General features: G+C 36.1%; 7 protein-coding genes across 7 annotated transcripts; 3 read left to right on the forward strand and 4 right to left on the reverse strand.

The window, feature by feature from the left end:
* Nucleotides 1-1,247: 1,247 nt before the first annotated feature.
* LOC145619495 (chromatin remodeling protein SHL-like) lies at nt 1,248-7,393 on the forward strand. Its single transcript, XM_081674197.1, has 5 exons — nt 1,248-1,434; nt 1,508-1,853; nt 2,623-2,691; nt 3,778-3,913; nt 6,949-7,393. Exons 1-5 carry the CDS (start codon nt 1,362-1,364, stop codon nt 6,973-6,975), a joined length of 651 nt encoding a protein of 216 aa, XP_081530323.1. The 5' UTR covers nt 1,248-1,361; the 3' UTR covers nt 6,976-7,393.
* A 5,298-nt stretch (nt 7,394-12,691) lies between these two features.
* Nucleotides 12,692-14,140, forward strand: LOC145620044 (F-box/LRR-repeat protein 13-like). The gene has a single exon (XM_081674699.1). It carries the CDS (start codon nt 12,692-12,694, stop codon nt 14,138-14,140), a length of 1,449 nt encoding a protein of 482 aa, XP_081530825.1.
* A 1,986-nt stretch (nt 14,141-16,126) lies between these two features.
* On the reverse strand, nt 16,127-17,335 carry LOC145620045 (uncharacterized). The gene has a single exon (XM_081674700.1). The coding sequence runs from the start codon at nt 17,333-17,335 to the stop codon at nt 16,127-16,129; it is 1,209 nt and encodes a 402-aa protein (XP_081530826.1).
* Nucleotides 17,336-34,712: 17,377 nt separating this feature from the next.
* On the reverse strand, nt 34,713-39,996 carry LOC145620432 (uncharacterized). Its single transcript, XM_081675109.1, has 12 exons — nt 39,553-39,996; nt 38,978-39,087; nt 38,499-38,568; nt 37,687-37,834; nt 37,468-37,605; nt 36,915-37,054; nt 36,606-36,653; nt 36,332-36,442; nt 36,061-36,242; nt 35,853-35,974; nt 35,243-35,319; nt 34,713-35,163 (listed from the first exon to the last, which is right to left on the reverse strand). The coding sequence occupies exons 1-12, from the start codon at nt 39,796-39,798 to the stop codon at nt 35,053-35,055; spliced, it is 1,503 nt and encodes a 500-aa protein (XP_081531235.1). The 5' UTR covers nt 39,799-39,996; the 3' UTR covers nt 34,713-35,052.
* Nucleotides 39,997-44,055: 4,059 nt separating this feature from the next.
* Nucleotides 44,056-47,014, reverse strand: LOC145620046 (protein FAR1-RELATED SEQUENCE 6-like). The gene is made up of 3 exons (XM_081674701.1): nt 45,598-47,014; nt 45,435-45,497; nt 44,056-45,227 (listed from the first exon to the last, which is right to left on the reverse strand). The coding sequence occupies exons 1-3, from the start codon at nt 47,012-47,014 to the stop codon at nt 44,056-44,058; spliced, it is 2,652 nt and encodes an 883-aa protein (XP_081530827.1).
* A 2,736-nt stretch (nt 47,015-49,750) lies between these two features.
* Nucleotides 49,751-56,364, reverse strand: LOC145621452 (protein disulfide-isomerase SCO2-like). The gene is made up of 4 exons (XM_081676180.1): nt 56,104-56,364; nt 52,003-52,301; nt 51,047-51,170; nt 49,751-50,007 (listed from the first exon to the last, which is right to left on the reverse strand). Exons 1-4 carry the CDS (start codon nt 56,222-56,224, stop codon nt 49,955-49,957), a joined length of 597 nt encoding a protein of 198 aa, XP_081532306.1. The 5' UTR covers nt 56,225-56,364; the 3' UTR covers nt 49,751-49,954.
* A 1,980-nt stretch (nt 56,365-58,344) lies between these two features.
* On the forward strand, nt 58,345-60,039 carry LOC145620047 (uncharacterized). The gene is made up of 2 exons (XM_081674702.1): nt 58,345-59,080; nt 59,267-60,039. Exons 1-2 carry the CDS (start codon nt 58,345-58,347, stop codon nt 60,037-60,039), a joined length of 1,509 nt encoding a protein of 502 aa, XP_081530828.1.
* Nucleotides 60,040-60,948: the final 909 nt, after the last annotated feature.

The raw sequence follows: 60,948 nt of genomic DNA on the forward strand, positions 1-60,948 counted from the left end.
ATATTGAATATTTGAATTTATTTATTAGAACATTTTGAAATTATGTTGTACTCGTATAACGGGCTTGGGCATATAAAACAAGAAAGATTTACCAAAGAAACTTAAGAATAGTTTTTGCTCTAGGTATACGAGTGGATATAACAATATTTCTATAATTATTATATTTACGTTAGGTTTGTTCACGAATCACATATTCAAATACTTGGATATCAAAAATTAATATCCAAATCTGATTTGAAAATTTCGGATTGGATGCATCAGATATTTTTTTTGTCAAATCTTCTCTAACAATATTATCAATAACTTTTGTATACATCCGGTGTACAGTAATTTACTGTACATCGGGGGTCACTTTTTATCAAATTTGGGGTCACTTTTACAATTTTTTGGGTAACTTTTATCAATAAAGTATAAATACTTTGTAACATTTATTTATATTAGGGTAACATTTATCCATATTAGGGTAACTTTTGCTTATTTTAGGGGTAACTTTATAACGGATGTACAATATTTATTGTACATCCGATTTATTTAAAATTTTGTGCAATATTATATCACCAAAAATATTATTTCTATATATTTTTTTTTGAGGGAATTATTTCTATATTCATATAACATATATCTTCAATTTTTTTTTTTTTTTTTTAATTTTTATGCATATTATATTTAAATTTAAATTAAGTATAAGTATAAGTTATTTTGTTTAGTTAAAAAAATTTATATCTATCTCTTTTGTGTAAATTATTGTGTACTTGATATAACTAATTAAAAGTTGTATTTTTAATAAAATTTTGTTAAATCCGTGCTTTGCACGGAATCTAAGCTAGTATGTTAATAATACAAGGTCAGTTTTATGAACAATTTAAAATTTTTATATATATTTCACTAGGCTTTGTATTTCAAATATCATATATCCAAAATTTTGAAAATCAATATCCAAATCCACATCCGATATCTGAATATCCAAAAAAATCAAATTGATTGTGGATCAAATGGGATTTCGAATATTTTTGTACAGGCCTAATTTATACGTATATAACAAGATCAACAACTAAAGGTAAATTTCAATATCGCCCAATCCTCTACTCTTTTAACAGTTTACCCTTACCGTCGGTCGCTTGTTCACCGGCAGATCTCTCGCTCACCGCCAAAACACAAAATCCACATCCACCCAAAATCAAAACATAACTTTTTTTTTTTTTTTTTTTTTTTTAACAATAAAACCCGAAAAAAAAAAAAAAATTTCCCCTTTTCTCATCATTCTCTAACATTTCTGCTCATCTTCTGCAACACATGACCTGAGTAAACTCTCTTTCTCTCTCTGCCTGTAAAATTCGCACTTTCTCTCTCCTCCAATCTCCATGGGAAGACCTCGAGGTTCCAAACGCACCCTTGACTCTTTTACCCTTAAACCCCTCAACAAACCCATCAAACGTAAGTCTCTTTCTCTCTCCAAAACCAAGGTCAATTTCGTAATTTAACATTCGTCTTTCTCTCTCATGTGCAGCCGGAGACTGTGTGCTGATGAGGCCGGCAGAACCTTCCAGCCCCTCCTACGTGGCGCGCGTTGAGAGGATTGAGTCCGACACTCGGGGGACAAACGCACGTGTTCACGTGCGCTGGTATTACCGGCCGGAAGAATCGATCGGTGGTCGCCGACAGTTTCATGGGTCCAAGGAGTTGTTCTTGTCGGATCATTTTGATGTTCAAAGCGCTGATACTATTGAAGGGAAATGTATGGTTCATAGTTTTAAGAGTTATACTAAGCTTGATGCTGTTGGAAACGACGATTACTTCTGTCGTTTTGAGTATAACTCTGCTACTGGCGCTTTCACCCCTGATCGTGTTGCTGTGTATATACTCTTTCTCTCTTTCTTTTATCCTTTATTTGATTTCTTGATTGTTTTGGGAAATTGGGATTTTTGGGGGTTTTGATTTGATTGTCAATTGGGGGAATGCAATAGTGTTAATTTTTGTTAATTAGCTGATTTGGGGTGTGTATATATCTGAGATTTTGTTAATACTATGTTTTAGGTTGTGTAATTTGGTGAATTGGGAATGTACTTTTGTGGTCATTTTGATCTTTTTGTGAAATGTTTTTGATTGCAAATGTGTTTCTATTTTTGTATTGCTGCTGTGGGTTTATGTGGTTGAACTGTACTGAAATGTGGGGTTTTGTTTGATTTGATTAAAATTGGTGAATTGAGGAGAAATGAAGGGGAGAGAAGAGTGGGTGATTACAAAATGGAGTGTGACTTTTAGTTTATTAATTGATTTTGTTATAAAAATCTTGGATTATATTTACAACTTACCACCCTTGGTTAATACTGTTTAGTCTGCTGATATGGCCAAAGTGTGTTTTCTTCCCTCTTTTTGGTGGGATGTTTGGGATGGTCTTGTGAAATTTTGCAATTTGTTGTATCTAATGTGGTTGAGCTGTGCTGGAGTGGTTTAGTATGACAGTCGAAATGGATGGATAAATTGTCTTTGCTTTTGGGATTAGGATGGGTTAATCGGTTACTTTTCTGCTTATCTTGGTAAAATTTGGAAATTTTTTGCTTTCTTTGGGATTTATAGATTCTGTCTAACTGAGTTCTTAACGGTTGGGGATAATTTTTGCAGGTACTGCAAGTGTGAGATGCCATACAATCCAGATGATTTGATGGTCCAGTGCGAGGCATGCAGTGATTGGTGAGTCTTAATTTTGAAAATCACATTTACCTCGTTAAGTTTTAATTTCTACGTGCATGGATCATATTGGATATCACAACATTGGCTCTGTCATGTGATCAAGTTAATATTGTGATGGTAAATATTACTGATGACAAGTGAGAGACTTCACCAGGTGAGGCGGAGATGACAGGTGATATGTGTTGGGTTTCAGCAAGAGATGAAGTGCGCTGATATATCTGTAGGCTTACTTCTGAAATGCAGCACAGAGTTTTGTGCTTGATAAGCTATACTGGCTAAATTCGGTATTTCTAAAATCATTACCAAAAAAGCCTCTATATGCTTATTGAATTTATGCAGAATTTCTTTTTCTGCTGAGAGCCAGAAGTGATTCTTTCTTGGTTTGTTTGATAAATCACCTTACAATAGTTATTTAAATTCCTATGGAGGTTTTTTGAGGACTCAAGGAGTTTTTGATTTTCCTCCATCACCTCCTTTCCCTAGATCTCATGATCATATAATCTTGCTAGTGGTTAATTTGCTGTTATCTTTGGTTGGATTTACATGCTGTTTTACTGAAACTGATGTGATAATTAGTTCATAATCTGTATAGACCAAACAATTAATCCTTTTAAATACTTGTCTGGCAAATTTTGATGGAGAAATGCAGTAATTTTGCTAGTCAGATGGTGGTATTTTTTGCATTTGCTGTTGGTTATCTGCTGTCTAGGTGTTTAGAACCCTTTTTTTGTTGATTAAAAGTGTCATGCCTTTTTCACCTTCTATTCCATAACCTACAAAGCTGTTGTCAGAGACAAAATAGGAAATAGGCTTGGAAAGATCTCATCCCAGAATTAGTGTTACATATTTATTGTGTATGAATATTAAGTCTTGGTGATGCAGAAATTAATGTTTTTGTAAGATTTGAATCTTATAATGCACTTTTGTAATGATGATTTAAGTCCACATGATTATTTTAACACTGACATGTCTTGATTTAGCATGAACAGGCAAAATTGTTGTTATTCATAGTAAACAGTAAATGCTCTTTTTTCTAATTCGCCTCCTTTTCTCATTAACCGTTGGAGCTTTGCTTTGTTTAATCAGGTTTCACCCTGCTTGTATAGAAATGACGGCAGAAGAAGCTAAAAGACTTGATAATTTCTATTGCCAAAATTGTTCTTCTGATGATCCAAAGAAGTTGCAGAATTCACATGCCGCATCTAGACATTCTGATACAAAGGTACATGACCAGTTTGTGTAATAGCATTTTATCAATTTGCATTAGGTGTGCTCAATGATTGATTGATGGGAAATTCTGTATTGTTGTTTTTTTTGTTTTACTTATAAAATAAGATATCCGAATCTGAAGTAATTACAAAGAAGATTAATCACTAAGGTTAAGCTTGGCTGAACCAGAGCTTGACACTGCACTCTGTAGTAAGTAGTAAACTGGTTTGCTGTAAAAAGTTGAGATGTTTTGGTTTGGACATGTGAGCACCTCTTTACATGTAAACTAATTAATTTAGTGGCCTTTAGATATTTACATGTAAACTAAAGACAACCTTTACTGGAACAGTGGCACTAGCTACATGATGTGGTAGACCTAGCATCAAGTTGAAAGTGTGAACGATTGTAAGATATGAGTAATTTGAGAGGAAATACAAGGAAGACAGCTTAAAATGATAATTTTGCTATTGAAAACTGGATATGTTGTGACTGTCGATTGCAAGTCTTTAGTTGCACGAATAAGAGTTTGTTTTTGAATAAAGTAAATCAGAGCAATACAGTATAATATACTCTATGCAAAAAGGTGATTAATGATTATGAATTTATTTTACTAGTCAGAAAATCTTGATGCTCATAGAAATCAAGCCAACGAGTATTTTGATCCATAGATATTTCTTACATATTTACTCCCTCTAGTTGGAAGGACATGTCATGAGTTATGCACATTCAATTTCTTGCCCTTTAAATATATAGGAGGCTGCATGAAATTGACATGTCATGAGTCATGGACATTCAATATCTTTGCTTCTAAAAGATAGATCTGCATGATGGCTTTTATGAAAGCCTTAATGAATCCCATCCTTAACCTTATTCGTCTATTTACTTTCAAATCTAGCCTAAAGAAATAGGCGAGAACTCAAATAACTTGTAAATAATGATGTGAATTTGAGCCCTTTGGATTGTGCTTCAGTAATGAGCACGGAAAGGAAACTGAGTATATATTCTGAAAATTAATTAAAGAATGAGTTCGTAGTCCCTAGTCTCTTATCTCCTTATCACTGATTCTCATAGCACACATTGATGTGCTTTCTTTCTTTCATTTATATATTTTTTATTTTTATATTCTAATTTTACACCTGTTTAGTTATTTAATTCCTAATCTTCTAGATTTTGCAACGTCTGTTTAGTTATTTAATTCCTAGTCTTCTAGATTTTGCAACGTGTAAGCATGCATTCTCTGCTATCCTGAAGTTGATTAGTTGAGTATAGGTCACAAGGAATGGGTAGCCAGGATGGAATCCTGGAGTTCCAGAAGTGGTATTTTGGACATTTACTGTCAGTATTCACCATAAGAAGAAAAGAAATTTCATTGAAAAATTGTCTTGTCTCTGCATGCTATCTGGGGACTAATGCTGGCATGTGGGTGATAGTGAAATGAGTACACACAAATGCTTCTTTTTGATAATGGCAGGAGGGAGGTGGAAGCCTGGATTTTACAGCCCAAATCCACTGCTCCCTCGTCTCTTAGATGGCTCCATATTTTATAAAATTAATAAAAATGAACACTATAACATCATCCAGCCTGTAAGAGTGGTTACTGGTTAGGGGGAGAAATATAAAAACCTCGCGCATGTAAGAGGTGCTGGTTCAAATCGTGTAGCGGGCATGTTGCTATTTTTATTTTCTCTCACTCCATTTATGCCTGCCTCTTATTATCTTTGAAGATCTTAAAATTGCTGCATAACCTACCATCACCATCGTGTGTTAATTTATTGATTATGTTTAACTTTGAGGGCTAACTTATTTCACAAAAGAGTATACTTATTATTTGATTAGTAATATGAGTACCTTTTTTTTTTTTTTTTTTTGTGTGTGTGTGTGTGTGTGTGTGTGTGTGTGTGTGTGTACCTAAATGTTAGGTAATACCATGAAACTAAATACTATTTATTTGATTTTATATTATTAAGAAGTGAATATATAACTATTACTAAACACGTAGTTTCCAAAAAACTTATTACCTTATAGAGTTTATACATCATACTCTTAAATATAAATTATAAGTACCAGTCCTTCTGAATTTAGAAATCTGGCTTCACCTCTTGATAAGTGTATAGAATTTAGAGGATCTTGAGCTGTTGTTTAATTTTGATATACATGTATCAAGAAAAGGTTTCTTTAATTAAGTTGGTTTTATCCTTTCATTCTTCAGCTTCTGCAGTCTTATTTGTATATTTGCCTTTCTCAACAACCAGATCACTTTCTGATCTGGATATGTTTAATATTTTTTCCCTTTTAATGTTGAATGTTTAAACTATCTCTTTTCTTGATTGCTTTGGGAGTGTATGGTGTTAATGATTCAGCCATCTCTTTTTTGGCTGCCAAAACTTAATGCCCAAAAGATCACTGTGTGTATGCTCTTTTGGGTGGGTATTTGGGGGAGAGGTTCAGTATTCGTTTAGGATTTTCAATGGATGGCTCAAATCGCTTAATCAATCAACATTCTAATCTCTTTTGGTTCCTTTTTGAGCTATGGTTAAAAGAAAGAGTTTCAATTTCACGAATCTTGGAGGATATTATGTGATTTAGGGCAGTTTAACAACGGATTAGTATTCGTGGAATCTTACTATGTATCTTTGTGTCAAAGTGCAATCTAATAAATTTAAGCTTGCTCATTGGCTACTACTGTTCTTGCATGCATTTATTGAGCTATTTGTTTAATAAGAGCTACTATGCCACACACTCAGTAAGCCTTGAATTGTTGTAATTGGCAATGCATTTATTTCTTGTGCTTAGAAATGATGGTGGTAGATTTTTCCTTTTTTGTAGACCTGAAGAAATGGTGGGAAATATGGGATTTTATTGTTGACCAAATTCTCTATGTTAAATCTTCAGTCTGTGGTTGTTTTAAATAAGAAGATGATAGTGTTTACATGATCTCAAGAATGATGTTTTGGCCTGCCTTATGTTAATTGTGTTTGATGTCATTTCTGTACTACTTTTTTTTAATCTCACTTTATTACTGGTCTCATACTAATGCGGCTGTTTCAGGTGGACACTAAACGCCGTAGAAGGTGATGTATATTGGTGGGACTGGAGAGTAATACCATGAAGTAGGTGTATATTGAGAGACTTGGTTGTTTTCTTTCTGATGGACGTTTGGTAGCCTTCAAGCAAACAGAGGATTGCAGCTTCAAAGTAAAAACTAGTGTTACTATGACTTTTATGAGTAGTTCCTCATGTTTTTCTTGAAGGACAAGGATGTCAATCCTGTAACACAAGAAGTTACTTAGTATGGTTATCGTGTTTAGCAGTCTTGTTTTAGGTTGCTCTGTTATATAAAGAGGATTGTGTAGGAAGGGGATTTGATGTAGTATTTAGAGCTGATAGAATGCACATATATATATATGTATGTTGGTTGTTGCTATTTGTTTGAACTTCGACACAACAAAGAGGAGGATTCCCTATGAATAATGAAATGAGGTGATACAATGAACTTGTCCGTAGAACGATACTGCCATGTATTACAGATAAATGTTTCTAGCATGAATTTGAGAGAGAACAATCAGAACATTGCCAGTTATAATTAACACAAATGTGTGTATTCTCAACCTTGTAAACACCTCGTGCAAGTTAACTTTTGACACTATTTTCCTGTAGGTGTAAACTTTTAGTGTAAAAGATTATGGAATCTGCCAGATTCAAGAAAAATTGTATCGGCCTGTAACCGCCATTCTCTGCAGCACTGAGTACTGGTTATGTTATTGTAAGCGTTATAAACACTGTAATTAATCTATCTTATTGAAGCTTAAAGTACTCACAAAATGTTTAAACTATGATAAAACAAAGAACAATCGTATATTCATAATCTAATAATTGCACTTTTCTTACATAATGCAACAAGTTAGACAACAAGAGTAACATTTTTTTGTCTCATTAAAATCCCTAGATTCTTGGATGTATAATAACAAACGAAATCAATGGAACTTCCAAACCTAAAAAAAGAAACAACTCATATCTAACAATTGTCTTAGGTTAAGTTCCATTACATCGTTTAACAAACTTTGCTCTATCCAAAGCCTTGTTCTTAGCAAGATCCCAATCAAACCGACATTTTGATGTTTTCGGCAACAGATCCCGGCAAAGAGGACAAGTATCATGACCACAGTCCTTTAGCCATCGATCAATACAAGTCTTGTGGAACATATGTTGACATGACAATAACCTTACTACTCGATTAGACTCCGATCCCTCTTCGTGTCGCGTTACTTCTTTAACATCATCTTGAATCGACGTGGTTCTCTTCCTTTTCTTGCCCTTAACCCCTTCGAGACAGATAGCACAGTTAAAACCCTCAACCTCCTCCATAGACAGACCCTCCACCTTAACCGGCTCCATTGCACGTAGTGGCAAAGGGTGCGGTTCTGGTTGTTCCTTCCTGTAGTCAACCCAAGTGACCACCCACTCCTTGTTGTGTGACAAACTGTGCCGCTCAACATGGTTTACGATTGCATACATCTTACAAAACCTGAACATGTTTTTGTCCGCAACAACCCTACGTCGAACACTCGAAACATTCTCGTACATGTCTTGTAACACTTCATCAGGGTTAGGGTGTAACACTTCGGATTTAAGGTAGTCCGATAATTTACTCTTGCACGCTTCACAATCTACTGGATTAAAACACCCTAATACTTGTAAAGCTTTCTCGTTTCTAGTGTACGGAGTTGTTGTTTCATTATCTTTTTCGCCGCATTTAATCCTCCGCTCCCACTCTTCGTATCGAACGATGATCTTCATGTCTCGTGGTGTTGCTGCTTGACGATGATCGCAAGTAATCACGACGTTGTTTTCTTGTGACTTCGCCATTGATAATTGCAAAATTCAAGCTTGGGATTTTTTCACCTTAAAAATTAATTAACCTTGCCTTTAATTTTGTTAGCAACAATTTGAAATGATATAATCTTGATTCTTGAATGCATTATACAGAAATAAATTCGTGATTACCTGATTGCTTGAGGAATAAGCACACGCCTACTTTAAGTCGGTAATTTGCAGGGTATTTTTACTTTTAATTTAGGAAAACTTTCTGTTTCCAAAAAAAAATAAAATAAAAAAAATAAAATAAAAAAAAATAATTTAGGAAAACTTTCCTTTTTTTTTTCTAAGAGGAAAAACTTTCCTTAACACGGTTGTGTTATTCTTAAATTATTTATATGTTATTTAGCGTGGACATGTGATTTAAAACTTTTTGATTGAAAACTTTTTGTTGCTTAATGTTATATTACGAAGTATATGTTATGCTCTCTATATTCTATCTCAACTAATATTTTGGTTCTATTTCTTTTCTTTTATTGCCTTCATAATTTTTTCGATTTTGTTCTCTATTTTTATTTAGCTACAACCTATAAAATAAGATTAATAACACAAGTTTTTGGCAAAATAATACAATATTTAATTAATATAATAAAATAATTTATATTTTAAAAAATAACATCAAGTTTGATTGAAATTACCTCATACTTAGAAAGATCATATGATTTAAACCAAAATAACAAAAGGCTAATGAAATAAATAACACGTACAATGTTTAAAGCAAATTAACATTATATAGTTTAGAAAAAAAAATAAAGTTCAATTTAAAATGACACAGCTAGGGGTGTTCGCGGTGCAGTTTAGATACTAAACCACACAAAATCGCAAAATTGCGGTTTGTAATTTTTTCAAACCGCACTTCTTAAAAAACCGCACTATACAGCACCGCAAAATGTAGTTTGGTGTGGTGCGGTTTGCGATTTAACCATAATTTTAAAAAGGTTATAACATATTTTTTGAAAAACAAAACTTTTATTTTATTTTGTAATTATTTATTTATAATTTAATATTAAACTCTTTTTTTTATCCTTTAATTACTAAAAGTCAAAGATTAGCTGATATATTTTATTTTTTTTGTATTTTTTTTATAAAAATATAGTATTAAAATTGCAAACTTTATTAAAGTGTGGTTTGCGGTGTGATTTGGTTTAATTATTTTTGAAAACCGCACCAAACTGCAAATCGTGATTTGGTCGCTTTCAAAAACCACACCGCAATTTCGAAACCACAAACTGCACTATGTACAGCCCTAGACACATTGTTGGGACTCATATAAAAATTACACAATTTTTAGGCAGCGTAAAATTATATTATTGGCTTTCAAAAAAAAAAAAAATTATATTATTGAAATTTTTCAAAAAAAAAAAAAATATATTATTGAAATAACATGTGGTAAAAATTTAAAATTACTCATTCATATCCAAACAAATTAACAAAAAGATATAATTAAAAAAAATGAGTAAATATAAAAATAAAATTAACACCAAAAACATTTCTAAAGTAGAAAATTAGCAAGCTAAGATTTTCTTAACATAATAAAAGGTTTTAGTAAAATAGCTCTAATACTTTTGTAAAATACCACATGTTTTAATATAATAACGGATAGAGCCATATGAGCACGGTAGTATGATACACAAGGAATTAGGGAAACCTTTTAAGCGTTTGACATTTCAATCCACAACAAACATTGTGAGAGTATATATCTATTAGAGAGAAATTAAGAAAGTCACTATTAAAGTAAGAAAATTGTAATAGAGTGTTCAATTCATTGTGAGAGTTATTCATTTTTTTTTTTGGTGAAGTATTCTTATAATCCTAGATCCGGATATTATAAATAAATGAGATCTTTGTAGAATTGTATTAATTTTGCAAAAATGTTATAGCAAAATGTAAACTATGAGAGGGTCGGAAAAATGTAAATAGGAGTAATTGAATTGGAAAAAAAATGTTTAGCGAATTTGATGAAAACTTGAGAAATTAATATTTAAAAAACTAACAAAAACAATAAAAATTTGGCCATAAATTAAATAATTTTATTTGAAATTAACCTATTTTTATTGAATTGAAATTATTATTATTGAAAATGTAATATTTTTTCAAAATATTATTTGAATAAAATGAAAACTTTGGTATTTGATGAATTCAGAATGGTAATGATTCCACTGTTTTATTGCTAACTGTATCGTCGAAATTGAGTTGGAAGTTGTTGAAGAGTGTCTTTCATGATATTAGATTTGATAATGAGAAATGATTATGAATAAGATGCTTATTAAGGGATCTCGAAATAGGAGATTCAATTCTATGATATTAAAGGTATATATGAGATTTATTTGTTGTCACTATTCATTGAATGAAATGGTTGTCGGTGGTAAATAAAAAAGGTTTCAAATATCTTATTGCGTTAGATTATATTATTTTGGTCTTTTCAAATTCCAAATGCCAGAAAAAATTGCAACTTCATATTATTTATTATTTTAAAAGGAAATAAATCTATGCCAGTATCCGAGAAAAGAGAGATTGACTGGTATGAAATCTGCTTCCTGATTCACAAAATTAAATTGTGAACCATGAATTTTTTTATGCGTTATTGACGTGAAAACCAAAACTATATCACATTTTTCACTTACCATTGACATAAAAAAACATACATTTCCTACTTTAATTATTCGCTATTGTTAAACCAGTCACTATTCTTCCACAATGGTAATAATTGTATTTCGCTACTCTAGCACAACCAGTACAGTAAAACTGTTCGCCTATAAAGAAAAGCAATACATTGCTTATCAATGCTAATATAAGTTATGACATACATTTGTTACATTTTTAGCTTTGCGAAAATGATACTTTTTATTTAATAGAACTTTTCATACCCTAATTGTTACCATTAACGTACTAACCATAATCTTCATTATCGACGTTAAAATCCATTCTACTTAGGGTCTGTTCACATTTACTTAATTTCAGTTCAATTCAGTTCCAATCAGTTCAGTTCAGTTCAGTTCCAATCAGTTCAGTTCAGTTCAGCTCAGCTCTTAATTTCTCTCTCACATAAAATATTCATTTCAGTTCAGTTCAGTTCCAATCAGTTCAGTTCAGTTCATTTCAGCTCAATTCAGTAAATGTGAACAGGCCCTTAGTCATTTTTATCTTATAATGCAACTTGTAGTGGTTACTCTTCTACTACTGATACGAATGCACGATACTATATGTCTATGTAAAGAAAAGCAATACTTTAACCCTTCGTTTAAATTTGATAGCCCTTTTTGGCAATTAATTTGACCAAAAACTAGCATTAATATATATGTATAAAGTATAGTCTATGTGCTATATTGTTGAATGCATTTCAATATATAGTTTTATAATATCAATTTTTTAATTAATATATATTTAAAATTATTGATGGTCAAAGATTCATCTTTAAAGTTATACAAAATCAAAATGAGACTGTCAAATTGAAACAAATGATGTCTTGATCAGTGATAACATACGCTATGAAATATGCTCCTTTCTTAGCTTTACCAAAATGATACTTCAAACTTCATATGCTATATAAAACGTCGTATCCTATTCATCACCATCGACGTAAAAACAATACTATTCTCCACCATTGACATAAAATTGTTAGAACCAGGAGTATGAGGTTGTTCCTCCACCACCGGTACCGCTACCGTCTTCCTAGTTCCTACACTTAAAAAAAAAAAAAAAAAACCTAAGGTACAGCTGTACCTCATGAAACTCATGACATCTCAGGCTTAGAAGTTTCAACTGCTATCCTTCTCTCCCAAACTTGATCCTATCCGATCCGATCCTATCCTATCCTATCCTATCCAACGCGTTTTAAGTCCAATAATCTCAGCTATATAATCCCACTGTTATAGCCCTAAATCGTAGGGTTTGCTGTCTTTAATCTCTCTATCTGATGGAGCCTTCTCAGAAGAGAATTAGTGACGGCAGCCGCCACAACCACAAAAAAAAACAACCACCAACACCACCACCACTAGATAGACTCAGCGATCTCCCTGATTGTCTTCTAGTACTCATCCTCAATAAACTCCCCATCGATCACGCTGTCGCCACCTCGCTCCTATCCAGTCGTTGGCTCAACCTCTGGACTCACATTACCCAAATCTCTCTTCCACCTGGTAATACTCCCAACTTCCGCCAGTTTCATTACTTCTACATGATCCTTGAACGCATCCTCTTCCAACTCGCTTCCCCGAAAATTGATACATTTCACTTGGAATTCAATTTCCACCCGTATAACAACCAAGATGATGACGACGTAGCAGCTGACGAGGTGTACCACAGTTTCCTGCTCCCTTGGCTCGAACATGTCTGTAGCCGAAACCCGGAGAAGATTAAGGTAGACTTCCGTACTGAACCTTGGAAATCCACCAATGTATTTAATATGGCTACTTGTGTTTTTAACTGTGAATCACTGGTATGTCTGAAATTATATGTTGATTTTGAGTTTGATGATTTACCTGCTGATATGTCATCGCTCATTAATCTGCCTAATTTGAAGAAGCTATGTATGAGGCTACGCGATGAAAACCGTGTTTTGATGGGTGTGTTGTTTAAGAGTTGTCCCCTATTGGAAGAGTTAAAGTTGATTCTGGAGTTGATTGAGCCTGATCACTTAATTATTATATCCGCCCCTAATTTAAGGCGTTTATCTATAAAGTTAGATGAAAATGACAAGCATGTTCTTACTGAGAATTGCAAGTTTGTAATTGATGCCCCTAATTTGCAAACCTTAGCAATAGAAGGATTTTTGGCATTTTATGAATTTGTTAGTATTCCTACTAGATTAAGACATGTGATGATTTCGATTGTAGAAATTTGTTTTCATGATAGCCGATTCGATACTTTTACTAGACAAGTAATGGGGTTGCTTCGAGGGATTTCTTGTGCTAGGGCCATAGTCTTCTACGAATGTGGTTGTCATCTTCTGTATTGCGTTCATATGTTAGAAGAAATTACTCTGGATGGAATTCGCCCCCCAATCTTCCATAGGTTGCGCGATCTTAGGTTTGATATCAAATTGGAGGGGGAAAGATTATTTCCGAGCTGTTTCTTAGCCAACCTTAGGAAGCTAGAGATACAAGATCTGGAGTGCTGCGACCTTGAGATCAAGTTGGTCGAGTACATCTTAAGTAATGCTCCGGTGATGGAGCAGGTACATTTATCGGTTTATTCAGGTTACAATCCTAAGATACTTGCGAAAGAGCTTGAATACTGTAAGAAAATGTTCAAGCTTCCAAAGATTTCACCAATTTGTCTGATGGAATTCTACGGTCGGGTGATTGATGCTTCAAGTGGAGGCTTAGAAGAGAATGGTGAACTTACCTATAGGCTGGTAAAATGAATGGTCGATCACTCGATCCATTTGTTGTATGATTGTATGACTGATGAATTAAAGTATACATTTTGTTTACTGTTATAGGCTGAAAGAACAGAAAAATTATGTAATGTATACTCTATCTGTAGGTCGGTCTTATAATGTTATGTTGTTGGCTTTTTAGCCCTTTAATAAAAATTTGTATGGTTTATGTTGTTGCTAATTGAATGAGTTATATAATGTTGGAGATTTGTTGAATTATGCATTGGAATAATTTACAACATTGCAATTTTGATAGGTATTTACATAGTTTTATGTATACAGCTATATACTATATGAAAATAGTATAGTGCACCCGGGTGCACCATGCGCATGGTGCACCCGGAAAGAACATTAGGCTTATTTTAAAGAACATGAGAAAAAAAAAAGAACATACGAGTGTTTGAAAAAGAACATGCTAGTATTTGAAAAAGAACATGCATAATAGTGTTTAACACAAGAACATGTTTGTGTTTGACAAAGAACATGGCCTCCGAAAAGAACATTAGACATATTTTAAAGAACATGGAATAAAAAGAACAAGCCAGTGTTTGAAAAAGAACATGTTGTTATTTGAAAAAGAACTTGCATAATAATGTTCAACAAAAGAACATGTTTGTGTTCGATAAAGAACATGACCTCCGAAAAGGACATTAGGCATATTTTAAAGAACGTGGAATAAAAAGAACATGTTAGTGTTTGAAAAAGAACAAGCTAGTGTTTGAAAAATTAACCTTGCTTGGTTATCTTCCAGTTACCTTCAATTCATTACTATTCTTCTTTCTCCTCTAATTGCTCTTTTTTGAACAAATTGTACTTTATAGCTTTAATTAATATTTTTTTTTTAAAAAAAAACCCCCAAATTCACAAAATTAAACACTTTGACTTTAAATTATTGACAAAAAACAATTTGCATGTACAAAATTTATACTTACATTTTACTTGAATCCACCATTTGTTTAATTTTGAAGGTTGAATTGTTGAAATAAGTTCAATTTTTTCCCTGGGTTTTACTTTGAAGATGAACAATTTTGCTATTTTGAAATTTTTTTGAAAAATAGAAAAAGATAGAGAGAAAAATTATGGAGAGAGAAAATGAGTACTTTGGAAATGATTTTTACCCAAATTCATTGAAAATTTTAAATGAAAACGATGGTGTAAGGGAGATTAAAAATTGGCAGCAAAAAAGAGAGTGATAGGAAGGGAAAGAGGAGTGAGAAATTGTAGGAGAAGAGAGTGATGAAATAGTTGCAAGAAAAAAAAAAAACATGTTCATTTTTTACCCATGTTCTTTTAAATATACTAAATGTTCTTTTGGGTGCACCATGCGCATGGTGCACCCGGGTGCACCAACCACAAATTATATGCTATATATGCTGGTTATTGATCATGTTAGAGGCCTAATTCAAGTGTCACTTTTGATAGATCTATATGGTATAGAACTTTTACATTTTGGTTAATTGATGACTGGTATAATTAATACTATATTGTTGCGAATTCATCATAATTAATATTGGGAGATTTGGTGAAATGTACGGTTGTTGAATGTCACATTGCATGTTTTGAAATGTATATTTTTACATGGTTATATAGAGTGTTTATGTTGTATCCTGGTTATAAAGTTTGAGTCAAATTTGTCACTTTATCTAAACAAATGTGATGTTTAGAGTGTATACAACTTTTATTCTTTGGTTGATCCAACATAGGTGTATTTTGGGTAATTGTATATGATTGTTAATTTATTGGGTTATAGATCAATCTTCCTCAATTCCAATTGAAAAAGAAAACAAAAAATAAATTAAAACATATAATCCCGATATTAATAGTTAATTTAAGGGAAAAACTTGCGTAAACATTGACTTTTTTCATATAAAAGCAATGTGAAACTTCCTTGACTACCCTTGCATTAACCAAGGCCATTAAAAAAAAAAAAAAAAAAAAAAAAGAATAGAAAAACTGCAGTACCTAATAATATCAAAGGTTTCTCTCTTCGAGTATTTGACATGGTAGCACACCATGACTGTAATCATCACTTGAAGCAATAATCATACTTCCAGTAAACTCAATCCGGCAACTCGGCGAACTCTTTGGAGACTGGAAGAGCCCTCTACAAAACATGTATTCTTTCCATAGTTGAATTGGGTTATGGCCAAGCTTACTTATGTGATGATGAAAAACACGAAGCTGCTCCAAACCTGTTGCGAATCTTAATATGTCATCAAGGAAGTTCATTTCGAACACGTCATTCAACATCTTTACTGAGACCTCTATGTCTTTGAGCTTAGCCAACCAACTAGAAGGTAATTGAGGTCTACTCCCAATATGAAAGAAATTCATTAGATGAGATTGGTCGACACAGTCGAAACATAAATTGACCAGATTAAGATAGATTGGCAGATCAATCTTGTTAAGAAGATTTAAGAGAGTAACACAACAGTCACCTTGTAATATAAGGGTCCGAACACAAGAAATCCCTCGAAATAGCACTATTCTCTCATTCAGAAAAACTTCATTATCAATCAAATTATCCATTTTCTGCAAGGCAATTGTGACTTGTTCTAAATTACTAGGAATTGTAACAAAGTCATAAGTCGCTAGAAAACCTACAACCGTGAATTGTTCGAGTTTAGGAGCATCAATCACAAACTTGCTGTTAAGAATCACACTCGACGATTTATCCATATCTATGTACAAGTACTTCAAATTCGGCGCAAATATATCAATAAAGTGTATATATTTATTTAAATGTAGACCCAAGAATAAATCCTCCAGTAGTGGGCAAGACCTAAAAAGCGTAGCCATAACATGACGTTGCGAGTCATACAAATTCATATGAAGCCTCTTTAAATTAGGAAGATTAATAGGCAGATTATCAGGAAACTTAAGCTCAATATTTGCATATAATTCCAGGGTTACAAGTGATTTAGTTTGAAGAAAATGAACAGGTGGCAGATAATGTAATCCAATAGGATACAAGTTATCAAAATATACCGTGATGACCTCTGGATTACGTTGGCAGACTAGATTAATCAAGGGAACAAAGCAGGCAAGGCCGTCCCTTAATGCCGTGTCGGTTTCGAGATCGGGGAAAAAGGTGGAAGTGTAAGGGTTAGGAATGTTAAGGTGAAAAGTGTGGAGTTTGGAGGAGGTGAGCTGAAAGAGGATGTGATTGATGGTGTTCATGGAATCGCGGAAATTATGGCCGTATCTCCAAAAATTCTGTGGTTCAAAGGAAAAGTGGGTGATGTGTGTCCAGAGGCGGCGCCAACGGTGGGATAAGACGGAGGTGGCAGCGGCGGAATTGATTGGAAGAAGAGATAGTATGGTGATTAGAAGAGAATCAGGGAGCGAGCTTAATCTGTCATTGATAATGTGGCTGTTCATCTTGATTTTAGTGAGGCTTCAATCCAATTTTTTATTCAAGTTATATAATTAGTAGTAAGATATATATAGAGGAGAGGAGAATGTAAGCATAAAAAAAGTTAATTTTTTTTTAAAGAAAAGATAAATATGGTTTTAGAGGTTTTTTTGGATTCAACTATATCACTTAAAAAAGATACTCCCTCCGTCCCCAAATGATAGTCCCTTATGGGCAAAAATCGCGGGAATTAAGAAACTTAAATAAAAGTAATAAAATTACATTGAAAATATAAATTTATATTGGATATGTAAAAATTTTATATCAAAGTACAAATTGAAGCAAACCATTCCTTAAATCAAACCTTGAAGTAATGACCATTCTACTGGAGAGCTCAATCCGACAGCTCGATGAACTCCTCGATCAAAGGATGAACTCCTTTTGTACTTTGATCATAATCAATCAGCTCGACAATTCGATCTCAAGGTCATCATGGTCCAACAGATCGTATATGATTGTAGCCTCTTATTGCTGCCTAAGCAACAACTTGGTAATTGGACCTTCATAAGGCCGAGTGTCATTGTAAAAGCTAAGATCCATTAAATTACGAAAGATTGGCACGTCGATCCCATCCAAACCATTAAGATAACTCATTACATCAGCACCATAACTAATGAAAACTAGGGACCTAACACAAGAAATCCCTTGAAGTAGCCCGAGAATTAGACTATAATACTCGTAATCCATATCAAAATCATCATCCTTTTCGTCATCACTTGGCTCCTCAACTGAAATTAGCACCATTTGCAAATCAATTGGAGTCGTAACAAATTCATAAAACGCTAGATACCCGTGAATTTCACAGTGCTCCAGCTTTGCGGCATCAATCACAAATCGACAAACTTTGGATCCCCAGTCATTCATCCCTATAAACAAATTCTTCAAATTAGGCGCAGATATAGCAAAACAATGAACATCTAGAGTCAAATTCATACACAACTTCAAATCTTCCAACAACGGCAAAGACTTTATAAGGGTATCAATCAAATAACAATATGAATCACATACAAATAACGAAAGCTTCTTCAAATTAGGCAGATTAATAAAAGAAGTAGGCGCCTTAAACTCGATATATCCAGGCAGATACAAGTCTAATTCTGTTAGCGACCGAGTTTCAAGCACACAAGTAGGTATGTGAAACAAAAGTGATGAATAAAATCCATGAGAATGATGAAAGCCTACATTGATTACTTCAGGGTTACGACGACAAATTTGATGAAGCCAAGGAACAAAGCAAGATGATACTTGCGTTGATGATTCGGTTGATTGACGGAGAGAAAATTGAAGGTTAAACGTGTTGATCTTCGGAGAGGTGAGCTTGGAGAGTGTGATCAACTGATGTTATGAAAGTATGGAGATCATCAAAGGTGGTTTCGAGGGAGAAGTGGGTAACGTGAGTCCAAAGGTATCGCCAATGGCGGGATAAGAAGGAGGTAGAGGCAGCGGTATTGATAGGGAGGGAAGAGAGTATGATGATGAGGAGACTATCTGGGAGGTCGCTTAATCTGTCTTCTTCCATTAATTTGATGGAATTAAAGGAAAATCCTAAATTTAAGATTAAAGGGGATTGAATTAAATTTTGATTTAATTATTGGGGAAAGATAATTGAATTGGATGAAAGAAGATTTGAGAGGAAGGAAAGCAATGGTGAATTGAAAGGATCGGACAATAGTTATATTTTTTTTTTTTAAAAGACAAAATTAGTGTGATAATCTGAGAGATGGTCATGAATTTGACTTCCAGTCGGTTTTGGAGAAATTTCTTTTATTTATTTATTTATTTATTTTTTTATTAATGAGTGTTTGGTCCAATTGTATGTGGGAAGGGGTGTTAGCCATGTAACATGTTTGGTGATTAGGGGTATGAATTAAAATTGATTTCCGGTTGACGCTAAAGGTTATTAAGTGTGATGAAAAAATTATCACATTACTATCCGTGCTCTTGAATTAACTATGGGGGGAGCTAGGGAAAATTTATCCAATATCGCGATTATATATTTTGCTGTTTATTTTTTCATCAGAAAAGAAGAAGATTGATGTATAAGTAGTTGGATCAACCACAAAGATGTAATATACAATGTATACATATACAATTGTTTAGATACAAAAATAAAGTGACACACTTGACTCGAACCCTTAAAAACATTCGTACCAAAATATGCAATGTAAGTATATATGTAACATTTAACAACCAAACGATTCACCAAATCTCCCAATATTATTATAAGGAATCGTGACAATATAGTATTATACCAGTCATAAATTAGCAAAAATGTAAAGTTCTATATATGTAGATCTAGCAAAAAGTGATACTTGACTCAAGCCTCTTAACATGATCAATAACCAGCTTATATAGCATAACTATATAAAATTAAACTGTGTAAATACCTATCAAAATTGCAATCAGTAATAACAAATCAAATGCATAATTCAACAAATCTCCCAACATTATAACTCATTCCATTTGTAACAGCATAAACCATACAAATTATAATAAAGGGATAAATTAAAAAAGAAGCCAACAACAACATAACATAATAAGACCTACAGATAGAGTATACATTACACAATTTTTCTGTTCTAGCTTTCAGCCAAAATGTATACTTTAATTCATCAGTCATACAATCATACAACAAATGGATCGAGTAATCGATCATTCATTCTTATTCCATCAATCTAAAGGAAAGTTCACCATCCTCTTTTAAGTCTTCACTTGAAGAGTTAATCACCTGACCGAAGAATTCAACCACACAGACCGGCGACCTCTTTGGAAGCTTGAACATTTTCTTACAGTATTCCTGCTCTTTCGCAAGTATCTCCTCATCGATTTCTGATCCACCAACACAGTCATCTTGATAAGCCCATAAATGTAACTGCTCCATCACCGGAGCAGTACTTAAGATGTACTCGACCAACTTGATCTCAAGGTCGTAGCACTCGAGACCCTCTATCTCTAGCTTCCTAAGGTTGGCTAATAAGCAGCTCGGAAATCTATTCCCCTCTAATTTAATATAAAAGCTAAGTTCGCGCAACCTATGGAAGGTTGGCGGGCGAACTCCATCTAGAGTGATTTCTTCTAACATATAAATGCAATACACAAGATGACAACCACATACGTCCAAGACAATGGTTTCAGCACAAGAAATCCCTCGAAGCAACCCCATTACTTGCCTAGGAAAAATATGGAATTGCTCTTCATCAAAACAAATCTCTTCAATTGAAATCGTCACATCTGTTAATCTAGATGGAATACTAACAAATTCATAGAATGCCAAAAGACCATCTATTGCTAAGGTTTGCAAATTAGGGGCATCAATTACAAACTTGCAATTCTCGGTAAGAACTTCCTCTTCATTTTCTCTTAACCTAATAGATAACCGCCTCAAATTAGAGGCGGATATATTAATTAAGTGATCAGGCTCAATCAACTCCAAGTTCAAGTGTAAGTCTTCCAATAGGGGACAACACTTAAACAGCACACCCATCAAAACACGGTTTTGATCGTGTAGATTCATACCTAGCTTCTTCAAATTAGGTAGATTAATGAGCGATGACATATCAGCAGGTAAATCATCAAACTCAAAATCAACATATAATTTCAGACATACCAGCGATTCACAGTTAAAAACACAAGTAGCCATATTAAATAAATTGGAGGAATTCCAAGGATAAGTACGGAAGTCTACCTTAATCATCTCCGGGTTTCGGCGACAGACATGTTCGAGCCAAGGGAGCAGGAAACTGTGGTACTCCTCGTCAGCTGCTATGTCGCCTTCATCCAAGTTGGTAGACCGGTGGAAATCGAAATCCAAGTGAAATGTGTCGATTTTCCGGGAAACGAGTTGGGAGAAGATGTGATTAAGGGTGATATAGAAGTAATGAAACCGGTGAAAGTTGGGAGTATTAGGTGGAAGAGAAACTTGGGTGATGTGAGTCCAGAGATTGAGCCAACGACTGGATAGGAGCGAGGTGGCGACAGCGTGATCGATGGGGAGTTTATTGAGGATGAGTACTAGAAGACAATCAGGGAGGTCACTAAGTCTATCTAGTGGTGGTGGTGATTGTGGTGGATTTTTTTCGGGGTTGCGGCCGCCATCACTAATTCTCTTCTGAGAAGGCTCCATCAGACAGATTATTAGACAGCAACCCTATGATTTAGGGTTATAAAAGTGAGATTAAATAGCTGAGATTATTGGATTGGATAGGATAGGATAGGATAGGAACAAGTTTGGGCGGGAAGAATAGCAGTTGAAACTTTTAAGCCTGAGATGTCATGAGTTTCATGAGGTACAGGTGTACGTTGGGATTTTTTTTTTTTTTTTTTTTTTTTAAAATTTTGTTTGGAGTGTAAGAACACGGTACCGGTACCGGTGGTGAAAGAACAACGCCGTACTCCTGGTTCTAACAACGGTGAAGCCGTGAAGGAGTAGGAGGTTTATGTTTATTTACGTTGATGGTGGAGAGTATGGTTTTTATGACATGGATAGGATACGGAGTTTTAAATTATATTGCATATGAATTATGAAATTGGAAGTATTACTATCGTAAAGCTAAACAAAAACATTTTTCATAGCGTATATTAACATTGATAAATAATGTATTGCTTTATAGATGCATATGCTACCGGTGGTAAAAGAGTGACAACCGTACATATACAAGTTCTGCGATGTAGGGAATTTATGGTTTTTTTCGTGTATGGTGAAGATTATGGTTTTTAGGTGACAGTAGTTAGAATACAAAAACTTATATTATATAAAAGTATTATTTTCGCAAAGGTACACAGGTAGTAAATATCATAACTTATATTAGTATTGATAAGTAATGTATTGTTTTTCTGTAAAGGCAAACGGTACATTAGAGTAACAACAAATTAGTATGGCCACAGTAAAGGAATAGTAAAATAATCATGGTTTTAATTTAACAACTAGTGTGTAGCCCGAGCGTTGCACCGGATTACTACTTTTAAATATATATATAATGACATAATGTTGGTAAAAAAAAAAAGACTTAACATTGTCTTAATTTTGTTGAATCTATTCGTTTTTATTGATTTTTCTCTACGCTGTATAATTATTTATGTGTTTACTTAAACATATACTAATTTATGTGTGTATAAATGACATGAGTTACTATTGGCTAATATGGTAAGAATGTGATCTCATAAACATGAGGTCACGTGTTCGAATCTTGTGGGATGTTTTTTTCTCAATAGTGACATGAAATCATTGCTACAATGCTAGTGGTGACGTGGCATAGTGTAGTGATGTGGCACAATATTAGTGTAGATCTACGTGGAACATAAACCTTTTTTGGAACGCTTTTTAATATATAACTAGTGTGTGGCTCGGGCGATGCCCCGAGTTGCTAGTTTGTAATTAACGTTCGATTAATTTTTGCTTAACATATTGAAAATCATCTTCAAAATTTAATATTTTGAAAAAAGATTTGTATTAGGAGAACTGTATTTAAGATTTGTAACAAAATTTAATAAAAGTTGTTAAATTATCCTATGATATGTAACGAATAGTACAACTAAGGACTAATCATCTTATTCAAGTTAGTTATAATTGTGTTGGTTAAGTTTACACAATATATGGATAGCTAAGGTGGTAAGACTTGGTTAAGTTTACACAATATATGGATAGCTAAGGTGGTAAGACTTGCATAGTAATACTTGTTGGTCTCAAGTTCAAGTCTTGTTATAGACATTTTTTAGATGTCAAATCTAATTCTTGTTGTGGAGGTGACGTGACATATTTTGATGACGTGGCATGTTAATAGAGCTTAAAAGGGTGACATGTGACACATATTCTTTTTTAGGAACGCTTTTTAATATATAAGTATAGATAAGTATAGATAGCTTATGAGTAAGAAATGTATGTTTTTTACGTCGATGGTAAGTGAAGAATATGACATGTATTTCACGTCGATGACAAAGAATAGAAATCATATATAATTTATTTATATCTTTGTGAAGCTAATAAGGAAACAGATTTCATAGCATATATTAGCATTTATAAATAATTTATTGATTTTTTTTATCAAGTTACGCCAATATATCTCTTGTTTTTTCAGATATTAGCCAAAATTTATTTCTTTTCAAAATAATTAATAGAACTGAAATGCTTCAGTAATCGAGGGCAAAACATATAAATACAATGCTAATCTCTAAAATTACCTTAACTTAGGTTAGTAGGAATTAGGAAACGATATAAAAGATAATTACCAAATATTCCACAAAATATATCCTCAATAAATTCTCTTCGATATGAGTTGTAACATAAAAGAATTATGATATTTGATGAAATCTCCCATTAAAATCCTATAAGCATTTTACGCGATTCTAAACAAAAATACATCTCTATTACCATAAGGCATCATCAAAGATAACAGTGGAGCCCTCATCATATAGGCATCTTTATTCAATTTGTATAACACCAAATCCTTTATCATATTCAAATAATATTTTGTAAAAATATCTACTAGTAAAAATAATTTCAATATAATAAAAATAAATTAATTCCAAGTAAGTATAATTTAATTCAGCATAGATAAGGATAGAGAATAGAATAAAAAAGTTTATTTTTTATCAAAAATTTTTTAACATCAATTTCTAAAATTTTCATTCAAATTCACTAAACTTTTTTTTCCCAATTCAATTATTCCTATTTGCATTTTTTTCCCAAGAATTCCAGTTTTGAATTTAGGATTATAAGAAAAACTTACTGAAAAAGAGATGGATAACTCTCACAATTATTTGTTGAACACTCACTTTAATAGTGACTTTCTTTCTCTATAAGAGATACTCTCATAATGTTTTTTGTGGATTGAATTGCCAAACCCTTATAAGGTTCCCCTATTTATAGATGTCCACAAGGCCGGATTCTAGATACTTCCACACAAAGATGGAAAAATGTACTTAACCACATTCACTTAATCAAGAAATGGTCATATTATGTTCATTATTTCATTGTAATGCATGAACTTTCTCGTTGATGAAGTGGTGCCATTCACTCCCCCTCCTCTTTTTATTCTTTTTTATTTTTTTTGGAAATCCCCCTCCTTTTATTCTTTTTAATTTTTTTTTTTTTTTTTTTTTTTTTTTTTTTTTTTGGAAATCCATGATAGAGTCCCAACAAAAACATGGGAAAATTCATCCATCAGTTTAGGAGGATTCATAACTGGAATACTTTTAAAGAAAAATATACTAGCCTAGTTGAGTTGTACAAGTGATTGAGTTTCGAATACACGAGTCAGAATGAGGGAGAGCTATGTCTCAAAATATCACTGAAGGTTATGCTGATTACTTCCGGACTACTATAACATGGTTTGATAAATAATCAACATTTTTAAGGCAGATTTTCAGGTGGTAGAAAGGACTATAGTCGTAACATAATTGTAACAGAATTACCATTTACTACTAGCTAATTACCGCATACAATCCTGCTCTTTTGTTTTATAAAAAGATTTTTTACAGATTACTTTACTCCGTCTTTTTTAATTAAAATCATTTCAAAATTTTCTTTTTATATCTTCGAATTATATTTCCTTTTTATGTCAAAGAAAAATTTCCCTTACTCTTCCTTACTTCGAATTTGTTATCCCATCTCATGGCCTCAAAAACATTGAGCTTTCCAATTTACTCAAAACGATTACATCATTGGCTCATATCCTTTACTTCGTATAAAATTAAAAAAAAAATAAAAGGAAAAGGAAAAAAAAAAAACAAAATTAGTATGGTAAATAGGTTTAAAGTCCAATCGAACGTGATCGACCAGAATGATACATGTATTTAATTCTTCGAAAAATATGATTTCCAATCCACACCTCCATCTCATTTATAATTGAACTAATATCCTCATCTCCGTGCAACATTGATCCAATCATTAAACCACACCAATTTAAATCACCCGCCCCAAATCTCTAATGGCGGCAACACCAAAGCAAAGAAACACATTAAGGGGGCGTTTGGTATAGTAATTTTAGATGCAGGAAACGTAATCAAGCGATAATGTCGTTTTGAGGTTTCAGAGTCCGGGGGCGAATAGTGTTGAGACCCTAGGGTATATATCTCGGTGTCATATAGTGCCGTTTGAAAACAAATATGATCATTATATGTTGTCATAAACGTCCATGGTAGGCTTGAGTTTACGAAATTACTACAAGTTGTGCACGGGTAAAATGACCGTTTAAAAGCATATTGGATGATTCCATTTACACAATTGGACTCCCGGAGGATATAAGGGACCAAACTAAATATCAAGGCAATTTTTATTTTCAGGCGAAAAAAGGTCAAAAAATTACAAAATTGAAGGTTATAATCCACGCTTTTTGAAGAAATTTTGAGGTTTTGGGACCCGGTGGCGAAAAGCCTTGAGACCGTACTGGATATATTTCAGGGTCATATAATGCTGTTTGAAACCATATATGATCATTATATGTTGTCATAAACGTCCGTAATAGTCTTGAGTTTACGAAATCACCACACTACAACTTGTGAACGGGTAAAATGACCGTTTAAGTGCATATTAGATGATTCCACCAACCCAATTGGACTCCCGGAGGATATTAGGGACCATGGTAAACATCTTGGTAATTTTTATTTCCGAGCGAAAAAAGGTCAAAAATTTACAAAATTGAAAACTATAATCCACGCTTTTTGAGGAAATTTAGAGGTTTAGGGGCCCGGTGGCGAAAAGCCTTGAGACCCTAAGAGATACATCTCAGGGTCATATAATGCCGTTTGAAACCATATATGATCATTATATGTTGTACGTCATAAACGTCTGTGGTAGGCATGAATTTATAAAATCGGTGCAAGTTGCGAACGGGTAAAATGACCGTTTATGGGCATATTAGATGGTTTCACCGACCCAATTGGATTTTCAGAGGATATTAACTATTAATGGCCATGATAAATATCTCGGCAATTTTTATTTCCGAGCGAAAAAAGGTCAAAAAATTACAATATTGAAAGCTATAATCCACGCCTTTTTAGGAAATTTTGAGGTTTTGTGGCCCGGTGGTGAAAAAGTGTTGAGACCCTTGGGAATATATCTCGGTGTCATATATTACCGTTTGAAACCATATATGATCGTTACATGTTGTCATAAACGTATATGGTAGGCTTGAGTTTATCACTACAAGTTGTGAACGGGTGAAATGACCGTTTAAGGGCATAATTGGACGGTTCCACCGACTCAATTTGAATCTCGATGGATATTAGGGACCTTGGTAAACATCTCGGAAATTTTTATTTCCGTGCAAAAAAAGGTCATAAAATTACAAAATTGAAGGCTATAATCCACATTTTTTGTGTCAATTTTGAGGTAACGAGCCCGGTGGCGAAAATCCTTAAGACCCTAAAGGATACTTCTCAGGGTCATATAATGCCGTTTAAAACCATACATGATCATTATATGTTGTCATAAACGTCAATTGTAGGCTAGAGTTTACGAAATCACTACAAGTTGTGAACGGGTAAAATGACCGTTTAAGGGCGTATTGGATGGTTCCATCGACCCTATTGGACTCCTAGAGGGTATTAGTGACCTTGTTAAACATCTCGACAATTTTTATTTCCAGGCGAAAAAGGTTAAAAAAATTACAAAATTGAAGGCTATAATCCATGCTTTTTGAGAAACTTTTGAGGTTTTGGGGCCTGGTGGCGAAAATCCTTGAGACCCTAAGGGATACATCTCAAGGTCATATAATGCAGTTTGAAACCATATATGATCATTATATGTTGTCATAAACGTCCGTGGTAGTCTTAAGTTTACAAAATCGGTGCAATTAGTTGCGAACGAGTAAAATGTCCGTTTATGGGCATATTAGATGGTTTCACTGACCCAATTGGATTCCTGGAGGGTATTAAGGACCATGGTAAACATCTCGGCAATTTCATTTCCGGGCGAAAAAAGGTCAAAAAATTACATTATTGAAGGCTATAATCCACGCTTTTTTAGGAATTTTTAAAGTTTTGGGGTCCGATGGCGAAAAGGTTGAAACTCTTGGGAATATATTTCGGTGTCATATAATGCCGTTTGAAACCACATATGATCATTACATGTTGTCAAAAACGTACTTGGTAGGCTTGAGTTTATGAAATCACTACAATTTGTGAACGTGTGAAATGACCGTTTAAGGGCATATTTGACAGTTCCACCGACACGATTTGAGTCCCGGTGGATATTAGGCAATATGTTACCATGGTAAACATCTCGGCAGTTTTTAGTTCCGTGCAAAAAAAGGTCAAAAGTTACAAAATTAAATGCTATAATCCACGTTTTTTGTGTAAATTTTGAAGTTTCGGGACCCAGTGGCGAAAATCCTTGAGTCCCTAAAGGATACGTCTCAGGGTCATATAATGTCGCTTAAAACCATATATGATCATTATATCATAAACGTCAATTGTAGGCTTGAGTTTACGAAATCACTACAAGTTGTGAATGGGTATAATGACCGTTTAAGGGCATATTGGATGGTTCCACCGACCCATTTTGACTCCCAGACGATATTAGGGAACATGGTAAACATCTCGGCAATTTTTATTTTCGGGCGAAAAAAGGTTAAAAAATTACAAAATTAAAGACTATAATCCACTTTTTTGAGGAAATTTCGAGGTTTTTGGCCCGGTGACGAAAAAGTGATAGAATATAGGGGATATATCTTAATGTCATATAATGCCGTTTGAAACCATATATGATCATTAAATGTGGTCATAAATGTTCGTGGTAGGGTTGAGTTTACGAAATCACTACAAGTTGTGAACGGGTAAAATGATTGTTTAATGGCATATTGGATGGTTTCACCTACCCTATTGGACTCCTAGAGGGTATTAGTGACCATGGTAAACATCTCGACAATTTTTATTTGCGGGCGAAAAAAGGTCAAAAAATTTAGAAAATTAAAGGCTATAATCCACGCTTTTTGAGGAAATTTTGAGGTTTTAGGGCCCGGTGGCAAAAGGCCTTGAGACCCTGAGGGATACATCTCAGTGTCGTATAATGCAATTTGAAACCATATATGATCATTATATGTTGTCAGAAACGTCTGTGGTAGCCTTGAGTTTACAAAATCGGTGCAAGTTGCGAACGGATAAATGGTCGTTTAAGGGCGTATTAGATGGTTGCACCGACTAAATTGGACTCCCAGAGGCTATTAAGGATCATGATAAACATCTCGGCAATTTTTATATTCTGTCGAAAAAAGGTTAATAAATTACAAAATAAAAGGCTATTTACGTTTTTTAAGGAAATTTTGAGGTTTAAGGGCTGGTGGAGAAAAGTCTCGAGACCCTAAGGGATACATCTCGAGGTTATTTAATGCTATTTGAAACCATATATGATCATTACATGTTGTCATAAACATACTTGATAAGCTTGAGTTTACGAAATCACTACAAATTGTGAACGGGTGAAATGACCGTTTAAGGGCATATTGGACAGTTCCACCGACCCAATTTGACTCCCTGTGGATATTAGGGACCATGGTAACCATCTCGGCAATTTTTATTTTTGTGCACAAAAAGGTCAAAAAATTACAAAATTGAAGGCTATTAATCCACGTTTTTTGTGCAAATTTTTAAGTTTCGGGGCCCGGTGGCGAAAATCCTTTAGACCCTATAAGATACGTCTAAGGGTCATTTAATGTCGTTTAAAACCATATATGATCGTTATATGTTGTCATAAACGTCAATTGTAGGCTTGAGTTTACGAAATCATTACAAGTTGTGAATGTGACCGTTTAAGGGCGTATTGGATGGTTCCACCGACCCATTTTGACTCCCAGACAATATTAGGGACCATGGCAAACATCTCGGTAATTTTTATTTTCGGGCGAAAAAAACTTAAAAAATTACAAAATTGAAGGCTCACTACTAGAAAAAGGCTCGTTTCCGACGGAAAAATTCCGTCGTAACCACCCCAAAATCCGTCGGAAAAGCCGTTTCCGACGGAATTCCGTCGCAACCGTTTGTCGGAAAACCCTTTGTCGGAAAATTGTCTTTTTCCGACGGAATTTCCGTCGGAAACACTTTTCCGACGAAATTTCCGACGGAATTCTCCCTCGAAAGAGGTTTTTCAGCATCAGGAAAATCCGTCGGAAATTTCCGACGAAATGAAATTCCGTCGGAAATTTCCGACGAATATTCCGTCGGAAAATATTTTTCCGAAAATAAAAAAAAATACGCCGTGCCACCACAGGCACGGCGTATCACCCACCTCTAACCACCAGCCCCCTAACAATGACGACCGTTCCACTACCCACAACCACCAAAACCCCTACCATCCTAACCACACAAACGAGCCCAGACACTACTAGAAAACACCTAATTTCCGACGGAAAATTTTCGTCGGTGAAGGGTCAATTTCCGTCGCAAAACAGGTTTCCGACGGAATTCCGTCGTAAAGGTACGTCGGAAAACCCTTTGTAGGAAATCAGCAATTTTCCGACGAAAATTCCGTCGGAAACACCTTTCCGACGGAGTTTACGACGGAATTTTCCGTCGAAAGTGGTTTTTCAGCTCCCGGAAAATCCGTCGGAACTTTCCGACGGAATTTCAATTCCGTCGGAAATTTCCGACGGAAATTCCGTCGGAAAATCTTTTAACGAATTTAAAAAAAAAGCCGCGCCACCACCGGCACGGCATATCAGCCACCTCCAGCCACCTATATCACCAAGCCCCCTAACCCATTCCTCCACCCACAACCACCACCGCCCCACACCAGCCCACCTAACCCGTACCACCACCCCACCACCTCCAGCCACCCAATCACCTAGCCCGTATCTAACCACCCCACCACCCACCGAAAACCACCAGTGGCCACCGAAAACCACCGTCGCCACCAAAAATCCCCCCAAATACAAAAAATTTAATAAAAAAAAACCAAAAACTAACCCAAATAATCAAAAATCAACACAAAAATACGAAAATTAAGATAAAAAAATTGACAAATACCACACAAATAAATCAAAACCACTAGATCTACATATTTAACAAGAATTTCATAAAGAAAATTCAAAAGAAAAGATAAATAAACAACAAAAATTAGAGGAAGTATATAATTACACAATAATCTAATAAAATTACAAAATAAACATTAGAATTACATAAAAATTAAGTAGATCTACAATCTAACCTAAATTAAAACTACAATCTAACATTAGAATTAGCAAATACGGTTGTGGTGTTGTTTTTGTTGCGGTGTTGTTGTTGTTGCGGTGTTGTTGATGACGGTACGGTGTTGTTGTTGTTGCGGTGTTGTTGGTGGCGGGGATGTTGATGTCGGTGTTGTTGTTGTTGTTGTTGTGGTGTTGTTGTTGTTGTTGTTGATGTCGGTGTTGTTGTTGTAGTAGAGAACGTAGAGAACAAGGGGAAAGAGAAGATCAGAGGAGAACGAAGAAGATCAGAGGAGAGAGGAGAACGAAGAGAACAAGAGGAAAGAGGAGGAGGAAAGAGGAGGAAAGAGAAGATGAGGGAGAATGGATGAGAGGCGCAAAAGAGGAGAGAGAAGGGGGAAAAAGAAAACGGGGAGGCGGAAGAGTTTTTAGGGTTTTTTAAAAGGGGTTGGGGTTTTTAAAAGGAGTTTTTTTTTTTTTTTTTTAAATTATATTTCGACGGAATTTTCCGTCGGAGAGTTCCGACGGATTTTTATTCCGTCGGAAATGGTTCTTTCCGACGGAAAATCCGTCGGAAATTACATATATTCCGACGGATTTATTTTCCGTCGGAAATTTCCGACGGATTTCCGACGGAATTATTGATTTCGTCGGAAATTTCCGACGGAATAAAATTCCGTCGAAAATTTCGTCTTTTCCGACGGAATAATGGGTCCGTCGGAAGCAGTCCGTCGTTATTTCCATGTTTTCTTGTAGTGAGATCTACCACCCCACCACCCACCAAAAACCACCACCGCCGCCACCAAAACAAACCATCACAACCCAAAAATTAAACCAAAAAACCGCCGCCACTCTCCTCTTTGCCGATGACTACTACCACCAAATAAAACGGCCCTCAAAACATCATCATCATCAACAACAACAACAACAACAACATTCAACACCCAAAAAATTTAAATCCCAACCCAACAACCAATAACCCAAAAAAAAATGAAAACAGGGCAAAAAAAAAAGATAAAAATTCAGAACAAAAAAATTAAAAACAAAAGATAGTTTAATTTCTGTAGATCTACTACACTTACCACAATTATTCAACCACAACAACCAACATTTGTCTTGAAATTGGTTATATAAGGCCAAATTCGACCATGGAAACGCTAGATCTAGCATTTCCATGGTCGAACTTGACCTCAATACCATAAATTCGAAATAAAAAAACACGCCGGCGGAGCATTTGAAGGCTTGCTTTGCCGGAATTTAACAACGAACAAAGAGAAAATAGAAAGGAGAGGAGAGGGAGTAGCGAAGGAGAGGAGAAACCGTTGAGGAGAGAGAGAGAAGAGAGGAGAAATAAAGAGAAGAAAGGGAGACTGAAGGAGAAGAGAGGGGAAACCGTTGAGGAGAGAGAGAGGAGAAATAAAGAGAAGGAGAGAGAAGGAGAGAAGGAGAGAGGAGAAACCGCTGCGGCGAGAGAAGAGAGAGAAAGGGGAGCTGAAATGAAGGGTAATGGGTTAGGGTTAGCTATTTATACAAAGTTTTATTTTCGTAAAATAAATTTAGTCAGATGCTTTTTGCGACGAAAAAATCCGTCGGAAAGTTCCGACGGATTTAAATCCGTCGGAAATTATTTTATTTCCGACGGATTTTTCCGTTGGAATATATTTTCCTACGAAAATTCCGTCGGAACTGTTTGAAATCCGTCGGAAATTTCCGACGGAACAAAATTCCGTCGGAAATTTCCGACGGAATACAATTCCGTCGGAAATTTCCCAGTTTGCGACGGATTTTCGGGCCCGTCGGAGAGAGTCCGTCGGTAATCGGCCTATTTCTTGTAGTGGCTGTAATCCACGTTTTTTTGAGGAAATTTTGAGGTTTTGGGCCCGGTGGCGAAAAGTGTAAAGACCATAGGGGATATATCTTAATGTGATATAATGCCGTTTATAACCATATATGATCATTAAATGTTGTCATAAATGTACGTGATAGGTTTGAGTTTACGAAATCACTACAAGTTGTGAACAGGTAAAATGACCGTTTGATGGCAAATTAGATTGTTCCACCGATCCTATTGGACTCTTGGAGGGTATTATTGACCTTGGTAAATCTCGACAATTTTTATTTCCGGGCGAAAAAGGTCAAAAAAAATTACAAGATTGAAGGCTATAATCCACGCTTTCTGAGGAAATTTTGAGGTTTTGGGGTCTGGTGGCAAAAAGTCTTGAGACCCTAAGGGATACGTCTCAGGGTCATATAATGCTGTTTGAAACCATATATATTATCATTATATGTTGTTATTAACGTCCGTGGTAGGCTTGAGTTTACGAAATCACTACAAGTTTTGAGCGGGTAAAATGACCGTTTAAGAGCATATAATTGTATGGTTCCACCAACCCAATTGGACTCCCGGAAGGTATTAGGGACCATGGTAAAAATCTCGTTAATTTTATTTCCGAGCGAAAAAGATCAAAAAATTACAAAATTGAAGGCTATAATCCATGCTTTTTGAGGAAATCATGAGGTTTCGGGGCTTGGTGGCGAAAAGTGGCAAAATTAAAGGTTATAATCCACGCCATTGTTCGAGTACAACTGTACAGGCTGGGTTCAGATCATTGTTGGCTAAGTTTTTAACGGCTTTAGGGTCTCAACACTTTTTGCCACCGGGCCCCCAAACCTCAAAATTTCCTCAAAAACTATGAATTTTATAGCCTTAAATTTTTGTAATTTTTTGACCTTTTTCGCCTGAAAATAATTATTGCCGAGATGTTTACCATGGTCCCTAATACCTTCCAAGAGTTTAATTGGCTGGATGGAACCATCCAATTTGCCTTTAAATGGTCATTCGGGTTCCATTCGGGTTAATAGATGGTACATTCGAGTTTGAGTTAGTGTTGATTGGGTTTTGGTTCAAGGTCAATTCAAGTAAATATCGATGTGCTCAATTTGAACCTATATAATTACGCCTTTCATAATTTGATCAGCTTTATCGAGATTTTATTAAACCGATATATGAGTAATTGAGAATAAAAGGTATACAAGCTGAATCGGATTGTGGGTTTACAGTTTTGTATCAATATATAAGTTGAACAAAAGGCATATAAATTTTATTAACCTTCCATGACCCGGGTACAGGTTCTAATTGGGTCAAGTACTAGTTCAGGTTCAAATTGTTGTTGGGTCGGATTAAATCGATTGACGGTTACTCTGAGGTTGAGAGCAGGTTCAGGTCAAAAAGTATTGGATCAAATCGGTTGTCGGTTAACATCAGGTCAGGTTCAAGTTGGGTTACAGGTCACTAGTTTCACTCCATTGTCCGCGTATAGGTTGGGATCAGATCATTGCCGGTTCAGGTCGAGTTCTTGGGTCGGGTCAATTTTGACAGCACTAAATACCATTGTGAAAGAGATGTCGATGACACTATTTATAAATTCTACTCTAGCTAACTTGTGTAATTATAATAAATTAGTAACGTGAGTATATTCCTTTTTGTATTTTTGTATTTTTTTTTTAGTTATTGATAGTACTATTCACTACATTTTTTTATACAATAAGATATGGGGAGCCTCCTCCTATCACAGGAGGTGGGCGAGGATCAACCCTCGTCACTCGGGGGGACATGGAGAGACTAACCATCCCTCCACTCCTAAATCCTTATATTGTTCACCATATAATTGTATCTTGTATTCATAAGGATTTCTCAAGAGGCCATATCGAAATTAAAATGATAACACAAATTGATCTCCACGGACGAGGATCATGGAGTGGAGGAACGATTTGTCCCTCATCTCGCCAGGAGTGACCTAGGTTCGATCCTCACCCCACCCCTCATGTGATAGGAGGGGCACCCCCGTATCTTACCATGTTAATAATAAAAAAAAAAGGTCTATACAGACAAAATGATCCATTTCCAGGAGAAACTTGCTAGTAAACCATTTTGGAAAGAAAACAACCCCAAATGGGAAAATATTCATTTTGCAAAACAATCAAATCCATTACAAATTTACAACCAAAACTCAGATCTGTATCATACCAATAACACAACTCTTGGGTCATATTTACTAGTCTCATGAAATAATTGTGTGAGGTCCATAACAAGAAAAATAGATACATTGTGCATCAAGCTATATTGCCTTTGTGTGAATGGAAAAATCTGAATGATGGTATGATGCAAAACTGGTATGTATGAAAGCCTCGATTTCCAGCTCAATAATATTACAAGACAATGTGACAACTCTGATCTCTTAAGACTCAAATCAAGTAATCAGGAATTCAGGATTGCCCACTTCAGTATCGGCGATGATCCTCTATGAACATGCACATTACAGTGAATGTTCCTTAGAATGCTAAGCTTCCGACCAAACAAATTACTAACTTGTTTTAGCTCTCTTCCAAACTATAACTGTACCACTAGCATCAGATGAAGCTAGCAAGTTCTCTCCATGATTCCATGTGATACCTATTACTGATGAACTATGACCCTGTATTGGCAAATGGTTCCCTGATCAGTATAATGGAATTGGATATTATTATGGTAAATATGAAAAGAATTTCATTTACCTGCAGCTTGTTTACGCAAGTATGCCTTGGTCGAGTCAAGTCATAGAAGTATACGTTTGAGTCCTCACTTCCAGCAACTTCATCATAAAATGGAGGTGTCAGCAGATCAGATAACTAACAAAAGGCAGCACTAAAATGCCATGGCAAAACAACATAGGCATATAATAGAAAAAAAAGTTGCTATATTCCAGAGGTTACATTACTACAGAGAATCCGATGTTAACTGGACTAAGTATTTCACTGTAGTATCAACCTGAACAAACTCTTAACATTTCAAGGTTCAAAGACTATACGAAATATATCAGTAATATCACCTAAAAAAAGGGGTTTTCTTTTAAGATTTTAAAAATGACCCATCCTCAGTCTAGCTGTCTATATAAAGTCTATCTAGTTGTGATGAGGATGAACAAGAATAACCATCAGCCTAATGACAAACTAAATAGAGAGAACACATTTCTAAATGAGCACGAAGGGTAGATGCAGAATTTTTTTGCTTGAGCAACAGATAGACACCACGAAGGACATAAAGGGAACTTGAGCTACAAAAGCCAAAACACCAAGCAAGAAAGAAAGAAAGAAAGAAAAAAAAAGACACAAATAGAAAACAAACCTATGTACTCTCCCTTCTCAAGAGATAGTAAAGGGCAGAAGGAAGCTCGAATTCTATGCACTCGAGGGGTCAATTTGAGAGAGCAACGAACTGTCAAATAGCCTTTTACCTCCAGAGCAACACTGCAGAAGAGCAATCATCATCTCAACAAGAAACTACTTTTATAACTTAATTAGTATATAATTGTTTAAATAATTGTTATTTAAACCTGAAGAATGCCAAACTTCCATCCTGAGTGCAAGTCAGCAAAACTGGACCCCGTGCCAACAAAGAAAAGGTTCGATACTTTACAACTGTGACTGGGGACTTCCTCTTGCTTCCATTCCGATTTCGATGTAAACGAGATAAAGCTCCAGTACGAGAGTCCATACCTACAGTATATATAAATCCCTGCAAACATCATCCAGCTGAACTACATTCATGAAAGAGACAAGGATTACTCCTAGGAACAACAATAGAAACTTCTGCGTAAGGACTACCTGAGCATCACCACAAAAAAGCAGCTGACCAGTATGATCATGGTCCATTGCAGTAACCTCATCATCAAGATTATGCTTATGCATCAATCTACCAGTACTGAAATTGTAGACCTGCAACAGCATACAGTAGCCATAAGATAGATATCAACAAATGCAGGATGCTTAATAACATGCTCATCACAAAAGGAAGCTATTGAATTCAGTGAGTCAAATTAACAAAACGAGCCATGTTTTACACATATTTCAGGTGTACTGGTAACATAACAGAACTCACATTAATTTCCCTGTTTGCATTCCCCACTGAAAGAAAGTTATTGTTCACCTGCATCAAGGAACATCTGATATAAAAAGACACCAACAAAATACTAATTGTTGAAAATAAATAAGCCAGGGTTTGTAAGTAACATCTTCAATCACCACAGTAGCACATATCAGTATACCACTGTGAAACACGCAAAAGGGCAATGAAGGAAAATAAGCTACCATGTCATTTCAGTGAGCCTGCTTAGACTAAAGGATTAGATGCAAAAGAATAAATGTTACCCAAGAACTAGATAATAATCATATATATAGAAGCACTTACAGGGTGAAAACGTATACACCATTGCACTGAGACCCCATAAATGACCCGAATGCATACACCTTTAGATAGGTCCCACACTCTCACGGATTTATCAAGTGATGTTGACGCAATGTATTGGTTGTTGGCTGTGAAGTCAAAATCTGGACAAAAGAACAATTGTTTATCTCAGTTTGGCAAACTATTTTAGTTTCAAGAAACCATTTGAACCACTTATCCATTTCCTACATTTGTAGCTCTACCTACACAAAGTACTTGCTCAGGACATACTATTCTTTTGAAAAAAATTCAATCGTTGGAAAGTAGAACACTTTATGCGGTATCTCAACATCAAGCATCAACACTGGAAGACACCTAACTGCAAATCTATCCACACTCCACAGAAAACTTTCCACCCTTCACATATTTCATAGGCTATACAAACAGTTCAGTTCTAAGAGACCAAGTCTACTCGGAGAAAATTTGGGGAATATAGGAAGGGAAGGAAAAATAAGTTTACTGTACGCACAAAAAAAAACAAGTTTAAGACTGGAGAACCAGTACCAGTTCACTTAACCTGTGACATCTTTGGTATGTCCTATCAGTTGTTTTGTAACTGAAGGAGGGTCTGAAACAGAGCAAACTGTCAGAGATCCATCTCCGGCTCCATATGCTAGCAAATCAGAGCTCATGTGCCCGAACTTTAGTACAGTAACTGCATATAAGATCAATAACCAAGAATTCTATAACTTTACTTATACAAGACTCCTCTATAGAACAAAAGAGCAATGATCACCTGCAACTTTGCACTGATCAAAGATACAGTGCATCCCTACAAAAGAATAAGCAGGTTCAGCTTTCCTTCGTGATCGGTCAGAGCGATGATCATTGTCACTAGTACTGGAGCTGAAACTATTTCTTGCTTGGCTGCTACCGTGTAGGCCCTGAGATAGCAAGAAAGAATCATCTTTAAAAAATGTAAAACACAATAGAATTAGCTCAATTTCTTGCATTAATGTCACAATGTTTGTGTCTGGAAGCATAATTTATCCCAGATGTGTTCTACCTACAATTGGAAAATGTATGATTGATTACTATTGTCTATACATAATGGGTTAAAGATATTATACTATTCTTTGGCTATGGCATTAATTTGAGTATTTGACTAAAATAAAATAGAATAAAATCGCTCATTAAAGTGCCTCTTATAAATTTTGAAGCACTAAGTGCCAGCCTGTCATTGTGCATCGAGTTAAGAGTCAGCAGTAATAATCTTCCTGTTATTTCAGGATAAAGCTCTGCACAATTGCCTCCTTATCTTCTTCAGGAGGGAGACTTCATAGAGGCATAGTGAATATTGAAGATTTTAATGATTACCTAATACAGATTTTCAAGGAATAACAGAGTGCAGAGCCTTTCCTTACTTTCCTTTTCCAAACATATATATGATGTCCCAAAGCAGAAGTGTGTAGTGCATCTTTCCAAGACAGAAAGAGTTATGTATAAAAATATTAAGAATTCGGGATTGGTGTCTCACAAGTTTCAGCAAGCCATACCGCAATGAAGGCAAAAATAACAAAAGTAAAAGGGAAGATAACATTCACTTACCCTGCTAGAGTTCATGCTCTCCACCTCCAACAGAAGAGAGAGTGGACCTGGAGATGCAACCCATCGTCCACTGATGCATCAACCAGTAAATGAACCTGATGTCAGAATTGTGTGGAAACATGAATTTAAATTTGAAACTAGTAAATCAGACCATGGCATGCTCTACTTGTTTGCAATCTATGATAAAAAAAACAGTGGGGTTTGGGTAGCAGAAAAAGACCAGTATCCTTTTCTTAAATAACAATTATGCCAAGCAAGATTGGATACTGGTCGAGTTACATCACTTATATGTCCATGGAAGTGGGGAGGGGAGTCATAGGATCGGACCACTTATGATTTATTATAGCATAGGATAGGAATAAATGGATAATAACCTCAATACCATATTGCAGTTCAGTATAATTACAAGATCCAAGCCAAATATATTAGAACACTCAGTTGGCAATAAAAAAACTAAAACAATGCTAAAATTCAGCAACCTTTGATTAGGAGTGCTTGATTGGCTTTGCAAAAGGAGGCTCTCCCAATTCCGTGGTCGATTGATGAAATTGCGATATGCTACATAACCTTTACCATTACATCTCCATTCCTACAATGCAAAAACAAAAACAAAATAAAATAAACATATTAAGTTCATTTCTTTTTTTCTTTTTTTTTTTTTTTTTGAAGGAAAAGTTATTTTCTTTTAATCAAAGTGAAAAAACAATAATTACAAGCAAAAATGGTTGTTATAAACATTAATATAAGCAAATTAACCACAATGCAACACATATTTTCCATGTAATCGCGCTATTTCCTCATGAAAACTGTAGCATTGCTAAAACATGAACTGCATACATTCTCAACTAAATGCATAAACATAAAAGAGAAGCATCAACTCAAATTGCGCTCAAGTAAACAATAAAAAATTGTCCTAGATCACAAATCAAACACCAACAACAATGTCTAACAACGCAATCTAATTCAATAATCGAAAATTTAACTAAATCAAATCAAATGAAAAATTGCACAAATTATTGAAAAATTGAACTCAATTGAAAGGAGAAAATTATACAATTCTTCGACGAGCACCGGATTGAGCTTTCCGATGAAGAAGAAGGCGGCGAATTCCAATGTAATCGAGATCGGAATCAGTGGCAATTGGTTGAAGCAAACAGCTAAACAACTCTGGATCTAATTCTTCATTTTTCATCTCATTCTCTCTCTTCTCTTCTTCGTGAGCTTCGGGAATGTTCTTCGCCTCTTTCTCTCTCTTCTGACTCTGTTCAACTTGTTCTGATTCCTTTGCCTGGGCAGCCATTGTTAGGAATTATCTGAAAACTTGTTCTTCATCTGAAGAAGATGACGATAATTGGTATGAATTTAGGGTTTTTTCAGTTGAATGATTTGAGAAATTTTGCTTGAAATACGCGCTAAAATTGTATGATTTGGTTAGGAAGAGTTGTTGAGTTGCAGAAACTTTGATTGATTTTGTTTCTCTCTCATCTGGAAAAACTTCAATTGTGAAAATGGTGTTATGAATTGAGTACTCCGTTCCCAAATGTTTTTTACGTTTGGAATTATGCGCGGTAATTAAGAAATTGTGTAAAGTTGAGGTATATTGGAATATTTCAATGATTGAAAGTACAATTTTATTGAAAAATACAATGTTGAGCATGTGGGGTGAAGAAATTAGAGGAGAGAGGAGAGAGAAAGTAATAATAAGTGTTAAAAACTATTAATATAATACAAAAAGTACAATATCACATGAAAAAGTAAGGACTTTTGAGTAAAAAAATGTAAAACAAGGGTAATTTTGTACAAAATTTATGACCAAAATAGGAAAGATACTAAATGTAAAGAATAAAAAGGAACACCCTAAATGGAAACGTAAAAAACATTTAGGAACGGAGGGAGTAATATTTTCCACGTGGCGAGCTACATAGATACTGGCAAATAGAGTGGGTACGCGCCATGTGCACGACGATCATAACGAATTTGGCCCACGGCACAAGCCCGGTACAACATGAAAGACACGACGTAATTGACTAACCGGATTGCTGATTTTGAAACAAAAACAGATACTCGTAACATAAAACTTCTTAAAGAGGTCGTTGACATGACACGTGAATTGAGTTGTGTATTTTTAGGTGCAACAAAACTTCTTAAAGAGGTCGTTGACATGACACGTGAATTGAGTTGTGTATTTTTAGATGCACCTCTATATGATAGGAGCATTTCTCATCCTCAACTAAGTTGAGGCATGAGAGACTCAACTAAGGGTATTTTTGGAAGTCCACATTTTGCCTCAGAAAAGATGTTGGAAAGGGTGTGGTCCCCCCCACTGAGAGCACACGTTTTGTAATATTTAAAAAAAAAAAAAAAAAATTCCAAAAATTTTCAAAATAAAACCTATTTCAGAGGAGAGAGAAAACAAGTTTATTAAATTTAAAAACTGATTCTAGAGGATTGAGAGTGGGGAGGCGAAAAAAACCGCAAATTTGGAGAGTGGGAGGCGAAAAGAAACCGCTAATTTGGAGTTGAAGTTCCGAATTTAAGCGTTGATTTGGGGTTGGATTGAAGAAAAACCAGGAGGAGCATTCATCTGTGGGTCGGATTGAAGAAAAATCAGGAGCATTGTAAGTATGAACCCTAGTTTAATAATTTTCGAATGATATGTTGTTATTGTTTGATTTTTGTATGAAATGTTGTTTATTGTTTGATATTTGGACTAATGTAGTAGTAGTATGTGCTTAAATTGTTGGGATGATTTTGTAAAAAGTTAGGGTTTGATTTTGTGTGCAATTATTCGAAATTTATGGTTTTTCGAAATTGTGGTGGTTCTTCGAAATTGTTGCGGTTTTAGTTGATATTTCTGAATTGTATGTGAAATTGACATTTTGGTGGTTCTTCGAAAATTGTTATGGGTTTGGTTTGTAATTTTGGTGGTTGTTGAATTGTATGTGAAACATGTTTGATTTTTACATGTTGCGAAATTTGTGAATTTTGTGAAATCTATGGCATTTATACTGTTTGATGGGGTAAAGATTTTTGCTATTAAGTTACATGCAGTTCAACTGATTTACTTGAAGTATGTGTATGTTTGCTTGAATTCCTGTTAGAATGTATTAGAACTTAGGTTTGTAAGGTGTTTCCTTTGCTAGAATGTAGATTGCATGAATTATGTGTCCAAATTTATTATAAAAGGAAATGTAGCTTTACTTTTTCTTTGAATAATTGATTTTGCCTCTGGCAACCTTTGCAAATGTCTCCAAACCTTTGCTTTGATAACTTGTTGATGTTACTAATACTTGATATTTGCTTTAGTGTGGATACCTGTTGTAGTATTGTTTAGTTTTCTTTGTATATCATCTATGGTTATTATACCATCCTGATACTTGATAGTATGCATTAGTTTTGCTGTAGGATACCATCCACAGCTGTTGTCATACCAGCAAGATAGTAGATGGTATACCATTTTGATAGTAGAAGGCCCTAGTTATAGTTTTACTTTGTCACAAAAACTGATTTACTGAATGCTGAATGCAATCAATGCATGGTTTTGATTCTTTGTGAATGTTATATGCATTTAGGGGGCTGCATTTAGGGTGCTCCTATATTTGTTGAACTTTGTATGTTGCTCCTATATTTGTTGAAATTTGTATGTTGCTGCCGTGTTGTGTAAACATAAACTTAGTCTTTTGAAACTGTAAATTTTGAAATTGTTGCAGCCAGCAAACTTTAATTGTCGTGTGAGTGCGTTTGTTGATCTCATCAAGGCGATGAAAATAGATGAGAAGAAAATAGAGTTGCTGCAAGATTGTGGGTTTGGGACTTTGGTGAATCTGCCTTCAACCAAGATTGATAGGAGATTCTGTTACTGGCTCATGGCAAGGATTGATCCCGAGAAGAAGGTTCTCACTGCGGGAGATGGTAGGGAGCTACCGTTGTGCCCTGAGCAGTGGAGGTGCATTTTTGGCCTTCCTCGGGGTACAAACCAAGTTCCTATTAAAGTGACAAATGCTGTCATGCAAGGGAGGGTTGACGCCATAGTTAGCCACTATGGTGAGGTGAAGCCAGATGGTTCATGTCACATTAAGATCCAGCAGGCAGTTGATGAGCTCCCTTTAATGCCGATTAACACTGAGAATGACAAGGATGAGTTCATGAAGGCGTTCTTGGTAGCGATGCTGGGACTACTCTTATGTCCGACAACCAATGGCCAGAGCCTAGCTACATCATTACTGCCCGCTGTTTCAATAGGGGATGGTGCGCAGTATTTTGATTGGTGTGCATGTGCACACAGTTGGTTGATGACTTGTGTGAGAGATTTTAGGAAGAGGCTTAACAAGAGAGGGTTTTCTGCTGGTGGTGGTGGATGTGTGTTATTCCTCCAGGTATTAGGGTAGATAAGTGAATTGTAAAACCTCTCCCTTGTTTTTATATTGTTGTTTAAATGTGCATTTTTTTTTCAGATATTTTACTTGGACCACCTTGCGTTGCCTCCTTTGAGTTGGGGCCATTTTCCTAGAGCGGAGGTGTGGACTGAGAAGAAGTTTATTGCTGCAATCCAAGCAGATTTGCTCCCATCACTCGACTATGGGAAAGTGAAGGTGGTGAATGTGTTGTATATTGAATTTGTTGCAATTGTGTTGTCTGAGCAATCTGTTTACTATGTTTTTTGTGAATTCATTGTAGACTGTTGATGTAGCATATGGGGAACGGCATCCATTGGTTGGAAGAGACTCATGCCAGCCGCTAGAAGTTCGTGTTGCCGATGAGGTAAACTTTTTTTGCTGTCTTTGGTTATAGAGTATGATAGTTCTTTGTGTAAGTGTATACATATTTCTGACTTGAGCATGTTTACTAAGTGTAACTGTGTAAGTTTTGTGATAGTAGTCTGTTAGTTATAGACATACGAGTGTGATTGTATATACCATTAACTTACACATGCATGATGACTACTGTAATTAAAATGAATGAGTAGTCTCTTTCTTGAATCATATCTTGAAGGAGATTGATAACGTGACAATAATCATCTCAATTTTGGTTTAGAACGAGAACGAGAATTATTCTTTGGTTAGAATCTTGGTTGGAGTGGATTTCAGTACTTTAGATTATCTTTGGTATAATCTTGGTGTAATGATGTTATTCACTTACACATGCATGATGTCCTGCCATGTTTCTGCATCAAGTGGAGTAATAGACCTGATGGTACACCATCAGGTCTATGGTTGGTACCCCAAGGTAATACTGATGGTATCATCAAGTACCATTAGTATTACCTTGGGGTACCAACCATAGACCTGATGGTACTTTAGGATACCATCAGAGCTAATACCATATTGTTTTTATGTTACCAACAAATTAAAACATATTGTTTTTATGTTGTGTTTTGAAGGTATTGGATATGATCAGGCCAATGTATGACAGAATGGAGAAGAAATTGGAGAAGAAAATGGAGAAGATCTTTGAGAAGAACATGGAGAAGGCGTTTGAGATGTACATGGAGAAGCACATGGAGAAGGCGTTGGAGAAGAATAAGCAAGCATACTTTACATAATCAATCATTACAAACTTAAACCAAACACACAACACTTACCTCGTTCTGCAAGCTGAAGGTCTGTTGAGACCCGTTATCCACACCAGTCTCTTGTCCTGTCATCTGTTTCTTCTTATCGCCACCTGTCTTCGCCTGCTTATTCGAAGCCCCTTTCTCTGCAGCTGATACAAATCGAGAAGTTCTTGGTCTGCCCTTTTTTTTAATGCGAGGTTCAGGATCTTTGACATTAGAATTTGGTGAATCTTCTGGTCGTACACTGCTCCCTTTGTTCACTGAGCTAGGAGTTTTGGGGGTTGGAGGAATGGCCTGTTGTACCATTTCTATTTCACCAGGCCTGTCATCGCCACCGGAGCCTTCACCTGACCCCTGTGCCTTCACCTGAAGTTCATCAACCTTTATGCTCATACACTGAATCATATCCATCAACATTTCCACAGTTTCTTCAGAAGACGAAGCTCGCATAACAACAGGTTCAAGAGCTAACATCAACTTATCATATCTCATCACATCTTCCGTTTTGGACGCATCATGGTAAGCAACTTTGGTCAGGGTATGTTTCCTAGTAATATCCTTTCTCCACCTATCTAAGATATACATAGGAGGGACCTCAGTCACACCATTCATGTCTAATACCTTGATTATGTGTCTGCACACAATCCCATGACATTCAAAGTGCCGACAATCACAATACGCCTCTTTCTTCTCTGTGTTATACAATACAGTGTACTCCTTCATCCTATTTTGACCCTTATTTTGCAAGGGCACTTCTCTCCTCCTTTTCTTGCAATATATCCAAATACGATCTGAAAAAACATGCTCTTCTTCGGTTGGTGACACCATCTTCTTTGGCCCAACAGGGGTCAGATATGCCACTCGGTTGCACTGATTTTGTACCTCAACAAACTTTGCATCCGTATACACTTTTTGAAACTTACGTTCCAATCTGAATTCCGATAGCAAAGGCCTTACATAACGGGCTGAGTTTGCATCTGCCTCCTGCTCATCAGTTGCACGGCTCTCCATGGCCTTGCAATAATTTGGGGCAAATTCAGAAAGCCGAGTGTGCCTGTGAATATACCCATCAAAAAAACTATTGATGCTCTCAACCCTTTGAGTTGTCTGCATACCCGCCCAAAACACATCCTTCACATAGCATGGAATCCACATCTCTCTTTCCTCAAACAGGCCTACAAACAGAACAACACACAGGTCGAATTTTAGTTATACAACACTGACTCTTATATAATGTCTCATGTGATGGTATTAACTTTAGGAACCATCCAAACCCCTAATGGTTTTATCTTTAGGTACGGACCATAGCTCTGATGGTATCATGAAGTACCATCAGTATTAGCTTGGGTACCAACCATACACCTGATGGTATCATGAAGTACCATCAGTATTAGCTTGGGTACCATCCATACACCTGATGGTATCATGACCACCTAAAATCAGGGCTATGACTCCAAATTCCAAATGAGGCAGAAAGATGCAGGACAGAACACAGAAACAGGAAACAGAATGACAAAAACATCAGTAATTACTTATAGGACTCACCTTCCAGCCATTCATAGCAATCATACTGTTCGAGCTCGTACTTTTTGATCACTTCCCACCAGGAGTCAACAAACTCGTCCGGGGTAATGCTATTGTAGATCACATTTTGCAAATCCTCTTTCACATCTTTATAGTTAGCCAAATTGCCAAGTTTAGTGCCAAACTTCTTCATGATATGCCACATACACCAACGATGGCGTGTATGAGGCATGGGAAACACTTCAACAATCGCCTTCCTCATCGCCGCACACTGATCTGTCATGATCGCTGCCGGGGCCTTGCCTCTCATGCATGACATCCAAGTCTTGAATAACCATTCAAAGGTCTCAGCAGTTTCATGAGAAACCAAGGCACAACCAAGAAGGATAGTCTGCCCGTGGTGATTCACACCAACAAAATTCGAAAATGGAAGTGCATACCGATTTGTTAGGTACGTCGAATCAAAGCATACCACATCCCCAAAATAATTATAGGCCTCCCTACTCCGAGCATCAACCCACAATATGTCTTTCAACCTTCCCCTATCATCAACACGGTGCATATGAAAAAAATTTTGGTTATCCGCAGTCATCCGATCAAAATAATCCAACATAGCAGAGGCATCTCCATTTTTCAACTTCAACCTCCTCTTTCTGTTCACCAAGTTGTGCATATCTTTTTTAGTGAACCCCATATTCCCAACTCCATGTCTTTGAGTTGCCATATTGTTGAAAATCTGACCAATTGGAGCGCCAGAACCATGATCATTTTCAATCCTATTCTCCAAGTGTTTTGTAATATTCTCCTTCCTATACATAGCTATGTGTTTGGACATCTCAGGACTCACTGCATGATTGTGCTCATTCACAACCTTCTTCACAATCCACCCACCTTCATCATTACCTTGCCCATACAACATAACGGGACAATCACATTTTTTTGTCTTCTTCTTGACAACTGGTTCTTCCTTAACCAAAACCCTCTTACCATTAACCTTCCTCCTGTATGTCACCTTCCCATAGCACTCACACTTCCATACATAAGTGCGATATGAAGTTGACTTCCCCGCATTTTTCGAGGAAGGCTTCCCACCACCTATACATACAACACCAAACCCTTCTTGCCTCCCATAACCACGATAAAACTTATTCATCTCATCCCAGGTGCTGAACACCATTCCCACTTCTGGTTGAGGTAATACACTACCTGTACAACTATCTAACTCCCTCTCTACACCATCATTACAGTCTTCATTTAAAACAATAAAATCACTGTCCCCATTCATAAATAAAGAATGAACACCCTCAGATGGAGGCTCCTTATTCAGGTCAAAAGCCTCCCACCCATCATCATTCACAACACTATTAGGATTTTCCTCACTGTCTGAGCTATCTGAACTACTATCTGAGCTATCACAGTCATTCTGCTTTAATAACATAACAACACCAATTAGGGAGGGGAATGACAGGAACAACAATTTCACCACATTTTAAATCGCAAAATTTCAAAAAAAAAACAGATTTCCAAACAACAATTTACAAAATTTCACCAATATAGATTCAAATATAACAAAAGCTACCAATTAAAAACTAAATCAGCCATTATTGGTTCAAGCTCAATAGCCATATATTCAATTAATTGAAAAATTAGTATGAGCCTAATCTGATTTATTCATTCGGATATCATCTATGGTTATTATACCATTCTGATACTCGATAGTATGCATTAGTTTTGCTGTAGGATACCATGTACAATGAATAAGATAACCAAGAACCATGAGTATATTCAGTTTCTGAATCTAAGCAAAGAACAAATCATGAAAGATGCAAAAAAGTACAGGCGTTAAATAGAAAACAAGAACGCAGAATACCAATATGATCTCAAGATGCAAAAATTATCATGCTCCCTAAGCAATTTGCAAAATTTCACCAATACAGATTCCCAAGCTACAATTCACAAACTACACAATTTCATTTACTGACAAATTAACCTAACTAATACAAATCTTATCCAATAATTTCAATTTCAGAATTTTAATCAACAAAGAACACCATATACATTAGCTAAAATACTTTAAAAAACATGAATTCATACACTAAACTATCTGAATTACTGAAAACATACCTCAATTATTTCAATTTCTCTATTCACACATTCACCATCACAATCCATTTCCTCCAAAACCTAATAAGCTCGCAATTCGCCAGCACCCACCTCTCGTTTCTATCAGCTCAGCAATATGGTTTACTTGGAAGCTTCCCTCCCGCGCAATCACCTCCAATCCCTCGAGAATTATTAAATTTGGGAAAAATTAAATGGTTTTCCTCTTAATTATTGGGACAAATTTGGAGTAATTGCAATTAGTGTAAATAAATGGTAATATGAATGATATGAAAGCAGGAATTTATTGTGGAGTAAATGAGTAAAGAATAAGGAATTACATTCTTAATTTTGAGTGTAAAAATTAAGGAGGGAAAATTATTGGAAAAAATTTGAGGGAAAAAATTTTGGGGAAAAAATTCCCCTACCCGCCATTAATTTGGCTTGGTGTGTGGTAGAAACTTTGATGTTTCTTCAGACAACAAAGAAAATGAGAAATGTCACTTTTCCTGACTACCTTTATCAGTGGGGACCAACTCTCTTTATTGATTTCAGAATTTTTTTTTTTTTTTTTTTAATATTAGTTGAGTCACTCATGCCTCAACTTAGTTGAGGATGAGCATTTCTCATATGATAGAGTGAAAGTGCACTACACATCACAACTTTTCTAGGACTCACTCTAGGCTTGATTTGCTAGACCACTACATCTGTCAACCTAGCCCGCGCTTGTATTTATCAACTTATAAAGTAAAAATAAAACGAAATTGACCATGAGAGTTGTTTCTTATATATTCATCGTTAAAGTTTTGTGAGTAAATTCTATGTGTATTGTAATCTTTACCCGTTTTAAGATACTAATACCTTCGTAACTCGTAAGTATTACATATCTATTTATATTAAAATTTACAATGCTTAGTGGTGACCGATTGACAATGGTAATAGTTGTATAATTTTGTAACCAAAAAAAATTATGTAAAATATACTAACGTCATAGCCTCTTTTTTCACAAAAAGAAAACTGCACATAATCATCATCCTCTATGGTACTTTTCAATTTTCATACATCTCATTTCCTAGATGTACCTTACATTTCCTAACACTACCATTACACCAGGATACCATGTCAATCTCCAAAACCAGAAAACCTAATACTCCGTGACTTTTTACAACGGAGTACCAAATTAGACAACAAAGCATTCCATGAAGCGAGAAGGCATCCGATTAACTTCAAGTTTGACAGAAACACGCACACATTTAATTAAGGCCTGGGAAACTATGCTTGACATTCTTAAGGTAGTTATCCAAAGTAACTAGCTTTCAAAACCTGCTACTACTCATATAAGTCATATTACCATCAGATGAAACATTACAGAGAAAGCAAATGGCTATGACAGAAGCAGCAGCAATATAAGTAACACCATGGAGACAACGGCAGCAACTGCAGCAGCAACAATTACAATGGATTGGCCATTGATAAATTATTTGTATACATGTCAAAGTGTCAATCTGCTTGATAAATGAAGTGTAGCAAGTACGTATACATAGTGAAATCGGTATAGACTTCCTCAAACCACTCCCTGGAGATGAGACAGCCAAACACTGCTTCCTTGAAGGCTCGAATTACCGGTTACATTTCTCCCAAAAGGAGGAAGAGAAAGAAAAGACATCTTAAAGAGGTAGATGAATGATGTTATTGTGGATTAACATATACACAAAATATCTCAACCATCAATCAGCCTTTTAAAACAGATATATATTGCTTTTGTTTCAGCTTTAATCTCCATTGTCAGATAGGGTTGAAGTATGAACACATCAAAGAACAATCCAGCAATACAAACTGAAAAATGAGTAATCAGCAAAAGATAAAACCGTAGAAATGACAATAACAGGCATTTGTGACCATCTCTTCAGGGGCAAATTCGACGAATCGCAACTTTTATTATGTTTGCTTACAAAGAATAATTAACAGGAATGGCAATAAAATATACTTCTATTTGTAGATGTGAGTTGCATGAGGTCATATATATGTGTTTTATCCCAGGTTGCATTCCAATTTAAAGATTATAAACAAATATAATTAATATTTCTAGAACAGTAAGATCAGATACTAGAAAATTTTCATGTTAATTCCATAACAAAATTCATTAAAGTTCTTTTTTTCTGTAAATCTGTTCTGATAGATAAGGGTATGGGAACATTTCTCATCAGAATAATCTTGAATGTACATACACAGTGAAGCTAGAAGAACTAACAAGTTTCTTCTGCGATCAAGGTGGTTTTTAATCCTCCATTGATTCAAACTCCTTCCGGGCTGATATCTTTTGAACATATCCTGCAGCCAAGAATTGATACACAGAATGAGTTACAAGATGTATACTTACCTTCCACTAAAGTAATACACAAGTTCAACTATACACCAGTAACAGAAGATTATAGCAAACCAAGTTATTCGAAAATAGAAGAGATGATACAGAGAGAAGCTATAACCTATGTATTACCCAATGAAAAATTTGCAAGATGCCAGAAACTCACAATGCCACCACAATTTCCATCCAACATCCAGGTGTAAAAATTAGTAAACTACACCTTAGACCTGGGTGGAGGATGGACAACCTGCAATGTGCCAATGAGAGTGCCAAAGGGAACTGAGAAGAGATGGAAATTGTGGTGGCATTGTGAAGAGGAAGAATGAAGATGATAATAGGAACTAGAAGGAATGACTTTAGGAATTCTGCAGAAAACTAGTCATATTACAAATATGAGCACTAAACAACTTGTCATAAAATGCAAAAATGAATATAAACAATTTATAAAGAGCTATGTAGCACAGATACAAAAGCATTCAGAAACTAGAAAACCTTAAGTCCCAAGCTCCCAGCCAATTTTGGACTTCATCAGCACTGAAACAAATGAGCTAAAGGGAACTAGAAACCTTATATCCCAGAAGTTTCTATACTTCCTAGGTCAAAAGAAAGCAGTCTCATGGAAAGCTATACAGACACAGAGTTATGAAAATATATCTTAAGAAACATTGAATGACATACAGTTCTTCATAATTTGTTAGGGACAAGAGAAACTTCAAACTTATAGTTATCCTTTTATCTGTATACAATTTTTCTTGATATGAAGCTTTGATCTTCAAAGAAAAGCTCCTGTTTTGTTACTATTCTTAACCTATCAAGAGAGGCCACATACGAAACATACATTGTTTAATAATTAATCCCTATCTAGGAACATTGCCACTCATCCATCTAAACAATACATAAATTTTGGTGAATAGGAATTCATACATATTGCTATGACTAACCTTCCCTTGGAAAGAATAACTTTTCAGAATTAAGCTAAAAGAAAGAACAATTCCAGAATCTTACCAACTCCCATACATGGTATGCATTTGCAAGTAGTCTTCCCTCGTTTGTTGTAGTAGTCGACATACCCTGATCCTTGGCAACTTCGACACTTCCCCACCCACTCAAAAACAGGCACCTTACAATCCTATAGTCCCCAAAACAAGAAGAAGACAAGAGAACATATAAGATGGAAAACTTCAAATTTGCTTGTTCATGAGGCTATTAGTCAATTGGTTTACAATGTGCAATTCATCTCCAAATAACAATGCTTGCTATATCTTCCAATATAATACATAGAAAGACCAAGATTAGCTTTTGTCACAATATAACATATTTACAAAACCAATTCCATTATCTTCCCATTCATCATTTCCACACGTACCTTCGGTAATCAACACGTATTCCATCAATACACCATATCTATTAACTCCGTCTATCAATAATCAAAAGCATAGAGTGTACTAATGCCAAGTTACAATGTCACATTGATATTCTCCAAGGCTCCAAATGCCACACTAAATCATATTAGGTGCACTACAATCATGCCTTAACTAATTACATGTATAGAAGGGACCCCTAAAAATATCAAGAAAATCAACTAAACACTTCAAACTCGAAATTCAAATTATGTTAGCTAGCTTAGTTAGAATTCAACCATTAATGTGTACATCCTCAATTTAATCAATCATGTGTAGGATACTAGCTACCCTAGTTAGTAGAGTATAGAATAGGTTGTATTCAAGGCACGAGATGAATTCCGTCTACATCATTACCCTTTCTCGCACTCTCATAGAGTCCTAAAAAACAATCTTTCATAAATAAAATATCAATTTTATCCTCAAAATATCCCAAAAGTACAATATCAATGTCACTATCAAAATATCAAATCTTTTCCTCCAATTCCCAGTTTTCATACAATTGACAATAATTAATCTACTAAAAAAATGAGATAATTCATCAATTAATCAAGAATCTACCTCAAGTTGAGGATCACAACGAAGACGACGATCGATTTCCTCAAGAGAAGTAGGGGTAATATCGGAAAAAGTCATAGGAAGAGGAAGAGGCTCAGAATCATCCCTTAAATAACTCTCTCTATTTCTCGACCATTTCTTCTCTCTCTTCCCATTCAACATAGAATCATTGCTATCTCGGCTACTGGTACTACCCCTCTCTGAAACGGCGTCGTTTTCTCGGGGAATCCGAGGTCCAGAAATGTCGGGAAATTGAAACCAATCAGGGGAAGAAGATGAAGAAGAAGCAGCGGAGAAATCGGTGTTAAGATATAATATTCTAATATATCTTTAGGCTATGTAAATATTATAGTTTCCTTGTTTATAGCCTTGTATATTGCATAGTTAGCACTTTCCTAATTGTTAGCATAATCAGATTGCCTAGGGTTTTCTTCCGCTGCACCCTAGTTTTTTTTTTTCGCCCATATTCTTCTTCTTCCTTCCTTCCCTCTGTTTCTTTTTCCTGTGATCGAACTACAATGTCGGACTCCAAATTTCATCCGGCAATGGCTGTTTCGAACATCAAAAGCAACATTCCCATGACCCTAGAGATGGACAATCAACAATACTCTACATGGGCGGAGTTATTTAAAGTTCATGCTCGTTCTCATAAGGTCCTTCACCATATTATCCCTCCCGAGAAGAAGGCTGCTGCCCCATCTACCGACGAAGAGAAGGAGCTTTGGTCGGTCCTAGATGCGGCTGTCCTAGGGTGGATTTATTCCACTATCTCACATGACCTTTTGAACACCATAATTGAACCGGATTCCACGGCAATGGAGGCTTGGAATAGGCTACGCGACATATTCCAGGACAACCAAAACTCTCGTGCCGTGTCTCTTGAACAGGAATTCTCATCCACAAAAATGGAGGACTTTCCAAATGCCTCGGCTTATTGTCAGCAGCTCAAGAGTATCTCCGATCAACTGAAAAATGTGGGGGCGCCGGTGGATAACAACCGCCTTGTCCTTCAATTGGTGGCTGGTCTTACGGAGGCGTACAATGGTGTCGCAACCTTGATTCGGCAGAGTTCTCCTTTACCTCAATTTTACCAAGCCCGTTCGATGCTTACCTTGGAGGAGGCGGGCTTGGCAAAGAAGGCAGCCACGGCTTCAGCAATGGTGGCAACATCACGACATTCGGATGGTGGGTATGAGAATTCTGGGGTTCGTAACAAATCCAAAAATCAGAAAAAATCAGGTGGCAAAAAGCAGGGCTCTGGTGGTTCTCAGCACAGCCGCGGTGGTTCTGGCGGTGGTTCTGGGCAGGGTACTGGCGGTGGTTCTGGGCAGGGTACTGGCGGTGGTTCTGGGCAGGGTACTGGCGGTGGTCAGCCGGGGCGTGGTGGTTCCGGTCAGCAGCAGTCGCACCAGCAGGGGTGGTCTGCGTATCCTCCTTGGCAGCAGGGGTATCCGTCTTGGGGTTGGGTTCCACAATGGACAGCCCCTCCTTGTCCATACCCAACTCAAGGGTGGGCTCGTCCTCCCCAAGGCCCAAAACAGCAGCCCGGGCTTCTTGGTCCACGTCCACAGCACGCGTATGCAGCTTCTCAGCAGTCTTATGTTCCAACGGACATTGAGTCGGCTATGCACACCATGTCTTTGCAACAACCCGATCCTTCGTGGTACATGGACACCGGTGCCACTTCTCATATGACATCCTCCCACGGTAATCTCTCGTCTTATTTTAATTTGAGCAATCATCATAATAGTATTATTGTAGGAAATGGTCATACTATTCCAATTCGAGGTTGTGGTGATACTACTTTACCTTCTCCTAACCCTCCTTTGTCCCTTTCTCGAGTCTTACATGCCCCTAAGCTCATTAAGAACTTAATTTCTGTTAGGAAATTTACCACTGATAATTGTGTGTCTGTTGAGTTTGACCCTTATGGTTTTTCTGTGAAGGATTATCGGACGGGGATGCCAATAATGAGATGTGATAGTCAAGGAGATCTTTACCCACTTACTTCCACAGACTCACATTCTTCACCATCCACCTTTACAGCTTTAGCATCGACTCTTTGGCATGATAGATTGGGACATCCGGGTTCTTCTATTTTAAAGACTCTTTGTAGTAATAAAAGCATTGAATGTAATCAAACTACTAGATCTAGTATTTGTCATTCATGTGTACTCGGAAAACATATTAAGTTGCCTTTTGTTTCTTCTCTATCTACTACGTCTATGCCTTTTGATATTGTTCATAGTGATCTATGGTCTTCTCCGGTTTTGAGTTCTTCGGGTCATCGTTATTATATGCTTGTGTTGGATGATTTTTCTAAATTTTTGTGGACTTTTCCCTTGGCTCCTTCAGTTACGAAATCCCCTCTCCCTCGTAACCCCGTGTCTGCTCTTAGTGACCCGAATTGGAAAAAGGCTATGGATGATGAATATGATGCTCTTATTAAAAATAAGACGTGGGAGTTGGTGCCCCGTCCACCTGATGTTAATGTTATTCGTTCTATGTGGATTTTTACTCACAAGGTGAAATCTGACGGTTCTTTTGAGAGGCATAAAGCCCGTCTTGTAGGTGATGGCAAAACACAACAGGTTGGCATTGATTGTGGGGAGACTTTTAGTCCGGTTGTGAAGCCGGCTACTATTCGTACTGTTCTTAGTCTTGCCTTGTCTAAGGCATGGTCCATACATCAACTGGATGTTAAGAACGCATTTCTGCATGGTAAGCTTCAGGAGATAGTCTATATGCATCAACCCCTTGGGTACCGTGATAAAACTCACCCTGATTATGTGTGTTTATTGCGGGGTTCTTTGTATGGTCTAAAGCAGGCACCCCGGGCGTGGTATAAGAGGTTTGCAGATTTTGTTGCAACTATTGGTTTCACCAATAGTAAGAGTGATAATTCCCTGTTTATTTATCGCCAGGGGAAACATGTGGCTTATTTGCTTTTGTATGTTGATGACATTATTCTTACTGCTTCTTCTGATACTCTGCGGCGTTCTATTATGTCTCTTCTTAGCTCAGAATTTGCTATGAAGGACTTGGGTCATCTTAATTATTTTCTTGGCATAGCAGTGACAAAACATAAGGGTGGATTATTTTTGTCGCAACGCAAATATGCGGAGGAGATAATTGACCGAGCAGGGATGGCTTCATGCAAACCTTCTGCTACACCTGTTGAGGTAAAACCGAAGGCTAGTTCTACAGGTTCTCCTTGTACCGATCCTACATTGTATCGTAGTCTTGCAGGGGCTTTGCAATACCTTACTTTTACTAGACCGGATATTTCTTATGCGGTCCAACAGGTTTGCTTACATATGCATGATCCGAAAGAGAGTCATCTGGCTGCTCTCAAGAGGGTTATTCGGTATGTGCAGGGCACGATTGATCATGGTTTGCATCTGTATCCGTCTTCTATTTCTTCTCTTGTTTCATATACAGATGCTGATTGGGCCGGGTGTCCGGATACGAGACGCTCCACATCTGGATATTGTGTGTATTTGGGTGATAATTTGATTTCTTGGTCCTCGAAACGTCAACCTACTTTATCTAAGTCTAGTGCTGAGGCAGAGTACAGGGGCGTTGCTAATGTGGTTTCTGAGTCCTGTTGGCTTCGAAACTTACTTTTGGAGCTACATTGTCCGGTTAAAAAGGCAACATTGGTGTATTGTGACAATGTAAGTGCTATTTATCTTTCTGGCAATCCGGTGCAACATCAACGGACAAAGCACATAGAGATGGACATTTTGTTTGTTCGGGAAAAGGTGGCACGTGGTGAGGTACGTGTCCTTCATGTTCCTTCTAGGCACCAAATTGCAGATATTTTTACGAAGGGGCTCCCTCGTGTATTATTTGAAGACTTCAAGGATAGTCTAAGTGTCCGTCCTCCTCCCGCTAAGACTATGGGGGTGTGTTAAGATATAATATTCTAATATATCTTTAGGCTATGTAAATATTATAGTTTCCTTGTTTATAGCCTTGTATATTGCATAGTTAGCACTTTCCTAATTGTTAGCATAATCAGTGCCTTATGATAAGGACTGTAATTGTATATATTGGCAAACGATCAATGGAAAGCTTACGGAAAATATTTCCTTCAATCGGGGGCACGTGATTGGATTGTGATAGAGCGAGGAGAGAGAAAGTTGGGTTTTGAAGTTGATGTTGAAGTTGAAGTTTTGGGAGTGATTAAGGAAGGAGAAGTGCTTAGATTTGCAGAAAACATGGTTGGTTTTTTTGGGAGATTGAGATTGAAAATTGGGATTCAGGAAGAATGAGAATTAAAGTGGAATTTGGGATTTCAGTTGTTGAATTGGCGCCATTGAAGAAGATGGAAGTAGTTTGGGTGGAGTAGTGAGAGATAAGAGGAGGAGAGGAGAGGAGAGAGAATACGCCAATGACAACGTGGTGGTCGATGGGAACACGGAAATGAGCGTTGATAGTAGCGGGTGAAAACTATTTTGTTTGTTTGGTTAGGGGAGAGAGCTGATAAAATTAAATTCCGATTTGTTTTATTAGGGCTTTAGGGTCGTGTTTTGTTTACGGCCTTACCCGGAAAGGATCTGTTCCATAGGCTCGTACAGTCGTACGATGTAAAGTCAAGTCGGCATCCTTGAGTTGATTGAATTTACATATACCTATTGAACCTTATTTGAATTTTTATTAATTAAAAATATACGAAGTAATTTGTATCAAATGCTTTCAAAAAAAAAAAAAGTAATTTGTATCAAAATTTATATAAATGGCTTCATCTTATTCAAACTTATTAAACTCAAAAATGATATAAATATGGCTAGAGTTGTGCTATGTCCACGAGGGGTGAGCGTGGTGTAGGGGGTCTTGAGCGCTCGTAGAGATTAAGTCAAGATGTTAGTTGTGCTATTAGATCATAAAAGCCGCTTTTAAATACCATTTCTATCAAGTGAAAGGTTGAATCATTTGCAGACAATATAAATGTGCAGGGCATCTTAACTTGCAAGGTGTATATGAATAAATGTTTTTCTATATATAATTCAAGCAAATAAAATTGTCCCTCGTTACTAAAGTAACAACTTATGAACCATCAAATTCCCGCAATCACTTGACTTAGGTCAGGGTACTTATGAGACAAAACAATTTGAGGGCTACTTGAGCTCGATTTGAAATGTTGACGATTCGAGTCAAGTAGCTCATTACTTGACTCGAAAGCTTGTGAGAAACACGAACTCCTTTATGCAACATTATACTTCGTATCTAATAAAAAAAAATTAAGTTTTTTTTTTAACAATAATATTTAATTAATATAAGTATATTTCTCAAAAGACAATTTTTTTAAAAGAAGGAAGAAATGTTACACTAAAAAGGGGTTTTCTTAAGACGGATCAAATTGTAAGCTACTCGCGATCGACTCGGTTTTGATCAAATCTTGACACAGTCAAAGCTTGATCAAAACTCAACCTGATTTCTTAACGAGTCGAATCGAGCTACCCAAACTCGAATTCGACTTGCATCATAAGCACCCCTAAGTCCCTAACTTGACAGACCAAAGACTAGAAATTTATGTTTCTCGATCATGAAACCAAACCAGGCAAACCATCTCTTCGATCCGTTCCAAGATTATTGAACACCCTAGTTACCACACCCATCAACGTTGACACTATTCTTAGAAACCATGTGTCCATGTGTACAATAGCAGTAAAGGCAATAGCTTCATCCTTAAATCCCCTCCACACCCAAAACCCGAAAACTAGGCAATACGCGTACTAAGCATTACCTTTTGCAAGACAAAGTATCATTTGCTAAATCTTCTAATCACTGTTACAGTTTAAACGTATTTTTTTTCCCCTTCAACTTGATAACTAACTTCATTAATGGTCAAGAATAATTCCAATTTAATATAATTATTTCTCAGGTATTAAGTAAGCTTGGGCTAAATGTCAAAATAAAGAAATACCCCTTTTCTTCCTTCATATTCAAGTGATTCCAATATTATGTAAAATGCAAAAAGGCTGCACCATGGCAACATTTACAATCAAATAAAAAGTCGGTCCATTTTATGTTTGCACTATAGCATCATAGAAATTTAATTTTCTGATTCTTTTTAGCGTAGTCTTATATGATAATTGCATGTGTAATATAACTTCAACTCTTCAAGAAATATATTTTAACTTTTGACCCAACTTTTAAGGAAATTAATACTCGTATTAATTATGAATGCATCAAGCTTGACTTCCTACACTTCCTACTCTTCTATAAAAGCAGTTGTTTGTTTTAGATAATATATCATCAGCCCTTGAATATTAGTAATCATATAACTTAATCATAAGTATTACTTACAATTTTCATTAGTGCTAATCAGCTAAGAAAATGGGTTTGCCCAAGATGATTTATCTTGGGTTCTTTGTTTTGTTTTTGGCTATCATGGCCGAGGCAGCAAGTACTCCCCCAGGAATCGCTAAAAATCCTTCAAGAGCGTCTTGTAACAAAAAGGAGTACAAGATGTGCTATAACTTAGAGCATGTTTGTCCCAAATTTTGTCCTGATAGTTGTGAAGTAGATTGTGCTTCATGTAAGCCAATTTGTTCTTCTACTTCAACAAGTGAACATCATTCACCTTCGGGATCATCTGCAGCTTCATCCGCTGCATCATCTGCAGCATCATCTGCTGCTTCTTCCGCTGCATCATCTGCAGCATCATCTGCCTCTTCATCGGCAACATCATCAGCTTCATCAGCAGCCGCGGCAGCTGCTGCTGCTGCCGCTGCTGCATCTTCTGGTTCTTCCTCTTCTTCTTCCTCCCCCTCTTCATCATCATCTACTGGAGGACCAAAAAACTCTCATACATCATACTACCCAACACCATCAACACCTTCGCCTAAGCCATCAACCCCGCCCACTCCTACCCCGTCAACCTCAACTTCAACATCGCCTTCAAGTCCTACTCCCTCGAAATCTTCTCCTCCTCATTCTAATGCTGGCTATAGAAAGAGAGCTAAATGTAACAACAAGAAGTACGGACAATGTTATAACCAAGAGCACGTATGCCCTGCTAATTGCCCTACTTCATGTCAAGTCGATTGTGTCACTTGCAAGCCTGTCTGCAGTAAGTTTTATCAACCAAACCATAATACATTTACATTAGAATCCTACATATGCCAATAATGAACCCAATTTCAGATTTAATTTAATAGGACTATATTATCCTTAAATAAATAGTGTAGTTGTACTTTTGTTTATAGTGTAACACATAGTATTAAAATAGCCACTAATTGTTTGTTTCTGCATGTAGACTGTGACTATCCAGGAGCCGTATGTCAAGACCCTCGGTTCATTGGAGGAGACGGTATCACCTTCTACTTCCACGGCAAGAAGGACAAAGACTTTTGCCTTGTGACCGACCCCAACCTCCACATCAACGCACACTTCATCGGTAAAAGAAATGTAAACATGGGACGTGACTTTACATGGGTTCAATCCATCGGAGTCCTCTTCGACAACCACCGTCTTTTCATAGGCGCAAAGAAGACCTCCGTATGGGATGATGCCAAAGACCGCCTTTCCTTGGCCTTCAATGGAGAGCCGATATACCTAGATGAAACCGAAGGCTCACAATGGTCATCCACCTCCACTCCACTAGTCACCATTACAAGAACAAGTAAGACCAACGACCTTGTCGTTGAAGTCCAAGGCAAACTCAAGGTCACGGCTAAAGTTGTGCCTATTACCGATGAAGATTCTAGGGTGCACAACTACGGTATTACTGATGAGGATCGTTTTGCTCATCTTGATCTTGGATTTAAGTTTCTATCATTAACCGGAAAGGTTGATGGTGTACTAGGAAAAACTTATGCGAATGATTATGTGAGTCGAGTTAATACTCGAGTATCGATGCCGGTTATGGGAGGAGAACGAGAGTATGCTAGTAGTAGCATTTTCGCCACTGATTGTTTGGCTTCAAGGTTTGTTGGTGCTCAAGATGAGACTTCATTGCCAGCCATGGAGCTTGCTAGCATGAATTGTGCTAGTGGGATGAATGGACGTGGGGTTGTTTGCAAGAGGTAATTCAATATTATTTCCATGTGATAATAATAAGTAACAAATTTTATTTAATTACACTCATATAATAATGTACATGCATATATGTACAAGGTTGAATGTCATAAAGAATATTCAGCCTTTATGGTTAGTTATATGTGATTGAGAATTTGAGATGTGTTTGTAACAAAATGCCTTCAAATGTTCATAATAAATGAATTATTTACGTACATTATATACGTATAATGTACTACTAAGTTGATATGACATTTTTAATGTTGATTTTGCATAAAAAAATTTATACAACAATTTGCGTATCTATATATGACCAAATCATCCTATACCAATTACCAAGATTTTTGAGGATGTGAGTCAGTGAGAAGCTTGCATAAGAAATGATTGGCTTTGCATAATTGCAACTACAAGTCTTAACCCATACTCGTATATTACTAAGGATAATGAGTAAGATGTCAAATTTGTGCGAAAATGGTTTGGATTAAACTAATAAGAAACCCCAAAATTCAAAGTGTTTGATCTCGTTAGACCACAAGATCCTTAATTAGCCTATAATCCACACTTTTTTAGAAAATTTGAGATTTCGGGGCCCGGTGAAAAAAAGTGTTGAGACTTTAGGAGATATGTCTCGGGTTCATATAATGCCGTTTAAAACCATATATGGTCATTATATGTTGTCATAAACGTACGTGGTAGCCTTCAGTTTACGAAATTATTACTGTAAGTTGTGAACAGGTAAAATGACTGTTTAAAAGCATATTGGATGGTTCCACCGACCCAATTAGACACCAGGAGGGTATTAGGGACCATGGTAAACATCTCGCCAATTTTTAATTTCGGGCGAAAAAAAAGTCAAAAAAATTACAAAATTAAAGGCTATAATCCACACTATTTGAGAAATTTTAAGGTTTTGGGGCCCGG

Source organism: Chenopodium album, chromosome 27, assembly GCF_948465745.1.
Source record: "Chenopodium album chromosome 27, dcCheAlbu1.1, whole genome shotgun sequence".
NCBI classification, from domain to species: domain Eukaryota; kingdom Viridiplantae; phylum Streptophyta; class Magnoliopsida; order Caryophyllales; family Amaranthaceae; genus Chenopodium; species Chenopodium album.

Bases quoted from the DNA above. Each gene is read 5' to 3' on its own strand.
- LOC145620045 (XM_081674700.1), bottom strand. From the start codon at position 17,335: ATGAACACCATCAATCACATCCTCTTTCAGCTCACCTCCTCCAAACTC.
- LOC145619495 (XM_081674197.1), top strand. From the start codon at position 1,362: ATGGGAAGACCTCGAGGTTCCAAACGCACCCTTGACTCTTTTACCCTT. The intron at 1,854-2,622 runs GTATATACTCTT...TAATTTTTGCAG, and splicing joins ACCCCTGATCGTGTTGCTGT to GTACTGCAAGTGTGAGATGC. The intron at 3,914-6,948 runs GTACATGACCAG...CGGCTGTTTCAG, and splicing joins CTAGACATTCTGATACAAAG to GTGGACACTAAACGCCGTAG.
- LOC145620047 (XM_081674702.1), top strand. From the start codon at position 58,345: ATGGGTTTGCCCAAGATGATTTATCTTGGGTTCTTTGTTTTGTTTTTG. The intron at 59,081-59,266 runs GTAAGTTTTATC...TTCTGCATGTAG, and splicing joins CACTTGCAAGCCTGTCTGCA to ACTGTGACTATCCAGGAGCC.
- LOC145620432 (XM_081675109.1), bottom strand. From the start codon at position 39,798: ATGGCTGCCCAGGCAAAGGAATCAGAACAAGTTGAACAGAGTCAGAAG. The intron at 38,569-38,977 runs GTTGCTGAATTT...TTGATGCATCAG, and splicing joins TCAAGCACTCCTAATCAAAG to TGGACGATGGGTTGCATCTC. The intron at 35,975-36,060 runs GTTTAAATAACA...GCTCTTCTGCAG, and splicing joins GGAAGTTTGGCATTCTTCAG to TGTTGCTCTGGAGGTAAAAG.
- LOC145620044 (XM_081674699.1), top strand. From the start codon at position 12,692: ATGGAGCCTTCTCAGAAGAGAATTAGTGACGGCAGCCGCCACAACCAC.
- LOC145620046 (XM_081674701.1), bottom strand. From the start codon at position 47,014: ATGTTATTAAAGCAGAATGACTGTGATAGCTCAGATAGTAGTTCAGAT. The intron at 45,498-45,597 runs GTGAGTCCTATA...TTGGAGTCATAG, and splicing joins TTGCTATGAATGGCTGGAAG to CCCTGATTTTAGGTGGTCAT. The intron at 45,228-45,434 runs GTACTTCATGAT...TTCTGTTTGTAG, and splicing joins TACCCAAGCTAATACTGATG to GCCTGTTTGAGGAAAGAGAG.
- LOC145621452 (XM_081676180.1), bottom strand. From the start codon at position 56,224: ATGTTTTCTGCAAATCTAAGCACTTCTCCTTCCTTAATCACTCCCAAA. The intron at 52,302-56,103 runs CCGATTGAAGGA...TATATCTTAACA, and splicing joins CACAATCCAATCACGTGCCC to CCGATTTCTCCGCTGCTTCT. The intron at 50,008-51,046 runs GTAAGATTCTGG...TCTTGGCTGCAG, and splicing joins CATACCATGTATGGGAGTTG to GATATGTTCAAAAGATATCA.